At 35.4% G+C, this 72089-nt stretch overlaps 1 protein-coding gene and 2 pseudogenes across 2 annotated transcripts; all 3 read left to right on the plus strand.

The window, feature by feature from the left end:
* The first annotated feature begins 6929 nt into the window (after positions 1–6929).
* LOC120078028 (uncharacterized) lies at positions 6930–7454 on the plus strand. The gene has a single exon (XM_039032210.1). The coding sequence runs from the start codon at positions 6930–6932 to the stop codon at positions 7452–7454; it is 525 nt and encodes a 174-aa protein (XP_038888138.1).
* A 21592-nt stretch (positions 7455–29046) lies between these two features.
* On the plus strand, positions 29047–34605 carry LOC150038579 (uncharacterized; annotated as a pseudogene).
* A 3505-nt stretch (positions 34606–38110) lies between these two features.
* LOC120085700 (non-specific lipid-transfer protein 2 pseudogene) lies at positions 38111–38557 on the plus strand (annotated as a pseudogene). Its single transcript, XR_016530469.1, has one exon. The product of XR_016530469.1 is annotated as a non-specific lipid-transfer protein 2 pseudogene (transcript).
* Positions 38558–72089: the final 33532 nt, after the last annotated feature.

Here is a 72089-nt window from a genome sequence, read left to right on the forward strand (position 1 = left end):
TGATATGCAAATACGACTTAACGAAAAAATAATTATGACTTTAACCAGCAAAAGCAACTTAATTACATTTCAGAAACGATGACGAAACATACGTCCATCAAAACAACACAAGAACAACCACATGGGTCCCAAAATAAAATCCACTAGTCCCAGACTTCTCTAAACAACATGTGTACATTAATTACAAGCTTAACCTAAGCCTCCTCCTTCCTAGTTGAGTCTTGAGTGGCAAGCAGCAGCGGGTTCAACCTCGGGGAATCTGACTGCTACCTAGGAAAAAGGAAAACATTTGAAAACGGTGAGGTTGTTGCCCAATGAGTGACTCATAGAAAAATAGTTTGTCTCAAGCCTTTCATACATATATAATATTAAACATGTAAACATGCCAGAAATAATCTCAAGAAACTTACGTAGCAACATACATTAAGCATAGAATCATAATCGTACATATTTTTAAACTTTAGTTGAGAATGAGTTTTCATAGCTCAAGCTCCCAATGTCCATTCATGGTCGTGAGACCCATACTTCAGTCCCATTATAATGACTATGGCTAGGAGACCCATACTTCGGACTCTCATATTGAACTACCTACGTGCACGTGGAGTATACTAAGTACCGTCAACACCTTAGGTACTTCCTCGAAAACCTTCTATACATTCGGCATCTGGCTTACTAGAATCATACCGTTCATAGAAAACATGTGTAAATAAAGATTTAGGCATAACACTTACCTAGCTTTCACCATAAGAGCATTGTCACAATTAAACACGCATGCTTCACGAATTATAAACTTTTAGTTTGTACAATACTTTAGCATTCAGCATATGCGAAAGAACTAGTAAAACTTATTTAAATAGCTTAAAATCTCATGCTTAAGAAATTCCATGAAATCCTTAAAATTATAGGTATAGATTTAATTTTTTTGGAAAACCCATAAACCTTAGCGTGAAATCCATTTGGAACACATGACCTTTTATATATAATTTTTTTAAGATATTTAGTCACTCACAAGTCTTTAGGCTTGTTTTTCTTAGGCTTGGTAGGCTTCCCCAATGGACATTGCTCCTACACATAAGAATAAGAATTTTAGTTACTACTTTGGCGTCCTTTTGAGACTACTCTTTTAAACCAAGCTCACACTTAGCAAGAAATTGCTTGTTCGTCCAACAAATTCCAGATTGAGATTCTAACGTCAATAACTCGAAAACCAGAACTCATTTTAAGAAAGTTATTGTTTCAAACATGCTCATGATTGTGTTAGCAATGTTACCTCAAAATTTCAATGTAAAACTGCATGTGATTTGATCTGGGGCTTTAAATCTTTCTCAATGGCCCTAAACCACGGACTCCCTGCTTGTTCAAAAATTCTAGGTTTAAATTCTAAAATATGTAACTCAAACTCTAGAACTTATCTTGCAAAATTTCCTTCTAATAACTTACTTGTAATAGTGACCACAATATTACCTTAAATTTTCAACGTGAAATTTTATGTGATTCGGCCTAGATCTAAGATTCTTCGTCGAGTGCTCGAAAATGCCCAAAAACAAACCTTCGACTCTTCCTTCCTTCTTCGACCATCATTCTGGTGAGAACTTCATTCTAGTGGCTCAATTTCAAAAACTGGACTCATAAAGCTTTCCAACGGTACCAAGATTGTCTATGTTGCTTGAGGAATCGTCCAAAACGTGCTCTTGAATTTCCTTCCCCTTTTATACTACCGCCCAACCCTTATGCATGAAATCTCCTTAAGCCACCTCACCAACTAGTGGAGATTAAGAGCCCAGATTAAGCCATCTATCTGGATAGCTAAAAGAAAAGTTTAAAGCTGAACGTTTCGAGAAACTCAATCTTCGATGGAAAAACTCAATGGAAATGGGTAATTACTCGATGGACATTTCAATGGTATTCTGGTGAATACTCGATGGAAAACTTGATGCTTGATAAGATACTCGGTGCTCGATGCTTGCTCGATGCACGATCCTTCCTCCATCGCTCATACTCAATGCTCGACCCTTCCTTGATCGCTCATACTCGATGCTCGACGGCATTTACTAGATTTCTACCTTATGCTTACTCGATGATCAGCCACCATGCTTCAAGACCAACACTTAGCAAAAACTTCATTTTGCTAGGCTAGATTAATAAGTACCCGAGAGCTATGTTTCTTATAGTTAAACATTTTCCTTCTTCAAAACTTATCCTTTACCCAATTCCCACCATTCCAAACCAACTTAAATATTTAACCCCCTTACTTTACAAAACTCAACAATAAATATATTTAAAAAGGAAAAGTAAGGTTTGGATTTTACATATAAAATGTAAATCTCCAAGAAAGGAATGTTGCCTTTCAGACATGGAATTCATCTGTCTAAGGCACAAAGTCCTAAGACACCTCAAGAGGTTGAGGTTATGGAACGAATTCCATATGCATTAGTAGTAAGGAGTTTAGTGTATGTCGTGTTGTGTACTCGTCCCATCATATGCTATGCAGTTGGAATTGTCAACAGATTTAAGTCCGATCCAGGATATGACCATTGGACTGCTGTTAACTGTTGGGAATGTCCAAGAACTCGCAGTTCATGTTAAACATTCTATTTATCAATAACAAAGACTTGTTGATTTTGCATCTTATTATGAAAATCCAATAAACGCATCCTTGGTTATAGTCTGAATGCTGTAACTTTATGCAGTGACATAAACAGGATCAAGTTGACAGTATATAGCTTAAATGATCTAATAAGTATATGGATGAAATTGGGTATCTCATCCTGTTCTATTGGATGCGGCCCACTCTATAGTTGTTACAAGAAGTTGTAAGGTGCTACAAACGATGTGATCCACAAATCGTTCATGTTGAGACATGAAAGTGGAGGCATCCTATGCAATGAGTTTTTATATAGACTGGAGCACGAAAATAGTCACTTTTCTTTATAACAACCGTTTACTGTTAAAACTGACTATTTCATTTATGATATAACCTAAGTTAATTCGATCTTAATCCTGAGCTAGCTATGAACTTCTTTTTGTTCGAGATTATCCTTCGATATGCAAACGGTGAGAGTAGTCCAACAGCACTGCTCAATAAGCTTACTATTTTGGGGATAAGACTTGATGAATAGTTGGGGACATAGTCTTGCAAGATGGAATTCACTCCTACCCTATTTAGGGTTAGCAGATAGGTTGTTCTCTTAAGTACTGACACCAGGTCTTAAATAATCGGGGCCCCGCCTTCTCATGATAGAGAAAGGATTTGATTCATAGAGATTATGAATCAGAATTGTTCATCAGAGGATCAGTAGGAACTTAAGGAACAAGATGTAGTCACAGGGGTAAAATTATATTTTTGACCTAGCTGTGACAACGAACAACCTGTGAAGGATCGACTTACTGATTATGGTTATTAAGTGGACATAATATATCTACGGTGAGGGGAGTTCAACTATGGGCTATAGTGGAGTGTCCCATTAGTTAACGAATGAGGGTTAGATCAGACTGATTATGGTTATTAAGTGGACATAATATATCTACAGTGAGGGGAGTTCAACTATGGGCTATAGTGGAGTGTCCCATTAGTTAACGAATGAGAGTTAGATCAGACTAATGAGTTTAGTTGATTAATCTCGAATCGTTGGAGCCCATGATCTGTAAGTCCGTGAGGTCCCCCTACTAGCTCATAAATGGATAAGCTTTAGGGTAGCTTGAAAAATTAATTTGAAACATTCAAATTAAACAGAACAAGAGAATAAATATTTAAATGTGATTTAAATATATAAACATCATTATTGTACAAAAATTAATTTAATATTTAATATTAAATTAATTTATGATATTAATTTAAGAAAATAAAATTTTGAATTAAAATGGTTAAATTCATTTTTTTAAAAAAAAGAAAATGGAAATTCGTTTGCATGTTGCACAAAATGAAAAATGGGTTTTCTCCATTACCATTATCTTTATGCTCACACAAAATGCATTATCTTCTCTACTTTGATTCTCCAAGCATAAACTACAAGCCATGCACTCCATCTCTTTGCATATTCATCTATTATATATAAAGAAGAATGGAGTTTTTGGAGAAGGAGAAAATACAGATTTTGAGAGAAATTTTTTAAAAGAAGAGATTGTCTTCTTCAGTTGGGCTACTGTGGGTTTTTTCTGGTTTCTTCACATCTTCAAGCTGTTCTTGAGTCCCACAACTCTGCCTAAAGCTCTAATAGCATAGTAAGGAAGGCTTTGAGGTGGTTCATGTTGATAACAAGTGAAGACAGCAACTGAACAGACATTTTCTTGGAGAGTTCATCAAAGGTATGTTCTGAAAACCCACTTTTTTAGAAGAGCATGCTTTAGTTTTTGCCAAAATTAGTGAATTAGAATGCTTATGGATCCTTGATACTTCCGCTGCATGTTGTTTAACTCTTTCAATTGGTATCAAAGCATCTTTTAAGCTTTCAATTCAGACTAATTTTGGCAAGGTGAGTGTTTTTTCATGAGATATGTGAAACTGATGCACTGTTATGGTTTTCTCTGTTTTGGCATTTTAATTCTCTTTAATTTCTCAATTAAATTTTTAATTGGCTCTTGTTTGATGAGTATTTCTGTGTTAGCAAGAGTTTGTAATTTATTTGGAGTCATTAGAGTTGAAATTAAGATGTAATTAAAGAAACAAGCGAAGAAAGTCGAGCTACTGTTCGAGATTTTTCAGCTTCTGCTTAAATTTCTTGCTGAGGTCCAGTTGCTAAACGATCATTTAGCTCCAGACATTACACAATGAGAAGAAAAGCTAGACAATCGTTTAGTAATATGCGCTGGTCGTTGTGATGTTGAACACTAAACGATCGTGTACCTATAGGAGCTAAGCGATGCGTTCATTTGCTATACGATAGCATTACGAGATCATTTTGTTTTTGTTGTGGGAACTAGACGATATGTTGATTTTGCTAAACGATGGTGCTATATGATCGTTTAGCAACAATGCACGTTAAACGATGCGATGAAGTGCTACATGATAGCACTGAGTGTTCGTTTGGTCGCGGAGCTAAGCGATCATGTAGATAAATGCTATGCGACGCGATGATGTTCTATACGATGGAGCTATGCGATCGTTTCGCTGCGGCGGATACTAAATGACGAATTGAATGTGCTGGGCGATGATGTTATGTGATCGCTTAGTACTATGTGATGGAGCTAAGCGATTGCACTGCGATGGAACTAAACGATCGTCTAGTCCTATGCGATAGAGCTAAACGATCGTTCAGCTTTCAAGAAACACTATGCGATCGTGTACCTCCTCTCAACCCCAGGCGATGACACTAGACGATTACATCTAGGCGTTACATGATCGGCCTTAGTAGCATATTGAGGTTGGACCGAGAGCAACTGATTCGACCAATTTACTTAAGGTTCAATCTGGTTCAGCCTCAAATGGTTATAGTTGGTCTGATTCAGGCTTTTTTCGTCCGATTCAGACTCATCCAGCCCAATTCAAGTTGTTTTGGGTTCGGTTTGGAGCGATTCGAGCGGTTCAAAAACGGTTATGAAGCTGTTTGTAATAGTTAGCTGTCTGTTTATGCCAAAACAAAAACCATAACAGTTAGTATTTAATTGTTTATGCATGAGATGTATGTGATAATTAAATAAATTCATGTATATGATTACAATATGCCATGTAGATTTAAAACCCCACCGTAGGAAGCACGATACATGCATTGACAGTATGTTATAATTGTTATAATATATAGTATGCATGTTAGGGTTATATTTAATATAATAGTTATATTAGATACCTTTGTTGAATGTTGTGGATGTTAAGCATGTCTAAATTTTGTAAGTTGTTATAAAATTTGTCAGACGTTTAAAATCCATAACAAAGAACAGTTGCATGCTCACTTAGGTTAACAACTAATCTTAATCCTTAAAATAGATTGTTGTCTTATAAAATACGGTTACAAACTCATATCGGTTCATAAATCTGTCTAAGGCTGGGGGTACTTGAGTTGACGGTTTACGGAACACTTCCTACCTGGGATTATGACTGAACAATTGAGAGTTGTTAACTAAATTTATGAGCTTGCATGAGCGATGTGAGGCAATAAAATGGTTTATCACCTAGACATTGTAGGTTAAATCTAATTGTAAGAGTTATATTTGGATAAAACACTTAGACTTAAGTTGTATGAAATTAGCTGTCATGCCTAAGTAAATTACACAAACATCTAGAACACTTCAGTGGGAGATTAACAATCTATTTGATATATAGTTAGTAGCTCTCACATCTTCAAGAGTTCACACTGTGCGATCCATGCTCGACTTCTTTTGATTTTACCTCCACTGCTCCATACGGAAAGTGTTTGCATGGGTCAATAACAAGGTGAATGAGGGAAGTGGTTCATAGTAAATGGGTGAAGGAAATGTGTCAACATTGTCCTACAGTCTCCTCCATTAGTTTGAACTGTGAGATTCCTATGTTGCGCCTGCTTTCGTTTTTATGTGGCACTAGCTAGTTGTTAACTGGACGATCCCTACGGAGGGTTGTAACATAAGATTCGGAACAACCCAAGCTTCAATAAAATGAATAGAGTCTTATAGTTTTGTCTTGGATATTGTCTTCTCTCTCGGAGGCTTATTTATACCGTCCTATAAAATGTGAAAATGGCGGTTCACACTTACAAGAATTACTAAGTGTTAGTAAAGATCTTGACCGAAAACGATAACCAAAAGAACTATTGGGATATGAGTTATTCTAGATAATAGTATTTGGTCAAGAACTGTCTTGCTTCTGTTAAGGAATTCTTGATTGCCCTACAGTAGCACCTGTTCTAAATCACTTAAGTATCATTGGAAATAAATAAAGATTTATTGGGTACTTTATTAATTTTGCTAAAATGGATTTAGATGCATATTTAATAGAATTTGTTTAAAATGTTTCAGCAATGTCGAACACAATTATACAACTGCTTGCTTCCGAAAAATTTAACGGAGAGGGTTACTCGAATTGGAAATCAAATATCAATACAATATTAGTAATAAATGACTTGAGATTTGAGTTAACAGAGGAGTGTCCTCCAATTCCCAGCTCAACGGCGACCCAAAATGTTCAGGATGTTTATGATAGATGGGTAAGGGCAAACGAAAAAGCCCAGACCTATATCTTGGCGAGTATATCTGATGTACTCAACAAGAAATATGAGGTCATGCCCATAGCTCATGAGATCATGGCATCATTACAGGAGATGTTCAGGCAATCGTCATCGTCTCTTAGACATGAAGCTATCAAATATGTGTATGTGACACGTATGAAGGATGGGACCAATGTGAGAGAACATGTTCTTGACACGATGGTCCATTTTAACATCGTGGAGGCTCACAGGGCTATGATAGACGAAACAAGTCAAGTGAGCATGATACTGGAATCTCTTCTTGAGAGATATCTACCGTTCAAAAAAAAGCTGTCATGAACAAAACCACTTACAACTTACCGACGTTGTTGATTGAATTGAAAACTTATCAATCGATGATGAAACTCAAGGAAAAGGAAATAAGTGTTATTTCTCAATCAAAAAAGTTTTACAAAGGGTCTACGTCTGGTACGAAACCCGTTTATGATAAGAAAGTTGGTCCTTCTTCTTCTTCTAAAGATAAAACCGTACAGATGAAAAAGAAAGGAAAAGGGAAAAAGAAAACCGATGCGAAGAAAAACAAAAACAAAACTCCCAAGGGAAAATGTTTCCACTGTGGAGAGGTTAGGCATTGGAAGCGTAATTGCCCAAAATATTTGGCTGAAAAGAAAGTAGAAAAGAAGGTAAATATGATTTACTAGTTGTTGAAACATGTATAGTGAAAAATTCTAACCTTACCTGGATATTAGATTCAAGCGCCGCTAATCATGTTTGTACTTTTCTATAGGAAACTAATTCTTGGAGAAGACTTTCTGAATATCAGATGACTTTCAAAGTGGGCACAGGTGAAGTCATTTTAGCTGAAGCAATGAGAGATGTGAAGTTTTTTTTTGGAGATTCTTTTATCTTACTCAAGAATGTGTTCTTTGTACCTAAGAAGAAAAGGAATCTGATATCCATTTCTTGTCTTTTAAAGAATATGTACAGTTTATCTTTTGAATATAATGAAGTGTTTGTTTATTCAAGAGGTGTTCATATTTGTTCTGCTAGACTTGCAAATAACTTATACATATTACAACCAACAGAAGAAAAAGCTATTTTAAATATAAAGATGTTTAAAACAGTTGAAACTCATAATAAAAAGCGGAAAATTTCTCCTAATGCCTATCTTTGGCACCTCAGGCTTGGTCACATTAATCTCAACAGGATTGAGAGATTGGTAAAAAATAGTCATCTAAATCAGTTAGAAGACAATCCCATAACTCTGCCTAAAGCTCCAAGAGCATAGTAAGGAAGGCTTTGAGGTGGTTCACGTTGATAACAAGTGAAGACAGCAGCTGAACAGACGTTTTCTTTTAGATTTCATCAAAGGTATGTTCTGAAAACCCACTTTTTTAGAAGAGCATGCTTTGGTTTTTGCCAAAATTAGTGAATTAGAATACTTATGGATCCTTGATACTTCCACTGCATGTTGTTTAACTATTTCATTAAGAACATCCTCAAGTATCTTCGAAGAATGAGGGAATATATGCTCATTGTTGACTAAAATTTATATAAATTTTTTCGACTTAAAAAAAACAATGGAATGGTACAAGCTTATGTCCCCGGCAACGGCACCATAAACTTGTTGACTCAAATTTATATAAATTTTCTTTTTATCTATAAGCATGCAATGTGATGATAGATGAATGATTAATGCACTGACGAATGAATAGAATTGATGATGTGCTATGTGCTCAAGTGCTTTGCGATAAAGATATTTTGCGATACTACTTTCTAAATGTATGCGTCGATGATAATATGCTCGTAGTATGCGATGATGTAGTACGTGTCACAGGTTTCCTTGCGCTGGAACCAAGCATAATTCCAACGCAAGTTTCTCAGAATGACCTGAGGTCGAACATGGGGATTGTTGTTGTTTAGATGCAATACTCATGTGGTAAATGCGATCGGTTATCATAAAGAATAAAGAATTTTGGTTTGTGAGCGGAAATATAAATTGCGTCGAAAGTAAAATGTGTTGATAAAATAAATGTCTAAACCACTATAATATAGGGTGAGGACTGGCTGTGAAGTTGTACAAAAGAATCTAATGAAACAAAGATTAGAGGGAAAGAACATTGCAAGTTTGTCAATCTCGTTAAGGACACAACTATGGTTCCGCTTTCTCTTGGCGTACACCTTTCAGTGATCGGCCATGTTCTCATATGTCTATGGTGAAACAAAGATGAACGTAATGAACGCAAGGGTGTTTCCATCTTTGGAAATACTTCTCGCTTTAGTTAACACATTCTTCCAAACTTCTCTCGATAGGCGGAATAACATCTTCACTTCTACTCTCACAGTTGAAGATGTCGTTGAGCATGCTTTAGCTAAACTTAGCCGATTACCTTAACAAAGGTTAACTCACTCGCTTAATTCTTCCTCTTTACCTAGAAGATTAAGAACACATGATGGAGAAAATGGGTGATAGATGTATGGAAAGGGACAGAGAGATGATAATGATGACGATAATCACATTTAAATCTAAAGATCAGCGTTTGATACATGGTTTGTGAATGAAAGATTTAGGAAGATGAACACAGTAGTTGAAATGAAAGAATAGAAATAAATACGGAAAGAGTGTCAACGTCTTGACACAAATCCCGATCGGAGATGTTCTGCTTGCCGGCGTGTGGATGAAGTGGAGTGGAAAGCTTCCCTCTCAGGCTTGCTTTCCCGGTAGAAGTGGCCTCTTGCACAGAGCTTCAGCTTTGGGAATATGAAGAATTTCTTGTTCGGAGACTCACCTTTTGGCCTTGTCTCGTCATTCTCCCAGATTTTCTCTGTAAAGTCTTTTCAGACCAGCCTCCCGTGCAATGAATTCAAGGAAGCTATTTATAGACAGGACCTTGGCTCTTTGTATTGGTGATCCCACTGTGTAATTCTGATAATTCCTGCTATGGCGTAGTGGAAATTTCCTCTCTGCTCCACAATCAATCTATCAGAATCGTACAACAGAAAACTGCACACTTGTCATAATCGCCAGCGAATGCATTGCTCTTCACATCTTCGATCGATCGTCGCATGCGGTGTAGTTTTTTTATTATCGCATGCGGTGGATATGCGTTGATTGCTAGACTCCATGATCGATCGTCGCATGCGCCGCCATTGCATTGTTCATTTCTTTGTTCTTGATCGATTGGCGCATGCGATGTAGATGTGTTGTACATTTTGTCTTCGAGCCATTAACGCATGCGGCGACCTATTTCCTGCAAAACAGAGACTGAAACATTCTATTTCACCATCGCAATGGGGTTAGTGGATGCGTTTACGACATTTCATAATTTTCGATTTCTTAGCCAATTCTTATACTATCGACGCAACTTTCCTTTCTTTTTGCCGCAATATCTAAATAAAATAGCATAAATAACTTGTATTTCTACAAGTTATCACTCAGGTATGGAGTTAAGGATCTAATCCTTACTGGATACTTTGATTCTGACTTCTAAAGCGATATTGATTAATGGAAAATCAACTTCGGGGTGAGTTTTCACTCTAAATAGAGAAGCAGTGGTGTACAGAAGTATTAAGCAAAGTTGCAGTAAAATCTGAGAATGTACCTGAAAGTGAGGTAGCAAAAAAAGCAGTATGGCTTATAAAGTTCTTGACTAATTTGGAAGTGGTTCAGAATATGCACCTGCTGGTCACCCTATATTGTGATAACAGTGGAGCGGTTGCAAACTCATAGGAACCTACAAGTCATAAACATGGAAAGCACATCGAGCAAAAGTACCATCTCATCAAGGAGATTGTAAACATAGGAGACATGATGATCACACAGTTAGCCTCATAAGACCACTTGACTGATCCATTTACAAAGGCCCTCTCAGCTAAAGTGTTCGAGTAGGACTACGAGATACTTAGAACTAGGGAAAATGGGAGAAATAATGGGTATCTGATGCCCTAGTTTATTGTATTTATTCTCTCAATGAACTCAACATTGTGTATATATTTGCATATATTTATCCACTAGAGTTTTAGTCCAAGTGGAAGCTTGTTGGGTTGTATGTCCTAAAACTCGCAATTTGTAAAGTTAAATATTTTCTATTATCAGTAGAGATATTATTCATCATTTCTTCAATAAAGCTGTTATTGAATTTTGCAAAATGGACTTGCAAAGACTAAATCCAATAAACTAAGATCTATAGCTGTTATATGAATACTTGAACTTTATGTAGAGACATAAAGATGGATCGAGTTCGAGTAAATAACCAACACGGTCTATAGTATACGAATAAGGTTGGGTGCCTTATTCTTGTAACATTATTGAATGCGACCCACTCTGTAGTTGTTACAATTTGTTAATCCTGAGCTAATTATGAACTTCTATTTATTTGGGATTATCCTTAGATTTGCATAGGTGAGGGTCGGCTCAACAGTGCCAGTTCAATAAGCCTCCCATTTCAAGCGTAAGACCAGGTAGATAGCTGGCGACATAGGGTGCAAGATAGAATTCACACCTACCTAATTTAGGGATAGCATAAAGGTTGTTTTCTAAAGTACTAAATCCAGGTCTTGTCCCTAACCACCCTTCATCTTCTTCTCTTCCAGAGTTAGAAGTACAAGGTGCAAACTTCGTTCTTGAGGTCGAACCTCTATGGAACTTCTTCCTCTCCTTACTTTTCAGTAGAGATTGGTAGGTCTGCAACTCGTTGAGGAGATTTGTAAGATTATATTTCACTTTGTTAAGAATCACATTGCTAACAAAGTGCAGGAAGCTCTCCGACAATGTTTGCAGGATTATGCTAACCTAACTGCCCTCATCGATGGTATACCCATTCAACTCCGCCACATTGAAGTGGACCATCATGTTAAGCACATGTTCATGAACAGAGGTGCCTTCTTCCATTTTGGAGTTGAATATATATTTAAGAGCCTCATGCATAAGCTGTTCAAACGGTTGTCCAAACATCCCCCATAGGGACTCCATGATCTCACGTGCTAAGACCATAGACTCATGTTTCTTGGCCAAGACTTCAGAAAGACTTGCCAAGATGTATGCTCGGGCCTTCTTGTTCGCCCGTGTCCATCGCTCATATGCCTCCCAAACATTTCGAGCAACATTTGGAGCTGGAATAGAAGGATAGGGCTCCGTAAGAGCGAACATAAGATGATTGTCGTGATCATCTGTTTCCATGTCGTGAAATTTTCGGCAGTTAATTTTTCGGCACTTAACAAAACTAACGTGGTTGTTGCCATTTTGAAAAAATTGTTGCTGAAAATACGAAAAAAACTTCTATTTTGCAAGGGAGGCAAGACAAACTCACCGGTGGGGTGATCAAATGACCTTTCGCTGGGATGAGACATTCTCAACCATTAGGCAGAATTAACTCTTGGAACTGAACCTAACAGCTACCATTTTTTGGTCCAGAACTGTTAACCTTTAACAATTCCGCGTAAGTGTGACGCCTCACTTTCGGTGCCAAAGTCCCGTCCTAATGAGCCTACCATAAGGAAGAAGCAAATTAGGATAAGAGACTAAGTTACCTTATCCTCTAACAGGAGATCAAATAAAGAAACGCACAAAACTGCCATCCTTTAGGGGGACACTCCCAGGTTGCCTCGAGGTGATGCGCATAAACTTTATTCAACCCAACGAGGGAGACCGAGGGATATGTTGTCGCACTTTTCGCTCCCACTTACTATGAACACTCTCCATCCACCTTGATATTGACCAACCCAAACACCACCCGTTAGGGGGAGACGCCGAAGGTGCCTCGAGGCCGAGGCTAGATCTCACGGTGTGGGCTATTTAGGAGAAACATGAAAGGTTTAAGTGAAGTATCATATGCCCTAACTACCTCCCATTGATTTTTCTACCTAGGGGTTCATTAACCTAGATAATGCAACTACTGATTTTAGTCTAAGTCGTCTTTTTAAATTCCTGATCATAGACAACGTTTGTCTATGAAATATAAACAAGTTCAAGTAGTCACATTTAAAAACTTTAATGGACTATCCTTAACTTGCATGCATGCATCAAATCTATCTAATTCACCTTTCCAGGTAAGTTCCCAGATAGGGGTGTTATGTTTCCGTCAACTTAAATACCCCAGCCTAGACAGAACCCGCCTTAGACAAAAGGTCCCTTATAGATAGATTTGCTACATTTTAACCTTTTATTAGCAAATTTAATCCTATTAAACTAATTAAAAGATTAAAGCCTTAGGGTTGCTAATCATATTAGAACCGTGATCTTAGGTCTATGTGATCCAAGTTTTAAACATTTTAAAAACCATGAATTAAACCTAAGTGAGCATGTGTGTCTTTCTTATTTCTTTTAGTTCTAATTTCTCTTTAACTTTTGAAAAGAAACAACAACAAAATACTATTGTGCACAACAAGGTGTTTATAACATTTATAAAGTAACCTATGTGACATGCTTCATGCAATGTCCGGTCATTAATATACATAACTTTTATATAATGCATAATAACCAAGCAAACATGCTATCATTCACCCTTATACTATAACAATTATAATATAAAGATGATGCATGTTTATGCTATTTATGCATACATAAATATAAATCTTATATTATATGATTCATGAGCATGCACTTATTTAATTAAATCATGCTTCTCTAAATTATAACATTTACAATAAAGAGATGATGCATGACCAATGCATAACCTAAGGTGGGATTTACTATATGTGCATACCATATGACATATAAAAAACATACATTGCATGTAATAAATTAAGGATTAATGCATCGGGATGAGCCTTTACAAAAAAATGGAATGAAAAAAACCCTATCTATGACATTTTTCATCGAGCAAACCGGGTTTTGAACCGTTAGGAGGATCCCATCGTGTAGTAAATGCCAAAGGTAGACAATCGCTTAGTGCGCACTAGATGATAGGCGCAAAACCTAAACGATCGCTTAGACGACAACGAGGATGCAAAGCCTCATCGTCTAAGTGATCGCTTAACGCGACAATAGGTAAACGATTTACCTTGCGTTACTAATTGATTATTTAGTCAATTACTAAGTGATGAAGCTTGCTGAGCTAAACGATCATCTAGTGCACGCGCGCGTTAAATGATACATGAGAAACCCATCGTCTACACGACCCGATACTCAGTGATGTTTACCCCATTGTCTACACAACCCGATCAAACTTTGATCATCTCCTTCCTTGAAGAATTGCAACCCTTGCTCCGAACTTCTTCACGAACAACTCAAGACTTGAACAAACTTTGAATTACAGACTCGATAACGATTATTAATGCCCAAAAACGCAGAGGCCTTTACAAACAACCAAAAATGTAAAAGAATTATATCAAACTGAGGCTAACATCCATGAAAAAATTCATTAATCCGCACATCCACAGCAATTCAACTATTAAACAGAGCAGATATGCACCCACCAAGAATGTATGTGTAATTCGTTTCAACAATGAAATTGGAATATCAAACTTGGCTCTGATACCAATTGAAGGAACTCTTAATGAAATTAAGTTCCTTTTCAACTCAAGGACTACAAATACATAATGTAAAACAAGAAATTTCTTCTACAAAGTCAACTGGACTCCTCCCACTGCCACAGCTGAGACGATGTGCCCGGTGCCTACTCGCACCATCATCTCACCAGCCTTCAGCTTCCGCCAGGATCTAATCCCCTGAAAAAAAGAACAAACATGATTAGTGGCGCCTGAATCAATAATCCATGTAGAATGATCATTCTCCACTAAAGAAGTTTCTAACACTAGTAAATCATATTTACCTTTGTTTGCCTTGGCCTTAGCCTTGTCTTGTTCTTCTCCTTGATCCAGCAAGAACAATTCCTCTTCCAGTGCCCATCCCGGTTACAATGGAAACACTTTCCCTTATCTCTGGGCGTTGGTCGCCTTCCCCGCTGTGCGACAGGCAGTTGGTTAGCAGTCGCCTTCCCCTTCCCCTTACCACCCATCTTCTTCTTCCACTTTCTAATGTTAGAAGTAGAAGGTGCAGACTTACTCCAAGAGATCGAACCTCGATGGAACTTCTTTGATGACGAGGCAACATTCGCCTCACCAACCTTCTTCTCCTTACTTTTTAGTAAGGATTGGAATGTCTGCAACTCGTTGAGGAGAGTTGTAAAGGTATAGTCCACTTTGTTCAAAATCGCATTGCTGACAAAGTGCAGGAAGCTATCCAGCAACGAATACAGAATAATGCTAACCTGGCTGCCCTCATCGATCCTAGACCCATTCATCTCCACCACATTGAAGTGAACCATCACGTTAAGTATGTGTTCACGAACAGAGGTGCCTTCCTACAGGGACTGAAGATGTATTTAAGAGCCTCATGCTTAAGCTATCCAGACGGTTGTCCGAACATCCCCTACAGGGACTCCATGATCTCACGCATTGAGACCATGGGCTCATGCTTCTTGGCTAACACATCATTAAGACTGGCCAAGATATAAGCTTGGGCCTTCTCGTTCGCCTGTGTCTAGTGCTCATAAGCCTCCCGAACATTTCGAGTGGCATTAGGGGGTAGAATAGGAGGACGTTCCTCCGTAAGGACGAATATGAGATCATCGATGATCAGCATTGTTGTGATCGTGTGTTTCCAACTAGTGTAATTCTCGCCAGTTAGTTTGTCGGCGCTAAGTAGAGCTAATGTGATTGTAGCAATTTAAAACGTTGTTGAAAAGGGAACAAACCTTAATAAGTCTATGCCTTAACCAAATTTTAACACCAATTTTGGTTTTAGTAAAATAGTTTTCAAGTACCCTAAGTGAAAAGACTTCTATTTCGCAATGTACCATAAGTGAAAAGACATCTATTTCGCAATGATGCCCTAGCGAGGCAGGCCAAACATCACCAGTGGGGTGATCAGATGCCCCTTCACTGGGATGAGACACTCTCAACCATTAGGCAGAACCAACTCTTGGAACACCACCTAACAGTCACCATTTGTTCGGTCTAGAACTATTAGCCCTTAACAATTCCATGTAAGTGCAAACCCTCGTCTTTGGCCCCAAAGTCTCTCTTTAATGCTTCCACAGTAGAAAAAGAGCAGATTAGGACAAGAGACTAAGCGACCTTATCCTATACAAGAGATCAGATAAAGAAATGTGCAAAAGTGCCATCCTATAGGGGGACACTCCCAAGGTGCCTCGAGGCGATGCACAGAAACTTTATCCAACCTAACGAGAGAGACCGTGGGATATGCTGTCCCACGTCCCGCTCCCACTTACTTTGAACATTCTCTCCATCCACCTTGATATTGACCTACCTAAACACTTGTTGAGGTTTGTGCCCTAAACTCTCGTGTCCAGTAGTTTGTAAACAACTTTGTACGAATACTTGTGATGTATAATATAAATGATATTTATTTCACTACTTGACTTTGCACATTTAGATGTTTTTCATTTTACCACAAACTAATAAACTTAATATCCCTGGTTTTCTTTATGTAACTTAAGCATGTATGTAGTGACATACAAGTGGATCATGTCTTAAGTGACAACTAAAAAAAGTCTGTAGTATATGGATATAAGAAGGAAACCTTATCCTTGTAACACTATGGATGCGGCTCGCTTTGTGAAATTGTTACAAATATTGTGACTTGTCACAAATGGTCTGATCCTGATCATTCGTGTCGTGGACATACAAGCAGGGGCGTCCTATATAAAGTGATTGTATAAGACTTGACCTCGAAGTGTTAATTTCTGGTCATATAACACCGTTCATGACTAAGACTTCACTTCACTAGGATGACCATGGGTAACATGACCTCAATCCTGAGTGAGTTGCAAACTCCTACCATTGTAGGCGGTCCTTTGATTTGCATGGGTGCGAGTGGCCAAAACGCCGACTCAAACCTACCATTTTGGGGATTCGTCTGATTTGGGAGCTGGTAACTCAGCTACACAAGATGGAATTCACTTCTTCCCCGAGGCAGAAGTAAGTAGATAGATAGCTCTCTTAAGGGCTGATTCTAGGGCTTAAATGATGTGGCGCCACGTACCTTCTCATGGCCAAGAGGTGTTCACACATAGTAGGACTATGTTGTATTGTTCATTAGAGGGATCAGTGGTACTCAAGGAGGAAGATGTAATTACAGGGGCAAAACGATAAATTGGCCTACTGTAATTACGAGCATCTGTGAAGGGTCATCGTACTAATGATTGGTTATATCCAATGGACATAGAAATATATTGATGGTAAGAATAGTTCAACTATCGGTCTTACTTTTCCTACACGATCATATACTTCACCTAAACGATCAAGCATCTTGTCTATGCGATAGACGACCTCTTCTTCCACTTGCTTGATCATTGTGTACGGTCTCTCTTCCTTCTTACCTCTACCAAATTTGAACAAAGCCCACACTTTGGATTCTCACTCCAAGAATACTGAGGGCTCTTTAAATATAAGGGTTATATTTATGTATGCTTTAGTTTTTTTTTTTTTAACGTTATATTTATAAGCATTATAAATACTTCATTATGTGGGATGACTGTTTTAGTTGTTTATTTTATAAATGGTTATAAAATGAAATTAGAACTAAAATAATTAGTAAAAGATTAATATGTAGCAAGTCTATCTATAGTAGACCTTTTGTTGAAGGCGGGTTCTATCAAGGCTAGGGTATTTAAGATGACGGCAACGAAACACCCCTACCTGGAACCTACCTGGAAAGGTAATTTAGATAGATTTGATGTATGCATACAAATTAAGACCAGCCCATTAAAGAGTTTAATGTGACTACTTGGATTTTTTTTTTAATTTCAAAGACAAAAGTTGTTTTTGAGCAAACTTTATAAATGAATTAGATCATAATCAGTAGCCGAATTGTCTAGGTTAATAAACCCCTAGGTAGAACATTCAGTGGGAGGTTCTATGGCCATTTGATGCTTCATTTTCACCTCTCGCGTTTCTCCCTCACAGTCCACACCGTGAGATCTACCTTCGGCCTCGAGGCACCTTTGGCATGTCCCCCCAACGGATGGTGTTTTGGTAGGTCAATATCAAGGTGGATGGAGAGAGTGTTCATAGTAAGTGGGAGCGGGAAGTGCGACAGCATATCCCTCAGTCTCCCTCGTTGGATTGAATAAAGTTTCTGCACATCTCCTCGTGGCACTCTTGCTGTGTCCCCCTATAGGATGGTTGTTTTGCGCGTTTCTTTATTTTACCTCCTGTAAGAGGAAAAGGTTACTTAGTCTCTTGTCCTAATCTGTATTTTCCATATGGTAAGCGCATTAGGGCGATACTCTGGGGCCGAAAACGAGGGGTTACACTTACGCAAGATTGTTAAGGGTTAACTATTCTATACTGAACAAATGGTCGCTATTAGGTTTAGTTCCAAGAGTTGGTTCTGTCTAATGTTTGAGAATGTCTCATCCCAGTGAAGGGACATCCGATCACCTCACCGATGACGTTTTTCCTGCCTAACTGAGGCATCATTGCAAAATAGAAGTCTTTTCACTTAGGGTACTTGGAATCTGTTTTGCTAAAAATTAATTGGTTAATTAAAAAATGTGGTTTTTGCAAAGTCTTATAAAAGTTTATTCGTTTTGTTTTCAGCAACGGTTTTTTTTAATGGCATCAGGCACTATCAATTTACTTAGCACCGAAAACTGAATGGCCAAAATTATTCCAGTTGGAAACATATGCTCACGACGATACTCATCATTGAGGATCTAAAGTTTGTCCTTACGGAGGAATGTCCTCCTATTCCACCTGAGGACGCTACTCGAAATTTTCGGGCAGTGTATGAGCATTGGACACAGGCAAATGAGAAGGCCTGAGCCTATATTCTGGCCAGTCTTAGTGACGTCTTGGCCAAGAAACATGAGTCCAAGGTCTCAGCTCGTGAGATCATGGAGTCCCTATAGGTAATGTTCGAACAACCGTCTGGACAGCTCAAGCATGAGGCTCTGAAACACATCTTTAGCTTCAAAATGGAGGAAGGCACCTCTGTTCGTGAACACGTGCTGAATATGATGGTCCACTTTAACGTGATGGAGATGAATGGGTCTAAAATCTATGAGGGCAATCAGGTCAGCATTATCCTACATTCATTGCCGGAGAGCTTCCTCCACTTTGTTAGCAATATGATTCTTAAAACAGTGGAATACTCCGTTACCACTATCCTCAATGAGTTGCAGACTTACCAATCCTTGCTGAAAAGTAAGGAGAAAAAGGGAGGTGAGGAAAATGTTGTCTCGTCCTCTAAAAAGTTCTATCGAGGTTCGACCTCAAGAACAAAGTCTGCACCTTCACCTTCTAACTCTGGAAAGGGAAAGAAGAAGAAGGGTGGTAAAGGGAAAGTGAATGTGCCTGCTAACCCGCCACCTGTCGCCCAGAAGAAGCGTCCACCGCCGTTTGATAAAGGAAAATGTTTCCACTATAACCAGGACAGAAACTGGAAGAGGAATTGTCCTTGATATCTGAAGGAAAAGAAGGCTGCCAAGGTTAAGGCCAAGGTAGACAAAGGTAAATATAGTTTAGTGGAGAATGATGATTCTGCTTGGATATTAGATTCGGGCACCACTAATCATGTATGTTCTTCTTTTCAGGGGATTAGATCCTGACGACAGTTGGAGGCTAGTGAGATGATGTTGCAAGTAGGCACCGAGCACGTCGTCTTAGTTGTGGCAATGGGAGACATCCAATTTACTTTACAAAATAAGTTTCTTATATTAAAAGATGTCTTTGTAGTTCCTTAACTAAAAAGGAACCTTATTTCTGTAAAGTGTATGTTACAATAGAATGGCACTATTTCTTTTAAATTGAATAAAGTGTTTATTCGTAAGGATGGTGTTAAAATTTTTACAGCTAAACTGGAAAATAACTTGTATGTGCTAAGACCTTTAGCCTTAAGTTCCCTCTATAACATAGAGATGTTTAAATCTATCGTAACTCAATCTAAGCGCCAACGAGTTTCTCCAAAAGAAAATGCCCGACTTTGGCACCTTCGATTAGGGTACATCAATCTCAATAGGATTGAGAGATTGGTGAAGAATGGCCTTCTAAGTGATTTAGAGGAAAATTCTTTATCAGTGTGCGAATCTTGCCTTGAAGGTAAGATGACTAAACGACCTTTTTCTAGAAAAGGTTATCGAGCCAAAGAGCCTCTTGAATTAGTACATTCTGATATTTGTGGTCCTATGAATATGCGAGCTCGGGGAGGCTATGAGTACTTTATCAGTTTTACTGATGTTTACTCGAGATATGGGTATGTCTATCTGATGCAACGAAAGCCTGAATCTTTTGAAAAGTTCAAATTATTTAAGGTCGAAGTTGAAAATGCTTTGGATAGACGAATAAAAACACTTCAAACAGATTGAGGTAGAGAGTTTTTGGAATCTTTGATCTGGGATTATTTATTAGAACATGGAATCATTTCCCAACTCTCGGCACCGGGTATACCTCAGCGAAATGGTGTAACAGAGAGGAGAAATAGAATCTTGTTGGACATGGTTCGTTCGATGATGAGTTATGCTTCCTTACTAGACTCGTTTTGGGGTTTCACAGTGGAGACTGCAGTATACATTCTCAACTGTGTTCCTTCTCAAAGTGTTGCAAGAACACCTCTAGAGCTGTGGAACGGGCGTAAAGCTAGTTTACGTCACTTCCGCATATGGGGTTGCCCAGCACATGTGCGTGAGGCAAATCCCAAGAAGTTGGAATCACAATCGAGGTTGTGCCTCTTTGGAGCTACCCCAAATGTAAACAAGGAGGTTACTTTTATGATCCGTCCCACAATAAGGTGTTTGTTTCCACAAACGCTTCTTTCCTGGAGGAGGATCATAACAGGGAGCACAGTCCACGTAGTAATGTCATGTTAAATGAACTTTCCAAAGAAACTACTGAAACTTCAACAAGAGTTGTTGAAGGACCTACTTCATCAACAGAATTGTTGATGATAGTTCATCTATTAGGTCAGATCCACCTGAAGAGTTGAGGAAACCTCGATGTAATGGAAGGGTTACGAACCCGCCTGATCGCTATCTGGGTTTCACGGAAATCCTAGCTATGGTGACAGATGGCGACGTTGAAGATCCATTGTCCTTTAAAAAGGAAATGGAGGATGTTGACTGGGATGAATGGGTCAAAGCCATGAATCTCGAGATGGAGTCGATGTACTTCAACTTGGTATGGGATCTTGTAGATCAGCCTGATGGGGTAAGACCTATAGGTTGTAAATGGATCTACAAGTACAAACGGGGTGTTGATGGAACAATGTAAACCTTCAAGGCTCGACTTGTGGCAAAGGGTTATACCCAAGTGGAGGGAGACTATGAGGAGACTTTCTCACCTGCTGCCATGTTAAAGTCAATCCACATGATAGTGCATCGAGGAGACGTCATTGTCATGAAAATTGCCTCGGAGCAAAATGTTGCTGATTTGTTTACGAAGGCTCTCACGGCTACAGTGTTTCAGGGTCACCTTCAGAGCACGGGTCTGCGGGACCACTCGCAACTGGACTAGGGCAAGTGGGAGATTTTGTTGCACTGGGTTTTTATGCCCTAGTTTATTTTTTTGTGCCTGTCTACTTGAACTCCCCACTTCGCTTTAGGAAAAGTGGGAGATTGTTGGGGTTTGTGCCCTAAAGTCTCGTGTCCAGTAGTTTGTAAACAACTTTGTACGAACACTTGTGATGTATAATATAAATGATATTTATTTCACTACTTGACTTTGCACATTTAGATATTTTTCATTTTACCACAAACCAATAAACTTAATATCCTTGGTTGTCTTTATGTAACTTAAGCATGTATGTAGTGACATACAAGTGGATCATGTCTTAAGTGACAACTAAAAAAAGTCTGTAGTATTTGGATATAAGAAGGAAACCTTATCCTTGTAAAACTATGGATGCGGCTCGCTTTGTGAAATTGTTACAAATATTGTGACTTGTCACAGATGGTCTGATCCTGATCATTCGTGTAGTGGACATGCAAGCAGGGGCATCCTATACAAAGAGTTTGTATAAGACTTGACCTCGAAGTGTTAATGTCTTGTCATATAACACCGTTCATGACTGAGACTTCACTCCACTTGTATGTCATTAGAGGGATCAGTGGTACTTAAGGAGGAAGATGTAATTACAGGGGCAAAAAGGTAAATTGGCCTGCTATAATTACGAGCATCTATGAAGGGTCATCGTACTGATGATTAGTTATATCCAATGGACAATGAAATATATCTATGACAAGAAGAGTTAAAGTCGGTCTTTAGTGGAATTCCTTGTAGTTAACAGATGGTGGATATCGTGACTAAAGAGTTTAGTCAGCTATTCATGTACCATTGGAGCTTTGAGCCATAGATCTATAAACTCCCTTTGGTAGCTTGGACACAAGTTGAGAGTCAGTTTTTGGGTCAATTTGAAATATTCAAATTGACAAGAGGGAGCTCTATTATATATGATATAATTGAACGAGTTAATTAAATATGATATAACTAACTTTATGTATGAGATACATTAATTTAGAGGAAATTGGATATAAATATGATTTATATCTAGTAGAGGAAAATATTATAATTAATATATGATATTAATTTATATGTTATGAATATGATAAGATCACATTCATTGGACGGTTATAAAGGAAATGGGAAAGCACCGTTTAGAAAATCAGTGTCTATATGATAGTGACTGCACGATCGCTTACATATACGATATTGCTAAGCGAACACATATCGGTTACACCGTCGCGCGCTAATATCTAAACGATCATTTACCTTTTTCCTAAGTGATCGTTTAGCTCCCAATATTTACTAAACGATCACATAGACGATTGCTTAGTTTTTTCTACGCGATCGTTTGGACGATTGCTCACCCTTTTCCTATACGATAGTTTAGACGATGGCTTACTTTTCCTACACTGTTGTATACTTCACCTAAACGATCAAGCATCTTGTCTATGCGATAGATGACCTCTTCTCCCAGGTGCTTGATCGCTGTGTACGGTCTCTCTTCCTCCTTCCCTTTACCAAATCCGAACAAAGCCCACACTTTGGATTCTCACTCCAAGAATACCGAGGGCTCTGAGTGGTGTTGTCTTCTCCGTTTCCTTCTGTCATTTGAGGTAGACGGTTGGGCATCAGACTCGCTATGAAGAAGAAATCTTCAGCTGGTATGATTTCTTGATCTCTTTAGCATTATGAAAGTATGTTTGAATGTATATACGATAATTCTATCACAATGAATTGGAAAGATCAGCTTCCGCTCGTAGATACTCTTGAATAAGAGTTCCTTCAACACCATCCTTTAGGGGGACATTTTCAAGGTTCCTCGAGGCCAAGGATAGATCTCATGGTGTGGACAATAAAGAGAGAAATGCAAGAGGTTTAAATGAAGTATCAGATACCCCAAGTACCTCCCACTAAATGTTCTACCTAAGGGTTCATTAACTTAGACCATTCAGCTACTGATTTTAATCTAAGTCAGTTTAATTTGCCCAAAAAATAACTTTTGTCTTTGAAATTAGACCAGTTCAAGTAGTCACATTAAACTCTTTAATGGACTGTCCTAAAATTTGCATGCACGCATCAAATCTATCTAATTCACCTTTCCAGGTAGGTTCCCAGGTAGAGGTGTTTCGTTTCCATCACCTTAAATACCCCAGCCTAGACAGAACCTGCCTTAGACAAAAGGTCCCTTATAGATAGATTTGCTACACTTTAACCTTTTATTAGTCAATTTAATCCTATTAAACTGATTAAAAGCTTAAAGCCTAGGTTGCTAATCTTATTAGAACCATGATCTCAGGTCTATCTCAACCAAGTTTTAAAACACTTTTAAAACCATGATTCAAGCCTAAGTTCGCATGCATATCTTTCTTATAGATTTTAGTTCTATTTTCCTTATAACCTTTATAAAAGAAACAACTAAAACTATACACATTTCCACACAACTAGGTATTTATAACACTTATAAATGTAACCTATGTGTCGTGCTTCATGCAATGTCCGTTTATTACTATACATAAGTTTTATATACAAGTAACGGTCCAAGAAAACATGCTTCCATACACCCTTATACTATAACACTTATAATATAAAGATGATGCATGTCTATGCTTTACGCAGGCATAAATATAACTCTTATATTATATGATGCATGAGCATACTTTTATATAATTTAAATCATGCTTCTCTAAATCATAACACTTATAATAAAGAGATTAGGCATGACCAATGCATAACTTAAGGTGGGATTTCTTCTATATGGCATACCATATGACATATAAATAAACATACATCCTATGTACATTCACAAAGATTAATGGACCGGGATGAACCACCTCAAAAAATCAGAAAGAAAAATTCTATCTATTACATTTTCCATCGAGTAAATCAGTTCACAAGTGAACCAGGTCTTGAACTGCACGGGCGAAGCTCCCATCGTTTAGTAAATGCAGTCGGGTATACAATTATTTAGCTACAATCGAGTACCAATAACTATGCGATGAAGCATGAGATACCCGATCGTTTAGCGCACAAGAAAAAACATGCGAGTCCTATACGATCGTTTAGACGAAGACGTTGCTGTGAAGCACAACCACTTAACAGGTGATAAATAAACGATTTACTCCGCGATCGTGTAGTCAAGAACTAAGCGATGAAGCATGTTGAGCTACACGATCGTCTAGTGTGTACGCGTCATCCTGCTCCCGACTATCAGATTCTCTACAATCATTTACACGACCTGAACAATGCTTGGTCGTCTTCAACCTTAAAGAACAAAAACTCCTTGTTTTGAAGCCTCAGCACAAACGACTCAATGACTTGAACTCTTTAAAATTACAGACTCGATAGTAAGTTAATATGCCCAAAAACGTAGGGGCCCTTACAATTAACTTCAAATGTAAAAGAATTTAAACAACCAGAGGCTTCATCCCAGAAAACTTCATTAATCCACACTACAAAAATACGTTTAACGCTTAAACAGAATGTAGACATGCTTTACCCACCGAGAAAGTAAATGTTATTCTTTGCATCAATGAATTTGGAATTCAGAACCTGGCTCTGATACCAATTGAAGGAACTCTTATCAAAGAGTACCTCTGAGCGGAAGCAAGATCGTTCCAAACTTATTGTGATAGAATTACTGCATTCACAATCAACCAAACTAGTTATGCAATAAATAACAAATTACAAGCATGCTTTGAAACTTTAAACAACAAGAGCACGAAATGCATACCAGTTGAAGAACTCTTCTTCATAGAAATCTCGCTCTCGAACAAGGACGGCTCATCTCGCTCTCACTAAGATCGTCCAAGCAAATCATCCACCAAATCTTCTACCCACGAATGAACTCCCCACAAAACGGCAGCAGGGAAGACACCACCACTTAGAACCCTCGGTATTCTTGGTGTAAAAATCTAGGAGGTATGGGCTCTGTTGGATTTGGTAGAAGAGAGTTGGAAGAAGACAATCGTAAACCACGACCAAGCAAGTGGGAGAAGTCAGGTATCTATCATATAGATTATGCTTGATCGTTTAGGTAATGGTACACGATCGTTTAGAAAAAGGGTCGCGATTGTATATACGATCGTTTAGTAAACGCTCAAGCGTGCTATCATTTAGGAAAAAGCTAGATGATCGTTTAGAAAATCCTATGTGATCGTCTAGTAAACGGTGCGTGAGTATACGATCATTTAGAAACTTTGATATCGTGTAGGCTCTCAGTTTGCTATGTGATAGGCAGTATACACCACTCGTGAGCGAATGTCTCATCTCTTTGCATAATGAAAACAATTTTAATTTTATCCTTCAGTTACAAAAACTGAATGCAACCTCCCATTATCATATGGTTACGGAGAAAATCCAGCACAATTATCCTATAATTATCAAATTAAATAATAAATATAATCATATTATATTCATTAACCTATGATTTAAATCACATCATATGCAATACATTAACCATAGTCTTTTTCTCCTTCACTAGATATAAATCATATTTATATCATGTTCCTCCAATTAATGTATCTCATACATGATGTTAATCATATCATATATAATTAACCAGTTCAATCATATTATATATAATCGAACTCCCTCTTGTCAATTTAAACACTTCAAACTGACCCAAAAACTTATTCTCAACTTGAATCCATTGAGTTACCAAGGGGACCTTATGAACCTATGACTCGAAGCTCCAATGGTACGTGAATAGCTGACTAAACTCTTTAGCCACGAGATCCACCATCCGTTAACTGCCAGGTATTCCACTAAAGACCGACAGTTCTACTCGCCTCACCACAGATATATTTTTATGTCCATCGGATATAACCAATCAACAGTAAGATAACCCTTCACAAATACTTGTAAGTACAGCTGGGCCAATTTACCGTTTTGCCCATGTAGTTACATCTAACTCCTTAAGTACCACTGATCCCTCTAATGAACAATAGAACATAGTCCTACTATGTGTGGACACCTCTCGGGCCATGAGAAGGTATGGCACGCCACATCATTCAAGCCCCAGAATCAGGCCTTAAGGGAGTAATCTATCTACTTACCTCTGCTTCGGGGAAAGTGTGAATACCATCTTGTTAGCTGAGTTCTCAGCTCCCAAATTAGACGAATCTCCAAAGTGGTAGATTTGAGTCGGTGATCTAGCCACTCGCACCCATGAAAATAAAAGGACAGCTCTTTCCCAACTCATTCAGGATTGAGGTCATGTTACCTATGGTCATCCTAGTGAAGTGAAGTCTCTGTCATGAATGGCATTATATAACAAGACTATAAAACTTTGTGATCCAGTCTTATACAAACTCATTTGTATATGACGCTCTTGCTCGCATGTCTCCACATGAATGATCAGGATCATACCATCTGTAGCAAGTCACAACACACTTATAACTATTCTACAAAGTGGGTCACATCCGTAGGGTTACCGGGATAAGGTTTCCCTCCTAAATCCATATATTACAGACCATTGTGCAGTGGAAGAAACTAGAATCCATAAGCACTCTAATTCATTAATTTTGGTAGAAAAGAAAACATGCTTCTACAGGAAAAAATGAGTTTCATGACATACCTTTGAAGAACTTCCTCTAAGCTTATATTCAGCTGCAAATCTCCATAGGATCTTGTTGTAGACCACCCCAAGATCTTCCCTACTATCATCTTGGAGCTTAAGATTGAGTAGTGGGACTCAAAATAAGCTAAAATTAAGGAAATTTGGAGAAGCTCACAACAGCAACCATGTAGAAGAACACCCTTCTTCTCTCAAATTTTTCTCAAAATTTTATTCAGTTGCAATAACTTCAAAACACTCCAAATTCTTCAATACATAACAGGCATTCATGCAAAGAAGTTTGCTGCATGAGATGCAGCTCATGCTTGGAGTTAATGAAGAGTTAATGTGGGTTGTTGGTGAGCTAGTAGAAGAAGACAAAGGAAAACGGTTTTTCCAACTTTTGTGCCTAGTAGAAGAAGACAAAGGAAAAGGGTTTTTCCAACTTTTGTGTTTTTGTTTTCTTTTTCAATTTTATTTAAATTGATTTCAAAAATAAATTTTATTTAATAAAACTTAATATATTATTAATTTTACAAAATTAATTTTCTTAATAAAATTAATAAATAATTATTTAAACAATTTAAATAATTCTAATTAATTTAATATCAAATATTAAATTAATTTTTAACACAATTCCATCTTCAAATATTTAAATCATATTTAAATATTATTAATTCATCTTAATTATTTAAATATATCTTGTATGTTCATTTAACAATATTCATATTTAAGTCAAAGTAACTGAAAATTGATGCATGATCCGTAATTGTTGTGTGTCAATTGTCAATAGCAAAAGTTGTATCATGTATATGCAATTTTCTCGACCAATTTAGAATTAGCCATTAGGGGTGTTGAATGAGAAATTTTGGACTAATCACAAGTCACCACGTTGTTTGCTAAATTAACGACGAATTTCTAAATCATTGACTTCGGGTCCAATTAGAAGTTGACACATGTCCCGAATTGAATTGAAGACAAGTTTCGATGATGTCACGTGGATGAATCAGATGAGATTAATTTGGTCCAATTTGATATTACTATTTGAGCTTAAAGTCCAAACTATAAAAAAAGTTGAATTGGACCCAAATTCCAGATCAGGCTCAAAACCAACTAATTGAACCCAAGGGTCAGGCCCATGGACCAACCAAGCCCACGAAGCCCACCTGAGAACTCTATAAATAGAGAAGTTCTCTTCATTTGTAAGGAGCGACATTTTCTACACTCAAAAGACCCAAAGAGAATGCACTAACAAGCAGAGGACTCCCAAGACTCCTGAAGCTGCACTCCTATAAGGCAGAAGACCTTTGAAGACACAAATACTCTTCCAAGACTTCTACTTCAAGCTTTCAAGACTCCTGAAGCTGCACTCTTATAAGGTAGAAGACCTTTGAAGACTCAAATACTCTTCCAAGACTTCTACTCCAAGCTTCCAAGACTTCTACTTCAACAACGTTCGGTGATTTCCTTCTCCAAGTCAAGCATATTCACCCAACTTAGAGAGAATCAGAGGATCAAATATTAGAGATCGAACCACATCGCATCAAATCAACTCCAACACCAACTCAAGTTCAACTCCACGAAACACGTTTCTCTGGAAACCTGGTGTGAACAAATTGGCACACCCAGTGGGACCTCTCTACCTCTCATCTCTCTCTTGTCATCCGAGTCAATAAATCTACAAATGGCACCAAAGAAAGTTGCATCCAAAGCTACCGTCGCAAGCAACACTTAAATAAGCTCTGTCATCACAGAGGAAATCTGGGGCAAGCTGATGGAATTTCCTAAAGGCGGGATCATCATCAGAGAAAATCCCTTGTTTGAAAACTAGCTTCTGTTACTGATCTATCAGAGAAAGAATCACATTTTGATGTAGTGTCTGTCAAGATGACTGACGTAACAACTGAGTCGACCATGGCAGAGATGGAGGTAAAGATAAATCTTCTAATGAAGGCTATAGAGGAGCGAGATCATGAAATCACTGCTTTAAGAGATCAAATACAGGCTCGAGATACTACTGAATCAAGTCAATCCCCGGCTACAAAAGCCAATGACAAAGGAAAGACTGTCTTACAGGAAAGTCAGCCACCACAATCCACCTCTGTTGCCTCCCTATCAGTTCAACAGCTCCAGGATATGATCACAAACTCCATAAGAGCTCAGTACGAAGGACCGTTGCAAAGCTCCTTTATGTACTCCAAGCCATACACCAAGAGAATCGACAACCTCAGAATGCCAGCTGGGTATCAACCTCCAAAGTTCCAGAAGTTTGATGGAAAGGGCAATCCAAAACAACATGTTGCACACTTCATTGAAACATGTGAAAATGTAGGAACCAGAGGAGACCAGCTAGTCAAGCAGTTCATCCATACCTTGAAAGGAAATGCTTTCGATTGGTATACTAATTTGGAGCCAAAAGTGATTGACAGTTGGGAATAACTAGAAAGGGGGTTTCTGAACCGCTTCTACAGTACAAGGCGTATTGTTAGCATGATGGAGCTGACAAACACCAAACAGTGGAAGGGAGAGACAGTCATCGATTACATCAACCGATGGAGAGCTTTAAGTCTGGATTGCAAAGATAGACTTACTGAATAATCTGCAGTGGAGATGTGCACTAAAGGCATGCACTGGGAGCTTCTCTACATCCTACAAGGGATAAAACCTCGTACGTTTGAGGAGCTGGCAACACGCGCTCATGATATGGAGCTGAGCATTGCCAATAATGGAACTAAAGATTTCCTAGTCTCTAAAGGGAGAAAATACAAAAATGATGCCAAGGGCACTGAAAAGATCGTGGGTAGTGCCACAAAAGAATCTATGGTTGTTCATGTGACCCCGCTAAAATTTTCCCCCAAAGGAAAACAAACAAAATTTGAAAGAAGGCACAATGAGGGCGAGAAGCGTCGTCCAACTCTTAAAAAAATGACAAGAGAAGGTTTATCCATTCCCTAACTCTAATGTGGCAGAGATGTTGGAGCAACTACTAGAGAAGCAACTTATTCAGCTACTGGAATGCAAGCGGCCGGAACAAGAAGGAAAAATAGATGATCCTAACTACTGCAAGTATCATCGGGTCATTAGTCACCCAGTTGAAAGGTTCTTCGTGCTGAAAGAACGAATTATAAAGTTGGCTCGTGAAAAAAATATTGAGCTAGATTTGGATGAAGTAGCTCAGACAAATCACGCTACAGTAGCGGTGACTTCAAATGTTCCAATACTGTCTGTGTCCCATGCTCAAAGACAAAGTTCGATCTAGTTTGGAGAATTCAAACCTATAGTTGTTCGGTTCCAACAAGAGATTCAAACAGAAAATTCTAAAAAGAAAGATGAGCTTTTTGAAGATGACAATGAAGGGTGGATAGTAGTGACTCATCAAAAGAGAAGACAACCAAACTCCACCCAAAAAGAGTCGCGTTCCTATCGAAGCTATAGAAGAAGAAACAAGACTCATAAAAAGAAAGGCAAAAAGATGACACGGAAGCCTAAGTCTGCTAAGAAAGAAGACAAAGACTTCCCTCAAATCCAACGGCCGGTAACTTTGACAGAATTTCTCCCAATAAGCTTTCTCAATAATCATCCAGAGAAAGTATCAGAAGTTATTGCATGTCACACTATCGGCATAGTGGAAGTCGACAACAATCATGTGACTGCTGAAGAAGTCAAAGACTCAGAAGAAATGAAGCAAAGAATATTTGTCTTCGATCATATTAAGCCTTCAAGTGCTCGATCTTTAGTTTTTCAAAGATTGAGTATGGCCACAGTAGGAGAAGAAGATCAATGTCCAACGACTACTTCTGCTCGAACTTCAGCCTTTAAAAGGCTAAGTGTATCCACATCAAAGAAAGATCAACATCCAGCATCTGCTTTTGATCATCTCAAGACAACAAATGATCAACGTAAAGGAAGGATGAAAATCTTGAAGCCAACGTCATTCCATGAAGAAAACAACGACGAAAAGATTCACAGTCATGTCCCTTCACGCATGAAGAGAAAATTTTCTGTTGACATAAGTATAGAAAGTTCCTTGATAGTGAAGCCAAAACTCATCATATTGATGAATCCTATAAATGAAGAGGATAATCAAAACCATGATGAAATAAGAGCTTCTGAAGTTTAAATGAAGAAGCTCCTCATCGCAAGAGCCTAAACTGCATGATGCTCCTAGCCGCATGAGCTTAAAATGTGAACGGCCCAAAAAAAATTGTATGAACTACGTTACGACTTGATCCCTTTCAATATAAAGGGTACGTAGGGAACTTAAAGAAATTTAAGTTCAATCGCGCATAAAAAGAAAAAAAAATCTCTTCGAACTATATTATGACTTGATCCCTATCATTAAGAAGAGTATGTAGGCAGCTTGAAAAAAACTTCAAGTTCAGTCCAGTTAAAAAAAAAAAACTTGAACTACGTCATGATTCGATTCCTATCTTTAAAGGTACGAAGGAAACTTAAAGAAATTTAAGTTTAGTCCATCAGAAGAGGTACCGCAACCACCTAAGTATAATACTACAAGATTAATGTTGATCATCCCCGTCAAAGAATGACACTTTAGATTAAAGATGTTCATCCCTATTGGGGGCAACACAATGGGTTGAAGATGTTCATCCCTCGTAAGGAGCCAACACAGTAAATAAAAGGCACACACGTGAAATGCGCTTCGCTTCCTCTTTAAAAGTAAACTTATACGCTCCTCCATCTTTAAGTTTAGAGGCTCCATCAATGCTTCATCTTCATGTTCAAAGTCACAAAGTCAAGCCTACTGCCAAAGCTTCATGCTTCATCAAACTCAAATGCGAAGAATTTGTCGATGCTTTGTCAAACTCAAGTGCGAAGGTCTCGTCGATGCTTCTCCATATTTAAGTTCAAAGGCTTCATCGATGCTTCTCCATCTTTAAGTTCAAAGGCTTCGTTGATGCCTCTCCATCTTTAAGATCAAGATTGGCATGCATGGCCCCACTTCCATCTTCAAGTTAAAGGTCGGTGTGTATGACTCCGCTCCATCTTCAAGTTCAAGGTCGGTGTGCATGGCTCAGCTCCATCTCCAATGACTCGGCTTACAAAACAATGATGTAGCTTCGCTTCATCTCCAAACTAATGACGTGACTTCACTTCATCTTCAAAGTCATGGCGTGGCTTCATTTCATCTCCGAACTAATGACGCGGCTTCATTCATCTTCAAAGTCGTGGCGTGGCTTCGTTTCATCTCCAAACAAATGACGCGGCTTCGTTTCATCTCCAAGTCGTGGCGTGGCTTCGTTTCATCTCCAAACTAATGACACGACTTTGCTCCATCTTCAAAGTCGTGGTACGGTTTCATTTCCTCTCCAAAATATTGGTACAACTTCACCTCTTCTCCAAAATTTGTGTAGCTTCGCTTCCTCTCCAAAAATGTGGATGTGGTTCCACCTCATATGCGAGATCAAGTTTGGTTTGTCTAGCTCTACCTCATATGCGAGGACAACTCTGGTCCGTCTGGCTCCGCCTTGTACGCGAGATCGACTCTAGCCAACCTGACTCTGTTCAAAATTTTGATGGCACATTCTTCTCATCTTCAAGGTTTGATGGCATATCCGTCTCATCTTCAAATACTCAATGGCATATTTCCCTTATCTTCAAATTTTAATCAAGAAGTAACATAACAAGGCAAACCTTTCGAGGATCCTCCCTAGGGTGATCAAATGGGAGAGTTGTATGCCTTTGCGGGGCCTCTTCCCATGACGATCAGGATACACGAGCGACGCTACAAGGTAGACCTTTCCGAGATCCTCTCTAGGGTGATCGAATTGGAGAGTTGTAACCATTTGCAGGGCCCCTCCCATGACGATCAGGATACACAAGCAGCGCTACAAGGTAGACCTTTCCGAGATCCTCCCTAGGGTGATCGAATGGGAGAGTTGTAAGCCTTTGTGGGGCCCCTCCCATGACAATCAGGATACACGAGCGGTGTTACAAGGTAGACCTTTCCGTGATCCTCCCTATGGTGATCAAATGGGAGAGTTGTAAGCCTTTGCAGGGCCCCTCCCATAACGATCAGGATGTACAAACGGTACTACAAAGTAGACCTTTTCGGGATCCACCTAGGATGATCGAATGGGAGAGTTGTAAGCCTTTGTGGGGCCTCTCCCATGACGATCAGGATACACGAGCACACCAAAGACGGGTCGATGAGATTAAAAAAAAAAAAACTTGTTTTGTTGTGCTCCTTTGGTTGCACCGTAACTCCTACAAAAAAAATAGTAGGGGAGCAAGTTAGTAAAAAAATAAATAATAAAAAAAAAAGAGAAAAAAAAATAAACTTCTGGAAAAAAAAGAGAGAAGAAAAAAAAATGTAGGAAAAAAAAGAGAAAAGTGAAAAAAAAATTAAGAAACAAAAAAAAAAGAAAAAAATAATATATATATATATATATGAAAACAAAAAAGGAAGGGAAGCCCTAATTCCCCATCTTTCCCTCTTTCTCCCTTCTTCTCACTTACAGCTTCCTACTGCAATTCAAGGTTGATTTGCAATCTGAGTCTGATTGACAAAGGATGTAAAGAACATAAGATTGAAAGAGAATTATAATTCAAATTGCAAAGGACATAAGAACGAAAGAGATCACACTACAAGATGAAGAAGAGCATGCATCCTGGCAGTATTTATATAGCTAAGTTCGATGGGATTTTTTCTACTAATCAGTTGAAATCTGATAAAATCACGGCTTACTTGAATTGAATACTGTTTATTTTGTTGTGGAACTTCAATTCTTGCTGAAATTAGTTAAGAGTCAACAAAAAAAGATCATGCTCGATTGGAGGCTGCCTGAATTAGGGGTCACGGTGGAGTTTTGAATCCCTAGATTCAACGACGATGAGTTTTGAGCTTAAAACTTGAGAGAATCTTGCATAAGCCAACAATATAGAGAAGGAAATCTCGCTAAGGCTGGTATCGCTAGCCACAAAGCAGACGGCTGCCTAAGATAAAAAAAAGAAAAATAAATAATAATAATAATAAGGGAGAATCTCGCTCGAAATCCTCTCGCTGGTGTCGCTCTCTCCCACAATCTCGCTCAAAATACTCTCACTGATCTCGTTCTCTCCCACGATATCGCTCTCTCCACTCTCGCTCTCTCCCACTTTCTCGCTCAAAATCTCGCTCTCTCCAACAAACTTCACGTGCTAATTGCAAGCACTGTAAACAAAAGATTATGAAAGGAGAGGAACTTGTGAACTTAGTCACTGCCTTGGTGCCTTCAAAGACAACGTGTTTGGCCAATTATCGAAGATATTGTTGATGAAGTTGTTCATGATACCCATGGCCTTACTGGAAATACCGATGTCTAGATGAACTTGCTTCGGCACCTTGAAGATGTAGATCTTCTACGTTTCTACACTCTTCTTCGTCCTCTTCTTCTTCTTGTCTCCGTCAGCAGAGTATCATTCCTTCTTCAGCTGTTAAACGAATCAAATTCGATTCTCAAATTAAGTTCCTAGTGAAGTTGGTATGGTATCACCATGAAGTTGGTAGGGTATCGCTGGTGATGGCTTGGTATCGCTGGTAATGGCCTGGTATCGCTAGTAATAGCTTGGTATCGCTGGTAATGGCTTGATCTCGCTGGTAATCGCCTGGTATCGCTAGTAATGGCTTGGTATCGCTGGTAATGGCCTGATCTCGCTGGTAATGGTTTGGTATCGCTGGTAATGGCCTGATCTTGCTAGTAATGGCTTGGTATCGCTGGTAATGGCCTGATCTCCCTGGTAATGGTTTGTTATCACTGGTAATGGCCTGATCTCGCTGATAATGGCTTGGTATCGCTGGTAATGGCCTGATCTCGCTAATAAGGTTGTCTTCCAATACATTGGCTCTTCAAAATCTCTTCCATTTAAGTTCAAATTCATATTCCATTCAAATTGGAATTAAAAGCAACTGTTATTCCAAATCTCAGTCTAAAGCCTCTAATCCAAATTTTTATTCTAAATTCAAGCCAGCCAAATCGGGTGAGATAAATATCAAATCTGTCCCAAATTAAAATTTGGTCATATCCCAAATTTTATCAATATTTGAATGGTTAACCTTGATATTGAGTTATAAATAAAATGTTGAGTCAAAATTTGGCTATATTCCAAATTTTATCTCAAATTTAAATCAACCTTAGTTTCTATACTCATTTCCAAGAAAAATTGAGCATATCCCAAATTTTTATCTCAAACTAAAATTGATCAAGATTCAATTTCACCCCAAATTCTAGTCCGAAATCGAATTAAATTAAATTTGCAATTAAAGTGGAACATAAATTATACTTTAGTTCAAAATAATGTTTACTTAGCAAAAGTGTGTCAAACGAACAAGATTTCAAATCAAAATTTTGAGAAAAATTCTCATATTTTGATCATGATGATGCATCAAATTAAAAGAGTAAAAAAATCGTACTTTGATCTCAAATGACATTTTTTTTTTCGAGATTCATCCACCCATATACGTGCGTAAATCTCGAAAAGGAGGCATTTGTTGAATGAGAAATTTTAGACCAATCACAAGTCACCACGTCGTTTGCTAAATTAACGAAGAATTTCTAAATCATTGACTTCGGGTTCAATTAGAAGTTGACACCTGTCCTGTATTGAATTGAAGACAAGTTTCGATGAAATCACGCGGATGAATCAGATGAGATTAAATTGGTCCAATTTGATATTACTATTTGGGCTTAAAGTCCAAACTACAAAAAAAGTTGAATTGGACCCAAATTCCATATCAGGCCCAAAACCAACTAATTATGCCCAAGGGTCAGGCCCATGGACCAACCAAGCCCCACCTGAGAACTCTATAAATAGAGAAGTTCTCTTCATTTGTAAGGGGCGGCATTTTATACACTCAAAAGACCCAAAGAGAATTCACTAACAAGCAGAGGGCTCCCAAGACTTCTGAAGCTGCACTTCTATAAGGCAGAAGACCTTTGAAGACACAATTACTCTTCCAAGACTTCTACTTCAAGCTTCCAAGACTCCTGAAGCTACACTTCTATAAGGCAGAAGACCTTTGAAGACACAACTACTCTTCCAAGACTTCTACTTCAAGCTTTCAAGACTCCTGAAGCTACACTCCTATAAGGCAGAAAATCTTTGAAGACACATATACTCTTCCAAGACTTCTACTTCAAGCTTCCAAGACTCCTGAAGCTACACTTCTATAAGGCAGAAGACCTTTGAAGACACAAATACTCTTCCAAGACTTCTACTTCAAACTTCCAAGACTCCTGAAGCTGCACTCCTATAAGGCAGAAGACCTTTGAAGACACAAATACTCTTCCAAGACTTTTACTCCAAACTTCCAAGAATTCTACTTCAAGAACATTCTGTGTTTTCCTTCTCCAAGTCAAACATATTCACCCAACTGAGAGAGAATCAGAGGATCAAATATTAGAGATTGAACCACATCGCACAACTCCAACACCAACTCAAGTTCAACTCCATGAAACACGTTTCTCTAGAAACCTCGTGTGAACAAAGGAAAATCCGTTAATTAACTTACGTTATCCAAGTGATTAACCGCCTCGGTATTTTCCTTTAAATTAATGCAAATGTTTGGATATATATATGGAACACTATCATCCTCAATAGATTGATATTTAGTTTAATTGTGTCATTAGTCAGAGTTTCATTCAAGCAATAAGTTTCTGAATTGAACTCTCGACAACTTACCAACCGTCGAGATATTTAAGAACTTTGGAAATTTGCGTCGAGAGATAATAATTTTTTTATCTTTAATTTTTTTAATTTTGATCTGAATAATCTAAATTTCATAACATTATTAAGCAAATCAAAGATATTCACATAAGAAACAAAATAAACAAACAAAATCGATAGTATTTTTTTATTACACAAAAGAGAGGAAGTTGGTAAAATGGTCTACAAAAGAAATATATCTTGACTAATACATAGAAGAAAGAACTCTCAACATCATCGCCAAACAGCATCTCCAAACAGCATCCTACAAAACAAACAAAAACCATAAGGTGAATCTTACAATTTAACAAAACAAAGAAAATCTTACGATCCTAAAAAACAAAGAAAATCCTACAAACGATTTGTTACTCCAACTATTGAGAACTTTGATATGCATCAACTTCAGTAAAAAGTTTAAGGACGAAATTGCGAACAACCAAGATATAGTTTATTAAGAACTCCCAGCAGCACCCTTGCGTACTCTCTTCCTTCCGACGATGTATTTTCCAACGGTTGTTTTAGGTATCGAGAGAGTCTCTTTTTTTTTTTTTTAGTGCAGATAGACCTTTTTCCCCAAAGTTATGCAATATTAGTGAGAATAATAATTACGCTACCAAAAACAATTAAAAGCAACAAACGAAGGCAAATTCAGTCAAAGGAAGCATCCTAGGGTAACGATCGACTTGATCAAACGGTCTGATAAATTTAATTGATTAAAGAATTCTTAGAATGCTTGAGTACTGATTACGTAGATCTAGAAGCCTAAAGTCCAGATATCCTCTCTCAAGTTCAACCTTTTCTCATATTGCTATATTAATCCAAATTTTTTTAATTTAAAACTAATTAACTAAGCATGATACTAAGATTCTTCTCATTTATCTCTATTACTCACCTATCACCTTCATACATAATTGAAGAACAATCTAGAAAATAGGCGTGAAGTAATCAAATGGTGATGAAGTGTCTAATCGCAATATTGACATAAATTTAGTTCACACTCGGTTGAAAAACCAACATTTAAATCAATGCCAACTATATTGGTTAATTGTTATCGACAAAATATTAACCTATAAAAAATGAAATTTAAAACAATAAAGATCAAAGAGAAGGTAGGTGAGATTGAAAATGAGAAATTAATAAAAAGGATGGCTCTTTTTTCCACACTTTCAACTTTATTTGGCTATAAATACAACAGAAAAGAGTTGGGAAAAACATACAAAACAATTCCTCTTTCTTCCTTTTCTTTTGCCTTCCACACATAGTCATTTCTATCAAAACCAAGAGGCAATGAAGAAAGTTGTTTCGGTCAGAGCTGTTTGTCTGTTCATAGCAGCGATGGCGGCCCTTCTCAGCGTAGCTCGTGTTGCAGAGGCGGTGAATTGCAACCCTCTGGAGCTGAACTCATGTGCCGGGGCAATCTCGTCGTCGTCGAACCCATCGAGGACTTGCTGCAGTAAGTTGCAAGAGCAAAAACCATGCCTTTGTGGGTACTTAAGGGACCCATCCTTGAGGCCTTATGTGAATGCTCCTGGCGCCAAATATGTTGCTTCCAAATGTGGCGTTCCCATTCCCAACTGCTAGACAGAGGCTCTTGCTTTTGGTTGTGATGGAAATTATGTGGGAATAATCTTATATAACAAAGTCAGTATGAAAATAATCAAAATGAAAAATGATCTATGTTTTCTTTCCCTTTAAATGATATTGAAGTATAAGTTCATCGCCATCTATATGCTTTTTTATTTCTTTTTAGTTCAAATAAAATAATAGGTATGGTGTATGTGCCTAAAAGTTATATTTTCAGATTGGTATTTTTTTTTATTTCGGTCAATGTTTAACTTTTTTTTTTACGTTGAAAAGAGTAGTATTGAAATAAAGCATGAAAGGTTAAGGGCTATAAAACAAGGGAAATTACACTGTATGGTAAATACATCTTAAGAAACTAGAATCATGATTTCAATTTTTTGTAATTATATGTGTAGCAATCATATAGTAATGACATAATAATCACATAGAAATCAGATAGCAATCATATAATAATCACATAAAAATCAGACAGCAATTAAATTTTAAGATAAAATTTTTTGATATGTTTGTAAAAAAGCAAAATCTAGAAATATGTGCCAAATTTTTAATTTTTTTAATTAAAGTTGCAATTATTCCATTACATTGTATGGTAAATACATCTTAAGAAACGAAAGTCATGACTCTAATTTTTTTTGTAATTGTAGGTGTGACAATCACATAGTAATTACATACCAATCATATAGAAATTAGATAACAATCACATAAAAATCACATAGCAATCAAATTGAAATCGGATAACAATTAAATTTTCAGATATAAATTTTTTTTGATATATTTGTAAAAAAATAAAACTTAAAAATACGTGCCCAGTTTTCATTTTTATTTTTATTAAACTTGCAATTGCCCCATGAAACAGAATGGATGTACTTTAATTTCAAGATTTCCGTCTAATTATTAGTCAATATTTAGTTTTTATGATATTAAATTTAATCAAAATTAGATCTTACATTTTTTTAATAAATTGTATTATATTAATATATCCTCACCTCTTACTAAACTCTTGTCCTGAAATTAAGAGTGGATTTGGACACCCTGTCTCTGAGTTTGAGAATTTTATCCATGTGTCTTTTAGACAGAATTTAGTCTATTTTATTGGTTGGTTTTAAAGGAAATTGTAATCCAGTCTCAGAAGAAATTAAATATTAATCGAACTTTTTTAAATAAATTAATAAGACCTGCTAAGATATGCAAATGTTTGTTCTAAAAGAATTCTTTTTATATAAAAAATATCAAATTGCACCGATAAATTTTAAAGTTGTATCGATTTAAATTATACCAATTTAGATACTTCAATTTTTAATGAATGTATCCATTTACATTCTCTATTATATTTTATTTTTTAAAACTCGTGTGAAGTTTTTAATTTCATTGAATAAATCCATACACTTTTATAAATAAATCAATTTAAACATTCAATTAAGTTTTTTTTAATCTATAGAATTCAATTCAAATCCTTCATTATATTCATTTGACAATTCGAAAAATCTACTCAAGTGTAAGATTTGAATACATAGACTATTTATATAATGTTAATAAAGGATCTAAATTGTTTCAGCCTTTTATAGTAACTAGTTGGTTTTTTGTTGTTGTTTTTGAAAATTATGCCTACTTCATTCATATTTGTTACAGTGATTTGCATCCTAGTTCTCAAAATTTAGCTCGGTTTTCTAACTATTGGTGAAAAGTATATAACAAAATAAGAAATTTGGATATGGAAGTAATGACCATAAACTTAATTTTAAAAAGATAAAACAAAAATCAAAATGGTTATCAAACGTGACTTTCACTTTAAAAAATTTTTAAACTAATTTTTCAAATTAAGTCTCTTAAAAAGGTGTTAATTTATTAGGGGTGTTCATGGGTTGAGTTGGGTTGAACGATTTTTTAGACCCATCCCAATTGTACTGATTGTAAATTTTTTCAACCCAAATGACTCTTATTAAAAAATGAACTCAACCCAACCCAACCATGAAATATTTAGGTTGGGTTGGTTCGGGTTAATCAGTTTATTTATTTAAAATTTTGTTCTAAAAAGAAGTCAAACATAAATATGTAAAAATCTAATTTAATTGTTTTCATATATTGAATTAAGATTAAAAACTCAATTCAATTTATATAGTGAAATTTTTTTCTCTAAAGTACAAAAAAACTATTTTTAAGAGTTATTGAAAAATAAAATATTAAAAAAATATTGAAATTAAATAAAATTAAAATCAATATATATAAATTATTATGTTATAAGTAATAAAAAAATATATTTTTTTTAAGTTAATAATAAATTCGGGTTGATTCAGGTTATATTAGGTGAATCCATGAACCAACCCAACTATAAATTGTGATTTATTTGAACCTAATCCAATCCAAATAAGTTGATAACCCAACCCAAATAGTACGAATTGGGTTAGATTGATCAGTTTTTTCAGATGATCGGATTTTTTTAACACCCCTATAATTTATACATTTACGAAAGTTAGAAAAAAATATAAGAATGCAACTTAAAAAAACTTATCTTCTTTATACACGGATCAAATTTAGGAGAAGAATTCGAATTTATAATTCTCTTAATTGAAAATACCTACATTATTTTTTATTTTTTATTTTTTTTTAAAAAAAAAATCTTATCAGAAGATGACGGAGAATATATTGAACCAAAAGTGAACGAAGGGAAATAAACATCTTGGTTGTGGGCGTCGTAGTGACAAATGTTATTTGTTTTCGGACAGCTGGATGAGAATAGATATATAGCGGACAGTTTGCATTTAATTGAATTAAATGTATGCAGTGAATATAATTAATATCCTAAATGGTTTGATATGACATGAAACGTATTGAATATTTTCAATTAAAAATAAAAAGAATAATAATAATAATAAATGTTTGAGAAAAGTAGTCTATAAATGTTTCTAAAAGGTTAAGTTGGAGTTGGGAGGTTTAGAAAGTTTGAATTTAAGAAACTATGTTTGGAGTGCAAGTTTTGATAATTTGAATTTAAGAAACCTATATTTAAAATACAAACTTTAATAATTCAAGAATGAAGTATAGATTTATAAATGTTTAGTTTGTGAAATATTTTTGTATTTAATCACTAGTTAGATTTTAGATTAGTTTAACTTTATCATCTTATTATTTTAATATAGTTAAGTTTTCAATAAACTAAAAAGAAATTTGAAATAGAGATTTTGACTAAAATTATAATCTTATTTAATCTATTGTTATAATAATTTGATATTTTAATTTTACTATATTTTGAAATAAAATTTCATAGATTTTTGTTACTTTAACTAATTTAAAAATAATCAATTTTTTTTACCATAATATGCTAACTTAAAATTGAAAAAAGTAGTATTTTAATATTAAATTCAATTATTGAAAAACTATACTTTGTTTTAATCAAATTACATTTTACGAATAAAAAATCAGAAATTTTGAGTTTTAGTTTTTATTTGATCGCTAAGTTATTTTAAAAATTTTAAACCTTTACGTTTAGAAAATGATTTTAAATCTTCGAGCTAGTTAAATTGAACAGAAAAAAAATGAATATGATATGATATTAAATTAGGGCTTTCGACATATAGCCTAAATAAATACATGTAAACAATTGTAGTCTAATGACGTGTTTGGAATGACTTAGAAAAAAAATGTGTTACAAAAATTTATTTTTATTTAAACACTTTGGATAAAAACTCCTTAAAATAAAAAAACACACATGTATTACAGTTCTTTCTTCAAAGTGTTTTTTTTTTTTTTTTTTGTCTAGTTAGGGACCATTTGGATTAAAGTTTTCTCAATGCCCAAGGAATTAAGGATGTCTGGGAATTATATATCTGAGAATAAAATTACTAGGAATGAAGAATGACTATGTTTGATTGTACCTGGGAAAACAATGCCTAGGAATAGTATGTGTGGGAATTAAGATAACTATGTTTGGTTGTGTAGGAAATGTTATCAACTTTTCCTCGGAATAAGTAATACATGTGTTTGGTGTTGCATGGAAATATTATTAAATCACCCAAGTAAATGTTATTTTTGTTTAAATTGTGTGATCACTTTCAAAATTTTATGCAATTATAAAACATATAACTAATAAAAAAAAACTTGCCTTAATTGATTCTAAATAATTAATTTGTGCAGTTTTATTTTTATTATACAATGGAAGGCAACACTAAGCTGCTGGAAGGAAGAAAAATGATGGTAGGAAGGGGAAGAAGAAGTGAAAACCTACACTTCTCAATGGGTATGTAATTCCTTCACTTGTGTGGCTAAAAGATGCTTGGGAATTGCCTTTTCTATGATAAATAAATAAAGCCCACCAACCAAATTTGACTTTGTAAGCAGTGTTTTTATTAATGTTTTTCAAGGTTGGCTAATTGCAGTCACCGGAGGTGGCAGTTGGTGGTTGGCTGCAGAGTTGGTGGTCGGAATTTAATTAGTGTGGGGGGAAGAGAGGTTGCCAGAGATCGGTCGATGGTAGTCGGAGTTTGTCGTTGCGACCAGAGGTTGACCGATGACAATAGCCGAGGTGGTTGTTTGAGTTGGCTGACGATGATCACCGAGGTGGTAGTCAGAGTTGGCCAGTGGCATTCATCGAATGTGGCGCCCAAAGTTGGCGATCAGATTTGGTTGGCGGCAATCATCGGAGTTGGCCGACGGTGATCGCCAGAAGGTGGCAGTCGAAATTGGCTAGTAGCAGTTGCCAGAGGTGGTGTTGGGAGGTTAATCAACGTACTTCCTATATTAAACAATAGAGCAAAATTTCTTTCCAACTATGTACAATATATATATATATATACACTCCTCGGTAGTTTTTCCTTCAATATTCGTGTCTTTGCAGTTCCATTGGTCTAATGTGTTTTATTAGTTTTAATTTCTTTTAGTGATGTTCCCAAACACAAAAAAATTAACCAAAATATTTATAAATATAGTAAAATTTTACCGTCTATCTGTGATAGACTGCGATAGACTACTATTTATGTCTATCTATATCATGATAGACATAGATAGTAGACTATTGCGGTCTATCGCAAATAGATTATAATATTTATATTTTGCTATTATTTGTAAATATTTTCAGCAATTTTTCTATTTAAAATAATTCTCCTTTTTTAAATAGTTTTTTCATTGCATACTATATAAGAGTCTACAACGTACATGCGAAAGAAATTTGGATCTTAAGCACTCTAACTACATTAATTTTAGGAAACAAGCATTCAAGTTCAAAGGAAGAAAATAGGGTTTGAATGTACAACATTTGTAGAACTTAAAAAATTTAGCAATTCCTTGCTTGAATCTGATCATGAACTTGTCATGGACCACTGTTATAATCTTTCCGTAATTCTCCGACCTTATAACGGATTGTGGGATCTAATTTTTGATGAGATTTAAAGGGAAATTAGAGAGTTTGAGAGGTATGGAGTGAAAGACATGAAGAGAATAATTTTCCTCCAAAAAAATCAAATTGCATGGAACCCTTCTTCCAAATTTTCTTCTATTTAAAGAATATTAACATGCAATCTAATCGCATCACAAATTGACACCAATTAACCATTGATGGAGTGGTATTGTGAGGTGTTTGAGAAAATGAAAAATGTGGGATAAACCCACTAACCAAATATTCTTTTAAATAATTGATTTTCACAAAATCACTAATAATGAATTTTACCTTTAAATAACATTAATTCAAATCATTAATATTAAATAAAAATTATTTTTTTTAAAACAATTTTTAAATAAAATTAATTCTAATAATTAATTTCAAATAATTAATTAAAATAATTTAATATCAAATGTTAAATTATTAAAACAATAATCTCGATCATGAATCCCTATTCATCTATATAATATTTAAATTGAATTTATTTACAATTCTCCAATTTCGTTTAATTCAACAATTAAACTATATAATTACGTTAATTATATTGTATATAATTAACTATCATTTCCTAATCCAAATTTGAACATTTCAAATTCTCTCATTACACTGTCTTAAGGTTTAGTCCGATATGAGCTAGAAGCGGGACTTAATGGAGATCATGAGCTTCAACGACTTGAGATTAATTGACTAAACTCTTTAACCTAATTAATCAACATTTGTTCACTACCGGGTCACTCCACTAAAGCCCAGTAGCTGCACTCTCTACACTATAGATATATTTCTTTCCACTTTTTTTTTTAACCATGATTAGTAAGTTGATCCTTCACAAGTTGTTCATAATTACAACTGGATCAAAATTATCATTTTACCCCTGTAATTACATCCTGCTTGTTAAGTTCTGTTGATCCTCTAATGAACAATTGGTTTGTGGTCTAACCAACAAACCGAGTCTCTCTCGGACCAATGAGAGGGTGCGACTCCTTGTTCAAGACTCGGAGTCAGCACTTAAGAGAACAACCTATCTACTATTCCTAGAATCGAGTAGGAGTGAATTCCCTTTTGTAGGACTATGTCCTAAGCTAAATACTCGGTTTTACTCCTAAAATTAAAGGCTTGTTGAGTCGGTGATATTGAGTCAATCTCACACATATATATTAAAGGATAATCTCGAAGCAATAGAAGTTCATAATTAGTTCAGGATTAAGATCGAGTTACCTAGGTCATCAAATTGAAATACTCAGTCTTATCAGTAAACGGTGTTATAAACTAAAAGCAACTATTTCGTGGTCCGGTCTTATGAAAACTCATTGCATAGGACGCCTCTACTTGCATGTCTCCACATGAACGAATCAGGATCACATCGTTTGTATCAAATACAAAGTGGGTCGCATCCATAATGTCCTCAGGTTAAGGTATCGAGTCTTATCCCTATACTATAAACTATTTTGGCTATTACTCGAACTTGATCCACTTTTATGTCATCATATAAAGTTCAAGTATTCATGTTATAGTCAGGGATTCATAGTTTATTAGATTCAGGGTTAAAAGGTGTAATTCACATATTCAATAACATTTTTACCGAATAACCTAAATAATAATTTTATTGTAAAATAGAATATGTAAATGTTGACAAACCACGAGTTTTAGGACATACAACCCAACAAACTCCCACTTGGACTAAAAATTCGGTGGGGTTACTTATATACAATGTTGAATGTGAGAGAAAAACATAAATACAACAAACTAGAGCATCACATACCTATGAATTCTTCTACTTGCCCTAAATTTACATAACCCATAGTCTTAAATTCACTAAGTGACCCTCAAACACTTTAGCTGTGAAGGTCCCTTAGTAAACGGATCAACAATGTGGTCTTTTGAGGCTATCTACGTGACGATCACATCTCCTCGATGCACTATTCCCCTAATGAGATGATATTTACACTCAATGTGCTTTCTACGCTTATGGCTTCTAGGTTCTTTAGAATTTGCAACTGGACCAGTGTTATCACAATAGAGGGTGGTAGGCAGATGCATATATGGAACCACTTCTAAATCTGTCAAGAATTTTCTAAGCCATACTGCTTCCTTTGCTGCTTCACATGCAATGATGTACTCAATTTCCATGGTGGAGTCTGCAATACAACGTTTTTTTTTTTTTTTTATACTTCTTCAAACTATAGCTCCTCCATTTAGAGTGAATATTGATCCAGATGTAGATTTCCTTGAATCTATATCGGTCTAAAAATTAAAGTCAACGTATCCTATAAAGATTAGATCCTTAGCGTCATACATAAGCATATAGTCTCTTGTTCTCCTAAGATACTGGAGGATATTTTTAACGGTAGTCCAATGATCATATCCAGGATTGAACTAAAACTTGCTGATGATTCCTACTGCATAGCATATTTCAGGTCGTGTACACAACATGGCATATATCAGACTATCAACTGCTAATGCATAGGGAATACGTTTCATGTCTTCAACTTCTTGAGGTATCTTAGGAAATTGTTCCTTTGACAAATGAATTCCATGCCTCAAAGTTAACAAACCCCTCTTAGAATTCTGCTTCTTATATCTAGACAACATCTTGTCTAAGATGCTTGAGACAAAGCTAACTTTTTGTTCTTGCAATTTCGAATGATTTGGATTCCAAGAATAAATTAAGCGTCTCCCAAATATTTCATTTGGAATTGCATTACTACACTGTCTAACGTCAGTCAGGTATCCTACATCATTCCCAATTAACCACTGTATAATACTAAGAATATTACGGTTTTGTTGACAATCTTCTTGTAGACACAAGGTTCGTCAATATTCTGTTCAAAGCCATGAGATTTGATCACAGTGTCAAATTTAATATTTCAAGATCTAGATGCTTGTTTCAACCTATAAATAGATCGTTTTAGCTTGCAAACCTTTTGCTCTTGACCCTGTTCAATGAACCCTTCTGGTTGAGCCATATAGACACTCTCTTCAAGATTGTCATTCAGAAAAGCTTTCTTGTCATCAATTTGCCAAATTTCATAATTATAAAAAGCGGCTATGAACAAGAGTATTCTAATCGACTTTAGCATGGCAACAGGAGATAAGAGTTCTTCAAAGTCCACCCCCTCTCATTGGGTATAACCTTTTGCCACTAGTCAAGCCTTAAAGGTTTACACCTTATCGACTTAGTCTTATTTCCTCTTGTACATCAATTTACAAGCAATAGGTTTTACCCCATCTTTCTGATCTATAAGTTCCCATATTGAACTAAAGTACATAAACTCCATTTCGAGGTCCATGATTTTGATCCACTGGTTTCAATCTACATCATTCGCTGTCTATTTATAGGTCAATGGATCCTATATGCCTTCATCGGATATGACAACTTGAGTTTTTGTTAAATCCATGTACCGATCAGGCTGTTAAACAACCCTTCCACTACGTTGAGGCACTCTCAACTCTTAAGAATGATGTGACTAACCATAAGTACTAGCTCCATCAACAAATCTTGTTGAAGGACCAACCAAATCAACAACTTTTGTTGATTTATGTATAACTTCTTTGGAAATTTCATTCAATACTAGTGATGCATTGTAAATGTGATGCGATTATGGTGTGAATCTGCAGTGATGTATTATGCATTGCACATGTAGGTTTTCCTAATAAGACCCAAGTATAAACCTTACTAGGATTCCTATTAAGTCTAGGGTCGAATACAGGGACTACTGAGTTAATATGCGACAGTAAATTTTGATTGCCTTGCGATGGTGAAACCAAATAAGATGGATGGTGTTTTAATTAGGTATATTTCCTATGTGACGGAGTTCTAATAAAGAGTTGATGAAATTGAGAATTACAATGAGTATGCGATGAATGGGTTGAGAAGGAGTTTAACTCACACTTCCTAAAATTGCGTTCAAGTTATGCGATCATGGTATACACAAACAACATGTCATCTCTCAATGCAAATGCCATAATTCCTATTTCTAGGATGCATGCGATGTATACAAAAATGTCGATTGGACTTATGTCTAAGCCTCTATTCTTGTCTATGTGATGATGAATGATGCACATATACACAAGGTGACCGCATACTATCATATCCTATCTCTAAGGTGCATGCGATGTGTAATAGCAAACAGAACTTATGTCTAAGTTTCTATCTCTTGCTTATGCGGTTCTAATCTGACTCTTTCAAGCCTAGATTCTAATCTGACTCTCTCAAGTATCTCTAAAGGGTGACTGATGCATACATAAGATAAGATGATCGCATAAAATGTAAATCTTAGGTCATGCAAGCTAAGTACTTCTCAACCCATTCGAAAATTTAGCTACTCATGCGAAGTATGGAGAGATTCAACATAATTTGAAATTAAATTTCCATTATCTATAAATGAAATGCAGAATATAGAATAGCAATGGAATATAGAGATAAGAAGCCCGATAGCAATGTTTTACTTCCCGTGGCCTTTTACACTGTCTTTTTCACTTCAACTCTGTCCAAATGAATGTTCTTGCTCTTGCAAGTGTTGGCCCTCTCTCCTTTTGTACCGCTTCCCGACAGTCTCTCGAGCTATCCGGGAATGATCTCTCGCTTCTTCGCCTCTTAGCTCGTCTCCGTCTTCTAAGTATAAGTATGAATATGAAGAGAATAATGGCTCTCTATTTTGTATATGACCTCCTCTGTTAATGATGGTGGCCTCTGGTATTTATAGAGCTCAAGGTGAAGAAGCTTTTCTTTCTAATGATCGCAATGATGGCTGGTCAGTAAATTTCCTGCTCTAATGCGCCGATTAATGGTCACTGAATGTTGAGTGTACCTACCACAGTGTGGCTTTAACGAATTGTCAACTAAATTCGGATTCGACCATTATCAGCTTTTCGTCCCATCATGATTTATTATGTTGTCACCTTGATGCGCAGTCTTTATACGACCACCTTGTTGAGCAATTTCTCACGATCGCATACGATCACATGACTTTGTGATTACAATATTTCAATGTGTGCGGACGCTCAATTCCTTGGATCGAATTTTACTTGCACCAATGCATTTTTCCTGCAAAAAATAAGTAAATTAGGTTCTTTTATGTGATGGGCGCATGCGATCACAATGTTCTCAGTTTAACGCTTATGGACATGATTTTGTATATTTTTACCATCGCATTCTCTCATTGTTTTACTTATTTGCGCTGTAATAATGTGCATTTCTACCCGTTATCACACCTCCAAATTAAAAACAATGCTTGTCCTCAAGCATCAACTGAAGACTTTCTTTAAAGAGTCAATTGCCTTTTTCCTACCTAGATTTCTCGAGGTGCGTTATTCAAATTTTATGAACCAAAATCTTCTTAATTTCTATCTTGGTCTCTTTCTAAAATATTTTTAATACTTAAGGACCGCAAGTTTAACCTTCAAAAAGACTTTACTTGTTTCCAGGACATCGCATGATTTATTCCAAAACTTTTTCCAACCGGGGTGTTTCCAAATGATTTTTATCCTTGCGTGGTTTAGATATTCTTTTTGTGATCTTGCGTTGATCCAAGTGCCTAGCTTTCGTTTTGGCTTGCCCCATAAGTGTCATACGAGCATCCAACTATGAGCAAGACACTCTTTCTCAGTTTAAACTCATGCCCATTTTATTTGGCAGTGGAGTTGCGATCACTTGATTTATGCGTTGATCATGATTCCCACCTTCATTTTGACTTGCCCCCATGGGTGTCATGCGAACATCCAACTAGAGTAGGATCCGATCTCAACGTTATGATTTATTTATTTTTTTAAAATTTTTTTCTTTCAAAAAAATCTCTAAAAGTAGCAAGGTTGAAAATAAATACTGGCACCCACAAATTTATACACAACAATGTCCTCATTGCTGATAGACTGAAATAACTCATGCGATGTTCTTAGGAAATTTCATAAAAATCGTTTTAAAAGAAAGCTAGTGGTCTGCTAACTTTTAAAAATGTTTCATGAATTGACTATCCTGAAATTAAGTTGATTTTATTAGTACATGCGGTCAGAAATAAAGGCATGAGTTTCATCATTGAAATCATAATTGGTACGGGAAAGAATGCGGTGACTAAATAAAGTAATCAAAATTTAATGATTGCGTCCAACTAAAGAGGATGCGATAATAAAATTTAGCAATATAAAAATGAGATGCGATGAAGTGAAAAATTGGAATAACAGAGTCAAAGAAAGATACAACCCCCAAATTTGCTTTGTTGCCCGAATCTTCTGTGATCGCATCCTTCATTTCGGCGGGTTGATTTCTCGATTGTGATGGGCTGAACGAACTGGTCGCATTCTTGATGTTATCGCGTAGCTCCACCATAATCGTTCACTACGATCATTGCTAAAAATCAAGAGGGTAAAAAATTATGAAGGATAGAGTTGGAAATTCTAAAGAGTAGTGGTTGTATAAAAAGGGTAAAGTAAGTTATCTCGTTGATGAGTTTATGTCGCTTATCAACGTGATACGATCATAGTGTGAATCTGCGATGATGTATTATGCATTGCACATGCAGGTTTTCTTAATAAGACCCAAGTATAAGCCTCACTAGGTTTCCTGGTAAGTCCAGGGTCGAATACAGGGACTACTGAGTTAATATGCGACAGTAAATTTTGATTGCCTTGCGGTTGTGAAAACAAATAAGATGGATGGTGTTTTGATTAAGTATATTTCCTATGTGACGGAGTTCTAATAAAGAGTTGATGAAATCGAGAATTACAATGAGTATGCGATGAACGGGTTGAGAAGGAGTTTAGCTCACACTTCCTAAGATTGCGTTAAAGTTATTCGATCATGCTATACACAAACAACATCATGTCATCTCTCAATGCAAATGCCATAATTCCTATTTCTAGGACGCATGCGATGTATACGAAAATGTCGATAGGACTTATGTCTAAGCCACTATTCATGTCCATGCAATGATGAATGATACACACATACACAATGTGACCGCATACTATCATATCCTATCTCTAGGGTGACTCTCTCAAGTATCTCTAAAGGGTGACTGACGCATACATAAGACAAGATGATCGCATAAAATGTAAATCTTAGGTCTGCTAGCTAAGTACTTCTCAACCCATTCGGAAATTTAGCTACTCATGCAAAGTATGGAGAGATTGAACATAATTTGAAATTAAATTTCCATTATCTATAAATGAAATGCAGAATATAGAATAGCAATGGAATATAGAGATAAGAAGCCCGATAGCAATGTCTTGTTTCCCGTGGCCTTTTACACTGTCTTTTTCACTCCAACTCTGTCCAGATGAATGTTCTTGCTTTCGCAAGTGTTGGCCCTCTCTCCTTTTGTAGCGCTTCCTGACTGTCTCTCGAGCTGTCCGGGAATGATCTCTCAGCTTCTTCGCCTCTTAGCTAGTCTCTGTCTTCTAAGTATAAGTATGGATATGAACAGACTAATGGCTCTCTATCTTGTATATGGCCTCCTTTGTTAACGATGGTGGTCTCTAGTATTTATAGAGCTCAAGGTGAGAAAGCTTTTCTTTCTAATGATTACAATGATGGGTGGTCATTAAATTTCCTGCTTTGATGCACCGGTTAATGGTCACCGAAAGTTGAGTGTACTTGCTACAGTGTGGCTTTAACGGATTGTCAACTAAATTTGGATTCGACCATCATCAGCTTTCCGTCCCATCATGATTTATTATGCTATCACCTTGATGCGCAGTCTTTATGTAGCCACCTTCTTGAGCAATATCTCACGATCGCATACGATCACATGACTTTGCGATCTCAATCTTTTAATGTGCGCGGACGCCCAATTCCTTGGATCGCAATTTTACTTGCGCCAATGCATTTTTCCCACACAAAATAAGTAAATTAGCTGCTTTTATGCAATTGGCACATGCGATCGCAATGTTCTCAGTTTAACGCTTTTGGACATGATTTTGTATATTTTTACCGTCGCATTCCCTCATTGTTTTACTTATTTGCGCTGTATAACATGCATTTCTACCCGTTATCAACTAGCTTACTGCGAGGTTGATGATCTCTCATGAGGTTTTCATCTAAGAATGTAGTGTTTGTAGATACAAAAACTTTGTCATTTTGAGGATCATAAAATGGACCACCTTTCATTTTCTTGGGGAATTCTACGAATAGATATAGTTTTGAACGACATTCCAACTTCTTCAGGTTTTACACCAACACGTGTGTCGGGCATCCCCAAATTCTAAAGTTACATAAATTATCTTTATGCCCTCTCCATAACTCATAAGATGTTTCAAAAACACTTTTTGAAGGAACCATGTTTAAAATGTACACAACAATCTTTATTGCATATCCCCAAATCGAATTAGGCAATTGAGCATAGCTCATCATCAAATGAACCATATCTAACAGGGTTCTATTTCTCCTCTCCGTTACACCATTATGTTGAGGTGTACCGGGTGTTATGAGCTGGGACTAGATTCCATGTTCTATCAAATAGTCTTTAAAATTCAAGTCCACATACTCACCACCTCAATCTAATCGAAATCTTTTAATTATTTTACCTAACAAGTTCTCAACCTCAGCCTTATACTCCTTGAATTTTTCAAGGATTTCAAAATTATAATGCATTAGGTAAACATAGTCCTATCTTGAATAATCATCAATAAAACCTAATGAAATATTGATACCTTCCTCATTCTTTAACATTCATTGGACCACAGAGGTCTGAATGCACGAGTTCTAAGGGTTCTTTTCCTCTAATACCTTTTCTTGTAAAAGATCTTTTGATCATCTTACCCACAAGATATGATTCACACGGAGGTAAAAAGTTGTCTTCTAATTGACTTAGGAGTCCACTCTTGACCAATCTCCCAACCCTATTGAAATTAATGTATCTAAGTCTCAAGTGCCAAAGATAGGCATTAGGAGAAACATTTTTCTTTTCAAATTTAGTCTCAACTGTTTTAAACATCTTAGTATTCAAAATAGGTTTAGCGTTGGTTAGTTTTAACCCGTATAAGTTGTTTTCTAGTTTTGTAGAACAGATTTGAGTACCTCTTGAACTGATGAACATTTAATTTATTTCAAAAAATACTTTGTACAATTGTTCTAACAAACAAAAGATAGATATTAAATTATTTCTCATAGTAAGAACATAAAATACTTTTTCAAGTAAAATAAATCTATCTCCAAAAAAACATCTTCAAGTCTCCCACTACTTTAGCTGAGACAACCTCTCTTATTCCAACTTTGAAAGTTGTCTCGCCTTTTACAAGCTACCTCCAGGAACTAGTTTCCTAATTGAAAGCATAAATATGATTAGCGGCCCCTGAATCTAGTATCCAGGTCAATGTATTATTCTCCACTAAATATTTGTAAACAACGAGTAAATCATATTTACCTTATTTTTCTTTTTTCAGATTTCTTATATGTGATAGCACCGTTTACTTCTACCCTTATATCCAAAACATGTTCTCTAACAATGATTCCTTCCTTTATGCGGTTTTTGTAAGCCTCCTTAAGAGTATCGTGCCTGACAGATGAGAACGATTGTCCAAATCCTTCTTGCAACAAATTCATGATCCCTTTCCCAGTGACCATGCTCCTATGTTTCTTAGTAAAAAACATCTGATGTGCTTGCTACCCCTTTTTCTTAGACTCGGGCCTTTTCATTTTCTCTAACCAATTTTTCATAGGTATCCCGAATATTTCGATTTCCTGACAAGCCAGGAGTCGAAGGACATTCCTTCGTTAAAATGAACCTAAGATTGTTGTCCGCTAGTATCTTGTATAAATCAGATTTCTAAACTATATAGTTTTCTTCGTTTAACTTATTAGAAGTGAGTAATTCATTTATTAAGCTAGACATGTTGAAAAATATAAACAATTTCTATTAGTGAAATGCTATTAAATCCAATCGAGTTTTAGCATATCTCATTAATTTGCAATGATACTTCAGTGAGTCAGAATAACCGCTACCAAGGGGCAGTTAATTACTCCTTCACTGAATCAAGACATTCTTGACTAAATACTAATACCAAAATAACTCTTATTCCTATAGTATTTAGTTACCGTTTTTGGGTCACGAATTTACTAACACTTGGTAATTTTTATAAGTGTAACCTGTTATTTTCAAATCCCAAAAATCGGTATCAACAAGCTACTGAGGGGTAGACAATGCTGACGATGTAATCTAATGGAAGAGACCGTAGGATGTGTTGACCATTTCTGGAGTTCGTGTTATTTCGATCCCCAAGTCACAACCCTCTGAATGGGTAGTCGTGCTAAAATTACACGCAAGTTGAACATGGGAATCTCACGATGCAATCTAATGGAAGAGACCGTAGAATGTGTTGACACACTTCCTTCTCCCACTTACTATGAACAACTTCCCCTATTCACCTTACTATTGACCCATGCAAAAAGTTTTCGAATGGAGGCCTTGCCCAGGGCCTCATGGTGTGAACTCTTAAAGACATGAAAGTTAAAAATTCATATATATCATTAATCTCCCACTGAAGTGTTCAAGGCGATATGGATAAACTTTTCACTTAGGTATATTCCAACTAATTAAATACAACCTAAGTCTAGGCCTTTAGTTGCCTCTAGAAATTGTACCGTATGCAGCGCCACTACGCTAGACTGCTTTGAAGGAACAATTGAAGATCCTTGAACGGAAAATAGGATTGGACCCAAATTCCAGATTTATAAAATATGAATTTTACAACAAACAAATAGGAAAAAAATATACATTTAATTAAAAACAGCATGCTAAAGAATTATAGAAAAGTAAAATGAGTTTAGAAACCCTTACCTTTGAAGATCAAACTTCAAGAAGGATCCTTCAATCAAAAGGACACTACCACGAAAGTTTCACTGTATTATATGGATGAGAATCTAGGAGGTGTGAGCTCTGGCTATTTTGGATAAGAGAGATTTAGAAAGAAGAGAGGAGGAGGATGATTGTCCAGAAATCTCAGAACCCTTCTGTGATTTCTTTGTATTGTGTTTCTATGAAAAACTGAGGGAGCAGATGAAAACCAACCATTCCCCACTATCACGATGTGTGTTGAGAAAGAATAGAAGAAGGAAGTTATTTTCCTCCCATTAATTCAAATAAAGTTAAATTACAATTAACTTAATTTTAATTGATTAATATTATATATATATATTAACTAATTTATTATGCATATATGTACATAACTATATGTTATATCACATATAACATATAACCTATAATTTATATATTGTATCAAATACAATATAACTTATAGTTTCTATCTCTTACCAATCATATTTATATTAAATTTAATTATATGAATCTTATTTACATAATTAATATTTAAATCATATTCAAATATTTATATCCTCTCAAATAAACTTTATATTATAATGTATCAAATATATTATAGTAATTATATCATATATAATTAGATCAAATTAAATCAATTTGAATAATTCAAATTAATTCAAAAATTGATTCTCATTAATTCCTGTTGAGCTATAGAGGGCACCTCATGGACCTATAGTTTGAACTCCAATGGTACGTGAATAATTAATTAAACTCTTTTAATTAAATTATTCACCATCTGTTAACTGGCAGACACTCCACTAAAGACCGACAGCTACACTCTTCACGCTACAGCTATATTTTTGTATCCATTGGATATTAGTCAATTGTACAACGACCCTTCACAATTTGTTTGTAAGTACAGTTGGGCCAAAATTACCGTTCTGTCCTTGTAGTTACATCTAACTCCTTCAATACCATTGATCCCTCTAATAAACAATAAATCATAGTCCAACTATGACCAAACCCCTCTCAAGCTAGGAAAAGTGTGGTGCCATTGTTCAAGCCAGGACTACCTTTATAAACTCACTCAGGATTCAAGTTATATTACTTATGGTCATCTTGGTGAAATTGTCTAATAAAAAAAATTCTTTAATCAGCTTTCTCCATTAAATTAAAGTTAAATCGAAACTCCTCTTTCAGTTGAATTAGAGCTGTGTTTAGGATTTGAGAAGGGGAAAAGGCGCAAATGACTACTGTCTTTATTTACTTTTCCACTCTCTCTTGATGATGATGATGGTGATGGAAATAATAATAATAATAATAATTAATAAATAAATAAATAAATAAATAAAATCTCCCTAAATAAAATCTCCCTGTCATGGTGAACTTTCAAAAGAAATGGTGAAGTAACAACAAGCCTACCAAGAAGGGAAAGACGATTCTACTCATGGATTAATTTGACGTAAACCGAACTTTTGTAAGATACAAAAAGTAGCTAAGATTATTATAATTATATTGAGATTTCTAATTTGTCCTAACTAATTTTCATAATTTCTATTTTTTATTGGTCCTAACTATTCGGATTGAGATGATTATATTTGAAGTTATGTATTCTTTTATGTATGGGTATGATGTAAACCATATATATGTACCGACATCACAATCTAATAGTAGAGATATTTTCGAGCGAACAATTAGTTTTTTTTTTATTTGTTACAATTATTTCAATCATAGTGATATAGTTTTTTTAGGATATTTGTAATACATAGTAGAATAAGAGAAAAAATCTAAAAATATATTATATTTTTAAAATATTTGCAAATATGGATGAGTTGACTAATCAATCTTTGATTTTTTTTAATTTTCATTTTCGCCCTCCCTTGACTTATCTTGTTTTACACCTTTTTTAGTCTTTTTATTTTCTTTTAGGACTTGAAAGTATTCAATTCATAAGTGACTTAATACCAACAAGCTAATCATCAAGTTTGATTATTATAAAAAATAATAAATATAATTAGCAAATGAAAGTCTATAAGTGATAGCCACTAATATTTTCTATCATTGATAGCTTAATTTTTTATTATATTTTCATAGTTAATAGCTACTTATAGAATTTTCTATTGTAGCCATTTTCTTTATCAACAAGTCTTTTTTTTTTTGGATCAACTGAGTTTCTAATTAACTCACAACTTTAATCTAATTGTTATCTTAAGGTTTTTGTAGCCCGCGTCTATAGATTAAGTTTCTATTTTTGTTGTCTCATATCATTGATATACTTCAATAAGTGAAAGGGCTCGTAACTAATAGATTTCATTGTCAATCAAGTCTATGAGTGATTAAAAATTGTTATCACTCATTGAAGTCCATTAGTGATAGGAGTGTATTGCCAGTTGAAGTCTCACATGGATTTTGTGTCAATATTAGGAATTTATCATAGTCTAACACTATGATTAAAGTAGGATTCTAGCACTGGTAGATTAACCGATAGTTTAGTAATAAAAGGATATCACTAATATACTTGATTGACTATTTATGTTTTCATGTTGATTTTATTTTGTAATCACTAACGCATCTATAAGTGATGGACTACATGTATTGTGATTGAAGAGTCTATCAACAATAATCATCTGTAATTAATAGAATACATTCAGGATGCATGTAGTTTATTAGTGATACAAGTCTATTATTGATAGACTACACGCACAAGCTTTATATTTTCTTATGCGATTAAATTTGTGGGGCAAACAAAAGCCAAAATGTAACATTGCAACGATTTTTTTATAGCAATTATGATTCTACTATCCACTATGAAAACAACTATAGGAAGTTTAACCATGATTTCAAATTAATTAATAAAAACATTATGTGAGTTTATTATATCGATAACATACTATAACGATAAAATTAAGTATCACGATATATAGTCGATCGATGATAGAATGAGGTTAATTTGTGATATCAGTCTATCAATGATAGACCTTGGTCATATTTTTCTCCAAAGCAAAAAGGAGTTATTTCATATATTGTATTCTATCACTGGTAGAATGATATTCCTATATAAAATAACAAGAAAACATCATAGTCTATCAGTGATAGACTTTCATAAGTGATAGACTGATATACACATGTGATATTATCAGTTTATCGATGATAGATCTTAAGCAGATATTAAAGCTTATCAATGATAGATTGATATTGCACGTGAATATCAGTCAATAAACTATGATAAAATAAAATTGAAATTACGGAAAATTTAAATATAAAAGAAAACCCCTTTACTATATATGTCTACAATATTTTAAAAATATTTGCTCTATCTACAAATTTGTATCCAACTTTACCACTTATTGAAAATACTCATACATCTACCCATGGTAGACAAGTTTGGTTGAAATCTTGAAATTTTGGTGTCCATCTTCTTTTTTTTTTTTTTTTTTTTTTTCTTTTTTTTTTTTTTTGCAATTAGTTATATTGGCTCAATAGAAGTTTTTTCTCTTTTACCATTAAATATTTTTATTTTCAAGAAATCAAATATTTATTTTTATCTTCATTCTAATCTTTTTTCTTTAAATTTTTATATGCCTCAAAATTGAATTGATGTGAGATTTTGTTTCTTTTACCATCCAAAGTTTATATTTCCAGAAAATCAAATTTGAGAAAAACCCATAATTTATCTTTCAAATACCTCTACCAAATCACTTTTTTAAATCTCAAGTTCTCTAATATTCCTCTTATTTTCTCTCAAGCTCTATCAACTTGTAGTGTTTTCTTTTGCTTCTTTCTGTTCCATTATGTTATGTTATGTTCAAGGTTATGCTCTTTGTATCTTCTTATGTGTAATGGTATGATTTTTACATTCTTATTATGTTATACCATGCTATATTTTTCATCTTTATATCTACTTCATTTTATAATAAACAATATTTTGATATAATTTTGTAATTATTTTTCCATTCATTTTTTAAACTTTTGCTGTCCTATTGACATTTACACATATATTTAACAATATACATTTAAATGATGTCTTAATTTATAGAAATGATTATTAAAATGATCTGTTGATGCAAAATTCGGGATAGGGAAAGTACACCTGACTCTCTCATGTCACTAGTAGTTGAGTTTATAATTTGGAGAAGAAAGAACCTACAGAACAAAGAAAAAAGACTTTGATGCCTAACTTAGTAAGAGAATTGTCGTATAAAGAAGAAGTCAGAAGTTTATGCTATCTCATATGGAGCCTTAATTGTCTATTTACACGGGATTTGATATAGGATTTATCGTAATCTTAGTAAAATTAGGATATGAGATTTAACCCTCATAGGATTAGGATATGGCTTTTCCTAGTCCCAAATAAGGTAGACTAAATCTTATCTTATCTCATTTATCTTGATTTTATCTTCAATTCTACTTTATCTTATCTTGATTTTGGGCTTTACACTGTTTGGTTAAAATTCACCTACAATATTAGCCCCACTCTTAAGTTGGGGTTCGTGGTTGACTATGTTTCTATGGGCTAATCTTCTGAGAAACCAACTTAGGAGTATAATCTCTCCTTCTCGCCACACTATCTTGTCACGAGGCGTATCTCAGAATTTGGGGGTGTTGGACCTTTAACCAAACCCTTTTGAGGTCTAACCGATTTTCCAACGCGCTTCTCCGCTTCATGGAAAAGTTATGTGCCAAGTCGTGTAGATCTACCCCAAGAATGGGCTCGACAACTGGTCATTACTCTCTTGACCCAAGGTGGCCCGGGTCATGAGTGAACTTGGAATATTATCTGATCAAGTCTATTACAGCTTAACCAAGTTCCTAGTATCCTTTCCTACCTTGACGGCAAAGTTATGGTTACTTCACCCATCATTTCCCCCTATGGGTCATCGCTTTTGCTTATCTTCGATAATCATATATCTTGATCATCAGTCTTATAGCTTTTTTTTTTTTTGCTTATCTTCAATAATGCTGAAGCTTGATTATCAATCTCGTAGTTTCTTTGCATATCTTCAATTGAATGAGGTTAATTTTCTTATCTTCTATGACAAACTATAGTTCAATCTGAGGTTGTCCTCAGACTTTGGACTTTGAATTTGGTTAATTAACTGTGGGGTGGCTCACCCCCAAATTTTCACCAAATATTCCCACTTAAAAAATTGTTTAAGTCCCAATTGTGTTCCTCATGACAATTTTCCTTTTAATGTTTAATCCGACTCCAGTGGTTTAAGAATATTTTATAATCTCCTGCATCCAGATAATTTTTTATATAAGAGGTTGCATTGATTCTAGGATTCTTTACAATAAATGGGCATAATGTATTTTAGTTGATTAATAATATGAGATATATGTCAAAGTGATTATGGTAAGTGTAGCATTAGAGTAAAACTTATCTTGTGTTTTGCAATTTTGTAGAGATATTTTGAGGTTTTGAGATTTGCTCCAATGTTCATTGTCTCAGACTAGTTGTAATCATGAATTCTAGATAAATTATCATCCTCTCCAATGCCTGAATCTTGTATCTTATTTGTTATGGCCCCAACTTCATTGATGTAGAGTGGAGACAGGTACCAACTTTTCCTTTTGATTTCGTTACTCTTGACAACAATTTTCTAGTAATCTCCATGTTACATTATATTTGTTAACAAGGACTTCTAAGCTAAATCTTCATAAATTGACAAACATTCGTGTAACATAGATATTTTTTCAACAATTGTCCATAAAAATTGCTAAATGTTGCCAATGTTTTTATGTCTTACAGTAATTTTCAATCCGTATTATGCTCATATTAAACCATATGATCTTCAATTCATATTGTATTAAACCATACGTAATGGAAATTCAAAGGTGTAAAAGCTAGAGAATTTTATCCCTTTGAAATCTTTTGCCTCTTTTTTTCCTCTTGTTTTTAGGATGTGGTTTAGTAGATGTACTAGTGTATCTCAACTAAGTTGACACACACCTAACACCCTCATCATATCCCACTCTCAGTTACTCATTAATATAACAATAAGTACGAAGGAGAAGATGAATTCTTCCTCCTTCCCCTTTTCTATAGTGTGGGTCAGCTGGTGCACCAATGTAACTCAGTTAGGCTGATACACACTTAATACCCTCATCATTCCCTACTTCTAATTTCTCATTAATATAACAATAAGCACAAAAGAAACGATGAACTATCTCCCCCTCTTTTTGTGTTGTGGAATCAGTGGTGCACTAATATATTTCAACCAGACTGACACACTTAGTTCCTTCCTCATATCCCACTCCTAATTATTCATTAATATAACAATAAGTATAATTTTTATCTAAATGCTTATTAACGTATCTGCGTGTCACGTGTATTAATTGAACAATACATGTGAAGTTGTTTGAGACATGTAGACTAAAAGGGGAAGATAATAAAGACAAAAATAGATACTTTTTAAAAATTTTATAGACTGAAAATTTATATTTTACAAGTTATCAGATTACAAAAATCTAAATAAAAATCAAATATCCATGAATAATAAAGTTGGTTCCAATTATACACTTTTTTGTTTCAAAATATTAATTTTAAATTTGAGTTGTAAAATTGTCTAATAAAAAAAATTCTTTAATCAGCTTTCTCCATTAAATTAAAGTTAAATCGAAACTCCTCTTTCAGTTGAATTAGAGCTGTGTTTAGGATTTGAGAAGGGGAAAAGGCGCAAATGACTACTGTCTTTATTTACTTTTCCACTCTCTCTTGATGATGATGATGGTGATGGAAATAATAATAATAATAATAATTAATAAATAAATAAATAAATAAATAAAATCTCCCTAAATAAAATCTCCCTGTCATGGTGAACTTTCAAAAGAAATGGTGAAGTAACAACAAGCCTACCAAGAAGGGAAAGACGATTCTACTCATGGATTAATTTGACGTAAACCGAACTTTTGTAAGATACAAAAAGTAGCTAAGATTATTATAATTATATTGAGATTTCTAATTTATCCTTACCATTTTTCACAATTTCTATTTTTTTTTATTGGTCCTAACTATTCGGATTGAGATGGTTATATTTAAAGTTATGTATTGTTTTATGTATAAGTGTGATGTAAACCATATATATGTAACGACATCACAATCTAACAGGAGAGATATCTTCGAACGAACAATTATGTTTTTATAATCGTAGTGAAGTTTTTTTCATGTATGATTGTGATTTGGACCATATCATGAAAAAATCATGATCTAACAGTAGAGAAAATTCCATAAATTCCTATTTTGTCTTTTTTTTTAAGTCTTTAAGACTAAAATTAAAAAAGAATCTAAAAAACTTGTATACTAATTTGACTGGATTTTCTTGTCATCTAATTTTTTGATTTGTTCACAAACTTAATCCAATAGTGGTCTTTGTAGTTTTTTTTTTTTATGAATTATTTTGTTAAATAATATTTTTTTTTTTTTTTTTTTTTTTTTTTGGTATCAACCGAGTTTCTAATTAACTCACACCTTTAATTTAATTGTGGTCTTAAGCTTTTTTAGCCTATGTCTATAGATTAAGTTTCTATTTTTGTTCTCATATTATTGATATACTTCAAGAAGTGATAGGAACACGTAACTAATAGACTTCATTGTCAATTAAGTCTATGAGTGATCAAAACCTGTCATCACTTATTGAAGTCCATCAATAATAGGAGTTTATTGCCAATTGAAGTCTCACATAGATTTTGTGTCAATATTAGTAATTTATCACAATCTAACACTATGATTGAAGTATATCATTGAAATAAGATTCTATCACTCATAGATTAACCAATATTTTAGTAATAAAAGGATATCAATAATATACTTGATTGACTATTTATGCTTTCATGTTGACTTTTTTTTGTGATCGCTAACGCTTCTATCAGTGATGGGCTACATGAATTGTGATTAAAGTCTATCAACGATAGCCATCTGTCACTAATAAAATACATTTAGGATGCATGTAGTTTATTAGTGATACAAGTCTATCATTGATAGACTACATGCACAAGCTTTATATTTTTTTTTATGTGATCAAATTTGTGGGCAGAGAAAATCTAAAATGTAACATTGCAACGCTTTTTCATAGCAATTATTATGATTTTATTGTCCACTATGAAAACAACTATAGGAAGTTTAACCATGATTTTAAATTAATTAAAAAAATAACATTATGTGAGTTGGTTATATCGATAACGTACTCTAACAAATAAAATTAATTATCATGGTATATAGTCTATCGATGATAGAATGATGTTCATTTGTGATATCATTCTATCAATGATCGACTTTGTTCATATTTTTCTCCAAAGAAAAATGGAATTATTTCATATATTGTATTCTATCACTGATAGAATTATATTCCTATATAAAATGGCAAGGAAACATCATAGTCTATCAATGAAAGACTTCTATAAGCGAAAGACTGATATTCACATATGATATTATCAGTCTATCGATGATAACCTTAAGCAGATATTAAAGCTTATCTCTGATAGGTTGATATTACACGTGAATATCAGTGATAAAGATAAAACTGAAATTACGGAAAATTTAAATATAAAAGAAAACCTGTTTACTATATATCTACAATATTTTTTAAATATTTGCTCTATCTACAAATTCTTATCCAATTTTACCATTTTGAAAATACTCATACATCTACCCATGATAAAAAAAATTTGGTTGAAATCTTGAAATTTCGGGGGAGGAATTTTGATTTTTCCCAATTTCTCAAAATTTTCATCAAAATTTTGATTGTTTTTTTTTTTTTTTTTTTTTTTTTTTTTTTTAATTAGCTATACTAGTTCAATGGAAGTTTTTTCTCTTTTACCATTAAAAATTTTTATTTTCAATAAATCAAGTATTCATTTTTATCTTCATTCTAACCTTTTTTCTTCATTAAATTTTTACATCATTTTGCCTTAAAATTGAATTGGTGTGCGTTTTTGCTTCTTTTACCATCCAAAGTTTTTATTTCCACCGAATCAAATTTGAGAAAACCCATAATTTATCTTATAAATGCCACGACCAAATCACTTCTTCCACACAACTCTCAAATCTCAAGTTCTCTAATATTCCTTTCATTTTCTCTCAAGTTCTATCAACTTATAGTGTTTTATTTTTCTTTTTTCTGTTCCATTATGTTGTGTTATGTTCAATATAATGCTTTTTGTATCTCTCTTATGTGTAATGTTATGATTTTTACATTCTTATTATGTTATGCCATATAAGTTTAATGCTATGTTTTTCATTTTTATATCTACTTCATTTTATAATAAACGATATTTTGATATTATTTTGTAATTATTTTTTCAATCATTTTTAAATTTTTGCCATTGTATTGACATTTACACATATATTTAACAATATACATCTAAATAATGTCTTAATTTATAGAAATGATTATTAAAATGGTCTACAAACCTATTTAGATTATCACTTAAGGCATGATCCACTTGTATATCTCATATACATGCTTAAGTTTACACACAATAACCATGGAGCTTTGTTTATTGGATATGAGTAAATGCCAGAATGAAATAATTCTTATTTTATTCATAAACAATGTGTGTATAAATTACAATAATCCCGAAGTCATCCCTTTTTCTTATCTTCGATAATCATATAGCTTGATCATCAACCTTATAGCTTTTTTTGCTTATCTTCAATAATCCCGAAGCTTGATTATAAATCTCGTAGTTTCTTTGTTTATCTTTAATTGAGTGAGGTTAATTTGCCTATCTTCTATGACAAACTATAGTTTGACCTGAGGTTATCCTCAGATTTTGGACTTTTAATTTGGTTAGTTAACTGTGGGGTGGCTAGCCCCAATCTTTCACCAAATATTCACACTTAGAAATTTGCTTAATTCTCAATTGGGTTCCTCGTGACGATTTTCCTTTTAATGTATAATCTGACTCCAGTGGTTGAAAAATATTTTATAATCTCCTGCATCTAGATAATTTATTATATAAGAGGTTGCATTGATTCCAGGATTGTTTACAACAAATACACTTCATCTGTTTTAGTTCTTCAATAATCTGAGATATATGTGTAAAGTTATTATTGGAAGTATAGCATTAGGGTAAAACTTATCTTGTGTTTTGCAATTCTGTAGAGATATTTTGAGGCTTTGAGATTTGGTCCAATATTCATCATCTCGATTTGGTTGTGATCTTGAATTACAAATGAATTGTCATCCTTTCCAGTGCCTGAATCTTGTGTCTTATTTGTTATGGCCCCAACTTCATTGATGTAGAGTTGAGACGGGTACCAACTTTCCCTTTTGATTTCCTCACCCTTGACGACAATTTTCTACTAATCTCCATGTTGCATTGTCTTTGTTAACAAGGAGTTCTAAGCTAAATCTTCATAAATTGACAAACATGGGTGTAACATAGATTTCTTCAAAAATTGTCCATAGAAATGGCTAAATGTTACTGATGTTTTTATGTTCTTATGGTAATCTTCAATCCGTATTGTGCTCATATTAAACCATATGTAATAGAAATTCACAAGGCTAAAAGGTAGAGAATTTTATTCCTTTGAAATCTTTTGTCTTTTTTTTTCTCTCTCTCTCTTTTAGAGTGTGGTTCAGTAGGTGTACTAGTGTATCTCAACTAAGTTGACACACACCTAACACCCTCATCATATCCCACTCCCACTTACTTATTAATATAACAATAAGTATGAAGGAGAAGATGAATTCTCCCCCTCCCCTTTTTCTATAGTGTGGGTCAGTTGGTGTACTAATGTAACTCAGTTAGGTCGACACACACTTAGCACCCTTATTATTCCCTACTTCCAATTTCTCATTAATATAACATTAAGCACAAAAGAAACGATGAACTACTCCTCCCTCCCCCCTTCCCCCTTCCCCCTCCTCCCCTCCCCTTTTTGTGTTGTGGATCAGTTGGTGTACTAATATTTCTCAACTAGGCTGACACTCACTTAGCTCTCTCACCATATCCCGCTTTTAATCATTCATCAATATAACAATAAGTATAAGGGGGAAGATGAGTCTTTTTGGATTTTGTACTCATAAATTGAGTCTGAAGAAGAATTTGTTGCTCGTGATAGTTATTATCCACTCACGCTCGATGAAGATATATGTGTACATTAAATAAAACTTGTGTTGTCACTGCTATCGCCTGAGGAACGTTTGCATACTGTGTTCATTGGACTAAGGAAAGTGGGGTTTGTTTCTTTAATATGAGTGGATCAAATATGGACATTTTTTAAACAAATGGTAGAGATCCAGTCGATGGACGGAGAACGAATATGATTTCTGTTTATGGATGGATTTAGATCTAGAAATTTTTTAAACAAATGGTAGGGATCCGATTGATGGACGGAGAACGAATATGATCAATGTTTGTAGATGGATTCAGATCTGGTTACATAGATCTGAATAGAGAACATATCGAGTCTCGTGGATCTGAACAAGTGGCGAATGCACTAACTGAGATGGCAACTGACGGTGAATCTGGGTAGTAGGACTGAACAAACATCGAGCGATCACGTGTTGTGGTGGTTCTGGCTATGCGGTGGACGATCAAGCTGAGATAACAGCAGACAAACGATAGTGAACCTGGATGACAAGACTGAGTAGACGATGAGATGTCACGTTTGATGGCAGATTTGAGTCATGACAATCGATCTGGACGAGAAGCGACAGGGAGCTTAGCAACGACTAATTTAGTATTCGTTGACGGTGCCTGCTACAAAGCTAGAACTGGACAACGACTACAGCAGTGAGTTGCATACAAATCTATGTACGACCTTGGGCAGCGCGGACACAGATATGGTGGCATAAACGCAAGTTGTCTATAGGCTGTCAACCAACGATTGTGGATGGTGACGCGTTGACGACAGACGACTAGTGCTGAGCAACGAAGTTACTCATGTTGTTACTCTTCTTCATGTTGGGAATGTCCTAGAACTCGCAGTTCGTAAATTTTGTGTTAAGCATTTTATTTATCAATGAAATATTATTGAGTATCTTATTCGATAAAGTTGTTGATATTGCATTCTATTATGAAAATCCAATAAACATACCCGTGGCTATAGTATGAATCCTTTAACTCTATGTAATGACATAAACAAGATCAAGTTAATAGTATATAGCTTAAATAGTCTATAAGTGTATGGATGAAATTGGGTATCTCGTCCTGGTAACACTATTAGATGAGACCCATTTTATATAGGTAATACAAATGATGTCCACAGATCATTCATGTAGAAACATATAAGTGGGGGTTATGACATGCAGAAATGCATGTCATCTTAGGCCTTATACTTAGAATTATGAAGGTTGTTAGGTAGAATATGCATCGATCATGATAGAAATTCACGAGAATATGAGTTTGCGTATGTCGAATCTCATCTAACCCCTTATTTTGTGTTAATCATGCGTTCAATGTTCTATCTTTGTAGCTAATGCAGGAAATAAACGCAAATGCGGAAACCGGACCACTGCATAGACGACCGCATGTGGAGAAATACTCCATCGCAAAGACAAATACATCGATCAACGCATGGATGTTGCGGTAATCAGCCATATGCATTCATCACATGGGAATTGTGCTCGTCTGGAGATTACGGTCATCGTGTAGAGTTGTGGTATTAAGCGAATGTGATCATTGAATGGTTGCGGCTACGCGACAATGCAAACTAATGGGATCAACACAAGGTAGGTGGAATGAACGCATCAATGCATCTACCTCGAGAAAATCCAAAATATGATATTTCACCTACAACGCCGTTAGTGATAGAGGTTCAAAAAGGACGAACGCGCCGAATGTCAGACTCAGAGCAGTCCAATTAATGCTGTCAGCGATTCAAGCTCTATAAATAGAAGTCGATGAGGTGAAATTCATTTTATCCATGGTTTTTGCCGGAGGTTCGCCTATGGCGGATCCTTGTGATCCAGACAAATTGCGTGAGAAGATGGCCGAGAGTTCTTCACCTCCTTCTTCTATTCCGAGTGACGACCGGAGCCTTCAACAGGAGCTAGATTTCGAGAGAGTCAGCTTCTCCACCCATCCATGGCACCATCAGCAGCCTTGACGCACATCTACTAAAAGTAAATCTTTGCTTCCAGCCGGTCATTTCTTTTTCCTTTCTTTCTTATATTGTATTGTATGACATCTTGGAATTAAGGAATTAATACAATTTTTTTTCAATGCATTTCTATGTTCCTTCAACTCCATCTCCATTCTCTTTGCTTAGCATCCTTACTTTCATTGCAACACTTAGTGGGATTGCTTGGGTATCGCATACTTAGTCATGTGGATTAGGGATATGAAGCATGCAACAACCCATTGAGAGGTGTGCGTTGTGTGAGTGTGAGAGTAACCTGTGCGTTGTGTGAGTGTGAGAGTAACCTTATTTGCTTAGTGTGAAGCTGCGTCAATGCCTGTTTATAGACTAATGCATTGCTTGTCTATGAGTAAAGTCAGCAACAGCCAACTGCCTAGGAGGGTAAGTGATTGGTCGCATTAAGCATTTTATGCATTGTTCATTAGGGATAGTAACAATCTTAGGTTAACAAAGTTCATGCGGTTACCTTGTTCTATGAGCACTTCATTTATCATTTGGGCATACTTGGGAGAGTAGTCTAAAACACAAATCTAAGACTCGAGAGAGCAGATTAGAACGCATAGGTAAGAATGGGGATCTTAGAGATAAGCTATGTTTGTCAACACTGCATCGCATGCACCCTAGGAATAGGAATGATGATATGTGGTCACCTTGTTTATGTATCATCACATAGTCAAGAATTAGAGGTTTATGTGTAGGCCTTATAGACACCTTTGCACGTACATCACATGCGTTCTAGCATTAGAAGCCGTAGCATTTGCACCGGGAGGTGATTTACTATTGTATGAGTGTTGCATGATCGCATGGCTTGGGTTGACTAGGGTTGCTCTTGCGATCACTCTTAAGTATTGTAATAAAATCATCCCCGCATTTTATCTATTTTTCCATACATTTATTTCATGTCAAGGTTTGTCGTATCTCTACATTTCATGCACATTTTCATTGTGTTGTCTGTTAGATAGGAATAAGAGTAGGATGAACTTAGCAACATCCCCTCCATTCTTTTATTTAAACCGCCACATGCATATCACCGCAAACATATAGTTACAAGTCCCTATGTTCGACCTCGGATTGCCCGAGAAACTTTTGTTTGCATTATACTTGGCGTGAGAGCAAGAAAACTTGTGACAGGACGCATGGTCATCGCATACATTCATTAACGCATTATCATTCCAATGCATTACCATCAACGCATGACTATCAACGCATATCTTAAGAACATGCATCGCATACCGCATCCACGGGATTTTGGTTGTCAAGTAAAATCGACTTCGAATTTCCTACCATCAAGTTTTTTCATCCTATGTAATGAGTTTGTATAAAGACTAGACCACGAAATAGTCACTTTTTTTTAAACTACACAATAAGGTGCATAAATATCTAACATTGAAATCAATTTCTTTATAAAACCCTTCTTATGGTGTTTTATCACCAAATTCCACCATGGGTTCTTCAATCAATACCGAGTAGGAGCTGCCCTACATGCAGCCATGTTCTAATACATAAAGTGAGTCTATATAATGAAGCTTCATGCATGGAATTGATACAGATCTCTAAGATTTTTATTCAAGTTGCTGAAAACTGAAAACCCTAACAATCTCTCTTAAGTTCATCTTCAATTCAACTTGTTTAGAGTGTTTCCACCACATATTCCTTCTTGAGTATAGTGGAGAAGATCTTGTTGGTGATCTATTTAAAGAATCTAGCTCAAACTTGTGGAGATTCTGCTGAAATCGTGAAGAGAACTACAAAGGTATTGTCTTGTTCAAACCCTCTTATGAAAACCCCTCATGAGTAGCATCTTTAAAACTCAAATTAAGTATAGTTTAAGTGCTTATTGATTCTGAACTCTTTCGTTGCACGTTATAATACTCCTTCACGTAAGATATTTGTGCACCCCAGAAGGACTTGCGGTTGCCTCCTTTGTGGAGGAAGAGAGAGAAAACGTGAAGGAAAAAAATGAACCTTAAGGTTTCCCCTCATTCATCATTTTCTCTATTTCATCTTATTCCTTATTTCGTCTTTTCTTCTTCTTCTTCTTCTTTTTTTTTTTTTTTGTTAGACTTTTATGGATCAAAGCCCCTTGATAGCACTAAAAAAGAGCTATTATTCCTAGTTTAATTCAGGCTCATTTTTGGATTTTATGTGTTTATTTTCCTATTTTGTAGGTACAGAGCAATCAAGAGGTAGAATTGGCGATTGGTGAAGAACGAGGTTAATTTGAAGTAGTTTGGAGTTGATTTGAGCATCCGGGCTTTAAAATAGTTGAAATTACGAAAATATCATCGAGTTCTACTGAGTATAATCAACCATCGAGTAATCGAGTAAATTTCCATGAGTAAAAGGCCATCGAGTATCATCAGTAAAAGACTGTCAAGTAATCGAAGGCTATCGAGTCATCGAGTATCGAATAAAGGATCATCGTGCATCAAGTATCGAGTTTTTGACAGAATGCTCAACGTTACAACGTTTTCTCTGGCGCTGACCTTCTCTGTCGAGTGTTGCAATGTTGTTTCTAGCATTCCAACGCAAATACCTCCCTTCTCTTTAGGTCAGAAAAGATGCCCGCCTTCAGCTTCCAACTGAATTTCCCCTCTCTTTTCTATTCCACTTTTTATTTTGGGCGTCTCTTTAGTAGTTAATCGAGTAATACCAAATTGTAGCTTCTCATCTTCCATGGGAAGATAAGATTTTGGTTTCTTAGCTTAGGGATTTGGAGGAACTCGATGTAATTTTGTGAGATTTTGATTTATTGATGTATATAGACTTGTCTATGGATTTTAATCCGAATTTACATTTATGAATTGTATGATTTTAATTGTTGATTGATGCCTAGTGACTTTGTTGTGTAATTCTAATGCTTTGTAATTAACTTGTAATATATGACAGATAATTATAAGTTAATCCCAATGGAAGCAATAGGTTAGTTAGGCAAAAAGGATTGCTCCTAGCAACCTAGAGAAAAACCATATTGATTGTTTAATTAGATATTGGAAGTTAAGCACTCATCTTGACGTAATCCCTAGAACTTAATGCGATTTGTTAATTTGTATGAAGCAGATTCGTCTTCTGCGCATTTTGATTAATTAGATAATTAGGACCATTGGTTAGGATTCCAATCAATTGAGCTAACCATAAACAAGAAGTTTAAGTCATAAATTGGTTCAATGATCTAAATTACATTGGGTGAATCCATTCCTCTAAGCTAAGATATCTCGATTAATTGTGCTTCTATCTTTACTTTTCTTGCACTTTATTTTATGCAATTTCATTTATCAATCCACACCAAACGCCCTCATTTATCACTTTATCTAAATACGAGCTTTGATGAACTAATATTCTGTGATTCCTTGAGGTTCAACCCTGAACTTGCTGCTTGTACTACCAGTTAGTATAAGTAGTTCATTTGGTGATTTATAAATATTATTTGTATAGCGAGGGTTTATGGGCGGTGGTAAACTTGACCCTGCCACCTCCATACCTTCATAAAATTCATTCATATGCTATGGTATAAATTGTTTCTTTTTGGACTAGGGACATGGGGATCTAATTTGCTCAGTCCTTCTCTTTGATTTTGGTCATAGGAATCGGATTTTCCCATGGCTTCTACCATCAAAACTTCTTCTTTAATTGGACCATAAGAACTCAATCACCGTAGCCTTAATTTTCTTAATTTTTCAAAAATCCTTGATTTTGCATTGGTAGATCATTCTCGTTCCACATAGACACGCCAAACTATTGATGCAAAATTTGGGACAGGGGAAGTGCACCTGACCCTCGCATTTCATAAGTAGTTGAATTTATAATTTGGGGAAGAGACGATCTGCACAACAAAGAAAAATGGCCTTGATGCTTAGGTTAGTAAGAGAATTGAAGAATAAAGTAAGAAATCAAAAGTTTAACTTACCTCATATGGAGCCTCAATGGTCTATTTATATGGGATTTAATATAGGGTCTATCTTAAACCTACTAGGATTAAGATAGGAGATTAATGATCGGTTGAAGAATGGGTGTCGCAAACCATTCCTCTAGTACCAAATAGTATTTATAACTATGAATCTCACTCATATTACTACAAAGACATAGAAATAGTAGTAAGTCCGAATCGATCTGCAGAGAGGTTATTAGTTTTTCATTAATCTAATTTCCTAACTAGTGTGGTAAATGAGGATGGGGATTTGTGTGGATAGAATGATAATGTTCATGAAATTAAAATGTAAGGATAAATATAAACTATGAATGGGATTATCTAGTTCCTAGAGCAAGAGAGATATTCAATGCAAATTCAATCACCGATTCCTATTAACTAGACATGAATTTGATTTATGCAAGTACAACAATGGCTCGATATGACCTAACTAGTCTCTACCAAGGCAGATAACTAGCAAGGACCGAACTAAAAAAACATCATAATCATTAACTAAGGTTGAAAAATCATTCCCTAACTACTACATGCTCCTAATTT

This window comes from Benincasa hispida, chromosome 1, assembly GCF_027475165.1.
Source record: "Benincasa hispida cultivar pf3 chromosome 1, pf3_genome.v1.1, whole genome shotgun sequence".
Lineage (NCBI taxonomy): Eukaryota > Viridiplantae > Streptophyta > Magnoliopsida > Cucurbitales > Cucurbitaceae > Benincasa > Benincasa hispida.

What these genes read in the sequence shown, in the direction of transcription:
- LOC120078028 (XM_039032210.1), top strand. Translation starts at nt 6,930, where the DNA reads ATGTCGAACACAATTATACAACTGCTTGCTTCCGAAAAATTTAACGGA.